The sequence below is a fragment of the Triticum aestivum genome, chromosome 5B, assembly GCF_018294505.1.
Source record: "Triticum aestivum cultivar Chinese Spring chromosome 5B, IWGSC CS RefSeq v2.1, whole genome shotgun sequence".
In the NCBI taxonomy this organism is placed as follows: Eukaryota; Viridiplantae; Streptophyta; class Magnoliopsida; order Poales; family Poaceae; genus Triticum; species Triticum aestivum.
In genome coordinates this window covers 103,548,620-103,620,708 of record NC_057807.1, presented here as the reverse complement: position 1 = coordinate 103,620,708, position 72,089 = coordinate 103,548,620, and the positions used below count along the sequence as shown (strand labels likewise).

At 46.2% G+C, this 72,089-nt stretch overlaps 1 protein-coding gene across 3 annotated transcripts; it reads left to right on the top strand.

Moving 5' to 3' along the window:
* Positions 1-34,460: 34,460 nt before the first annotated feature.
* On the top strand, positions 34,461-39,123 carry LOC123110629 (uncharacterized). Of its 3 annotated transcripts, none has more exons than XM_044531189.1 (11): positions 34,461-34,744; positions 35,735-35,818; positions 36,280-36,595; positions 36,698-36,781; positions 36,870-37,385; positions 37,473-37,602; positions 37,689-37,851; positions 37,942-38,070; positions 38,184-38,378; positions 38,467-38,589; positions 38,674-39,123. In XM_044531189.1, the coding sequence occupies exons 3-11, from the start codon at positions 36,343-36,345 to the stop codon at positions 38,785-38,787; spliced, it is 1,707 nt and encodes a 568-aa protein (XP_044387124.1). In that variant the 5' UTR covers positions 34,461-34,744; positions 35,735-35,818; positions 36,280-36,342; the 3' UTR covers positions 38,788-39,123. The 3 variants fall into 3 exon arrangements, with proteins under 3 accessions (XP_044387124.1, XP_044387125.1, XP_044387126.1); XM_044531190.1 differs by lacking the exon at positions 34,461-34,744 and adding an exon at positions 34,838-35,277; XM_044531191.1 differs by lacking the exons at positions 34,461-34,744; positions 35,735-35,818 and having other exon boundaries at positions 36,417-36,595; positions 36,709-36,781.
* The last annotated feature ends 32,966 nt before the right edge of the window (positions 39,124-72,089 follow it).

The following is a 72,089-nucleotide window of genomic DNA, read 5'->3' as shown; positions in this document are numbered from 1 at the left end:
GAGAGAAGGGACAATGTTACTACCCTTTTTCCACACTTGTGCTTCAAAGTAGCACTATGATCTTCATGATAGAGAGTCTCCTATGTTGTCACTTTCATATACTAGTGGGAATTTTTCATTATAGAACTTGGCTTTGTATATTCCAATGATGGGCTTCCTCAAAATGCCCTAGGTCTTCGTGAGCAAGCAAGTTGGATGCACACCCACTAAGTTTCTTTTGTTGAGCTTTCATACATTAATAGCTCTAGTGCATCCGTTGCATGGCAATCCCTACTCACTCACATTGATATCCATTAATGGGAATCTTCATAGCCCATTGATACACCTAGTTGATGTGAGACTATCTTCTCCCTTTTTGTCTTCTTCACAACCACCATCCTATTCCACATATAGTGCTATATTCATGGCTTGCGTTCATGTATTGCGTGAGAGTTGAAAAAGCTGAAGCGCGTTAAAAAGTATGAACCAATTGCCTGGCTGAAACCGGGGTTGTGCATGATGGGAGTATTTTGTGTGATGAAAATGAAGCATAGCCTAACTATATGATTTTGTAGGGATAAGCTTTCTTTGGCTATGCTATTTTGATAAGACATGATTACTTGTTGGTATGCTTGAAGTATTACTTTTTTTATGTTAATATGAACTTTTATCTTGAATCATTTGGATCTCAACATTCATGCCACAATAAAGAAAATTACATTGAGAAATATGCTAGGTAGCATTCCACATCAAAAATTCGGTTTTTATCATTTACCTACTCAAGGATGAGCACGAATTAAGCTTGTGGATGCTTGATACGTCTCCAACGTATCTACAATTTTTGATTGTTCCATGCTATTATATTACCCATTTTGGATGTTTATGGGCTTTATTATACACTTCTATATTATTTTTGGGACTAACCTATTAACCGGAGGCCCAGCCCAAATTGTTGTTTTCTTGCCTATTTCCGTGTTTCGAAGAAATGGAATATCAAACGGAGTCCAAACGGAATGAAACCTTTGGAAGAGTTATTTTTGGAACGGAAGCAATCCAGGAGACTTGGAGTAGACGTCAGGGAAGCTTCGAGGTGGCCACGAGGGTCCAGGGCGCGCCCTACCCCCCTGGGCATGCCCTCCACCCTCGTGGGCCCCTCGTGGCTCCCCTGACCGACTTCTTTCACCTATATATATCCATATACCCCAAAAACATCCAGGAGCACAATAGATCGGGAGCTCCACTGCCGCAATCCTCTGTAGCCACCAAAAACCTCTTGGGAGCCCGTTCTGGCACCCTGCCGTAGGGGGAATCCATCCCCGGTGGCCATCTTCATTATCCCGGCGCTCTCCATGACGAGGAGGGAGTAGTTCACCCTCGGGGCTGAGGGTATGTACCAGTAGCTATGTGTTTGATCTCTCTCTCTCTCTCTCTCTCTCTCTCTCTCTCGTGTTCTTGATTTGGCACGATCTTGATGTATCGCGAGCTTTGCTATTATAGTTGGATCTTATGATGTTTCTCCCCCTCTACTCTCTTGTAATGGATTGAGTTTTCCCTTTGAAGTTATCTTATCGGATCGAGTCTTTAAGGATTTGAGAACACTTGATGTATGTCTTGCATGTGCTTATCTGTGGTGACAATGGGATATTCACGTGATCTACTTGATGTATGTTTTGGTGATCAACTTGCGGGTTCTGTGACCTTGGGAATCTATGCATACGGTTGGCACACGTTTTCCTCTTGACTCTCCGATAGAAACTTTGGGGCACTCTTTGAAGTTCTTTGTGTTGGTTGAATAGATGAATCTAAGATTGTGTGATGCATATCGCATAATCATACCCACGGATACTTGAGGTGACATTGGAGTATCTAGGTGACATTAGGGTTTTGGTTGATGTGTGTCTTAAGGTGTTATTCTAGTACAAACTCTATGATAGATCGACCGGAAAGAATAACTTCGTGTTATTTTACTACGGACTCTTGAATAGATCGACCAGAAAGGATAACTTTGAGGTGGTTTCATACCCTACAATAATCTCTTCGTTTGTTCTCGGCTGTTAGTGACTTTGGAGTGACTCTTTGTTGCATGTTGAGGGATAAGGAATCGGCCAGGAGTCGGCCTGCCTTGGCCCATGAAGCGCTGCCAAAAAGGGCCGACTGGTCAAGACGGAGGGACAAGGAACATTGTGAATAGACCTGATCTAAGTACCCTGCCCAAGGACACCCTTAGAAGAGGTCACCTTCCAGTCGACCAACGAGGGATTCACTCGACTGACTTGAAGGACTCGACCACGAAGACTCACTCGACTACCAGGAGGTCAAAAGGCACTCTGCACTGCAACGGCCTGTAGTTAAGTAGACTTTATGATAGTTAAGACACTTTATGTGGGACGTTACCAGTAACGCCCCGGACTAAATACACCTTAAACCCTTCATTACGTGGGCTGGCTGGGGTCCTGGTGCACTCTATATAAGCCACCCCCCTCCACAGGCAGAAGGGTTCGGCACCCTGTAACTCATATACATATAATCCACTCGACCGCCTCTGGGCTCCGAGACGTAGGGCTTTTACTTCTTCCGAGAAGGGCCTGAACTCGTACATCCCTTGTGTTTACAACCTCTCCATAGCTAGGACCTTGCCTCTCTATACCTACCCCCCACTCTACTGTCAGACTTAGAACCACGACAGTTGGCACCCACCGTGGGGCAGGTGTTTTTAGCAATTTTGTGGAGAAGTTGCGATTCTTCCGAGTACTTTCATCATGGTGGCTGCTGGAGTTTTGGTCGAGGGTCGAGAGATCCGTCTCGGCGCTCTCACCTTCATCGCCGACGACTCCGCCTGGCTCCAGGAGGCTCCACTCGACGTTGATGCTCTCCCCGTCCGCGGTGCGACGCATTTTCGCGCATGTGTCCGCGGTGTTCTGCTGCGGCAACCGTCGACCCCGTATCGGTCGACATCCCCATCGACCACCCTCCCGGTCTCCCGCCAGCGCAAGCGCTCGGGCCGGTCAAGGATTCAGCGGTGGGTGAGGCACGCGGTGGCTCGCCAGACGGCCACCACCCAAGTTGCGGCAATCGAGCCCGACGAATCTCTCTACGGCCTGTTCGATCTGTGGACTGGCTCCGTAGAGACCGCATCCGAGTGCGATAGCAGTGATCCAGCGGTGGAAATCATGATGGTCGACGGGCCCCGCAGTCCCCCTGGCTTCACCCGTGATGGTGGAGCAGGCGACGGAGGCGACCCCGCACGAGACCACGAAGAGTACCAGCCCGAGCCACTCGACTCTCTGCAAAGAGAAGAACTTCGCCGCAGGAACGTGGATGTCCTGCGTACTCCCATCGTAGGAGAAACCCCCGAGGCTCGCACCTTGGAGGAGGCACGTTTGGCCAATTTGGCCGAACGCACTCGACTGGAGAATCTTCAGCGAGCACTCGACGAGCGCGCGCGGCAACGAGTTCCCGACACCAGTCGACGTCAACTCTTCCCGCCGACTCAGGTATATCGAACCCCAATCCAGAATTTGGCAGCTGCGACCCGTATAGCAGAGTCCATCCAGCCCTCTCAGTCGGAAGTTGGCAGAGGCTTGATGCAGATCAGGGATCTGCTCCGGGCAGCAGGAGATCAGAATTCGGCCGTGTCGCAGTCGCGCAACAGAATTCATAGTCGATCCGTCGCTGCGAATACAGTTCAGTCGGCTCACAGTCCCAGATCGCCTCCGCGGCGTGAAGGGCGCGAGAATCGGCGAGACCAATATGGTGACCGACTCGACCGAGATGATAGGCGTCGAGTGCCCAATTCCCCTCCGAGGGGTGGGTCTTACGCTCCTCGGCAGCAAGATGACAGACGTCAGCTCAGTACGGGGCGAAGAGTTCCAGTCGACCCCAGAGAACCAGGCTTCGACGCGCGATCCATTATCGTGCAAGGTTTGGTCGACCGGAACAAAGCCCATCGAGGCGGACTCGACAGAGATGCGCCCACAAGCAGTCGAGTGCATGTTTCTGGTCCTGAATGTTTCAGCAGAGCTATCAGAGCCGCAGTTATCCCTCCCAATTTCAGGTTGGCAACAGGAGTCAGCAAGTTCACTGGTGAGTCTAAGCCTGAAACTTGGCTTGAGGACTACCGAGTGGCGGTTCAGATTGGTGGTGGGAACGACGAGGTGGCCATGAAGCATTTGCCCCTCATGCTGGAAGGTTCTGCCAGGGCATGGTTGACTCAATTACCTCCTAGCAGCATTTACACTTGGGAAGATCTGTCCCGAGTGTTCATCAGAACGTTTGAAGGAACTTGCAAGCGACCGGCTGGACTGACGGAGTTGCAAGTCTGCGTGCAGAAGACCAATGAGACTCTCAGAGAGTATATTCAGAGATGGATCACTTTGCACCATACTGTGGAGAATGTGTCTGATCATCAGGCAGTCTGCGCCTTTAAAGATGGCGTCAAGAACAGAGAATTGAGTTTGAAGTTTGGTCGAACCGGTGACATGACCTTGAGTCGGATGATGGAGATTGCTACCAAGTACGCCAACGGTGAAGAAGAAGACCGACTCTGAAGCGGCAAGCACAAGCCGAGTCAGTCGGAAAAGGGAAACACCAGTCGGAAACAGAAGCGGAAGGCTGAACCGGCAGCTCCTGGAGAGGCTCTGGCCGTGACTCAGGGAAAGTTTAAAGGGAAACCAAAAGGATCCTGGAACCCTAAGAAGGTAAAGGATAAAGAAGGGAACGACGTGATGGATATGCCGTGTCACATCCACATGAAGAAAGACGAAGAGGGGAATATCATCTACCCGAAGCACACCACTCGCCAATGTCGACTCCTGATCCAGCAGTTTCAGGGAAAACAGTCTAATAACAAGGAGAAGGAGTCGGACAAGGCCGAAGACAGGAAGGACAGTGAGGAAGGATATCCGCATATCAACTCTACTCTGATGATCTTTGCAGATGTGGAGAGCAAGAGTCGATTGAAAGTTATTAACCGTGAGGTGAACATGGTTGCCCCAGCAAAAGCAAATTATCTGAAATGGTCCCAAACACCCATCACCTTCGACCAATCTGATCACCCGACTCATATTGCCACCCCTGGGAGGCAAGCTTTGGTGGTCGATCCAGTTGTTGAAGGCACTCGACTGACGAAAGTGCTTATGGACGGTGGTAGTGGGCTGAATTTGCTGTATGCAGACACACTGAAAGGAATGGGCATTCCGATGTCTCGACTGAGCACCAGTAACATGAGCTTTCATGGAGTTATACCAGGAAAGAAAGCCGAGTCACTCGGCCAAATAGCTCTGGACGTGGTGTTTGGCGATTCGAAACATTTTTGCAAAGAGAAGTTGACGTTCGAGGTCGTGGATTTTCAGAGTGCATATCATGCCATTTTGGGGAGACTAGCTTATGCACGGTTCATGGCTCGACCATGTTACGTGTACCTCAAATTGAAGATGCCCGGCCCCAAAGGAGTGATCACTGTCACCGGTGATCGGAAAAAGGCAGAAGAGTGCTTCCAGAAAGGCTCAAAAATTGCTGATTCCCAGGTGACAGCGGTCGAGTTCGAAGAATACAAGCAAAACGCAGATCCGAGTGACTTGCTGCGATCCAAGAAACCCGCCACAGAGTCTGCATTTCAGTCGTCCGGTGAGACGAAGCCTGTTCACATTCACCCGACCGACCCCGATGCAGCTCCGACCCACATCTCCACAACACTCGACCCGAAATAGGAAGAAGCGCTCATCCAGTTCCTCCGTGAGAACTGGGACATTTTTGCATGGAAGCCCGCTGACATGCCAGGTGTTCCCAGGGGACTGGCTGAGCATCGCCTAAGAGTCAACTCATCTGCAAAACCAGTTAAAGAGCATCTTAGGCGGTCCGCCGTCCAGAAGAGAAAAGCCATTGGTGAGGAAGTGGCTCGACTGTTGGCGGCAGGATTTATCCAAGAGATATACCACTCCGAGTGGCTCGCTAATGTCGTCATGGTTCCTAAGAAAGACAAATCACTCCGAATGTGCATTGATTTCAAGCACATCAACCGAGCCTGCCCGAAAGATCATTTTCCTCTCCCTCGCATAGATCAAATTGTTGACTCGACCGCGGGATGCGAGAGACTGTCTTTTCTAGACGCCTACTCCGGGTACCACCAAATCCGTCTGTACGGACCCGACGAGGTAAAAACAGCTTTCATCACTCCATTCGGGTGCTTCTGCTATATCACCATGCCATTCGGCCTCAATAATGCCGGAGCCACATTTATGCGAATGATTCAGAAGTGTCTACTCACTCAAATCAGTCGGAATGTGGAAGCGTACATGGATGATATCGTCGTCAAGTCACGAAAAGGTTCCGACCTGCTCGCTGACCTCGCTGAAACATTTGCCAACCTCCAAAGGTATGATATCAAGCTCAATCCATCAAAGTGCACATTTGGAGTTCCGGGTGGCAAGTTACTCGGTTTTCTCGTTTCCGAACGAGGAATTGACGCTAATCCAGAGAAGATCGGCACTATTCTCCGAATGAAACGCCCTGTGCGAGTGCACGATGTCCAGAAGCTTACTGGATGCTTGGCCGCATTAAGTTGATTCATCTCATGACTCGGTGAAAAGGCATTGCCTCTTTACCGACTGATGAAGAAGGCAGACAAGTTCGAGTGGACTCCAGAAGCTGATGCAGCGTTTGCCGAGCTAAAAGCTCTGCTCTCCACCCAGCCGGTGCTTGCTGCTCCAATTAGCAAAGAGCCTCTGTTGCTCTATATCGCAGCCACAGGACAAGTCGTCAGTATTGTGCTTACGGTCGAGCGGGAAGAAGAAGGAAAAGCTCTCAAAGTTCAGCGCCCAGTGTATTATTTGTCTGAAGTCTTGACTCCATCCAAGAAGAGATATCCTCATTATCAGAAGCTTGTGTATGGAATATACATGACCACAAAGAAGGTTGCTCATTATTTCTCTGATCACTCCATCACAGTCGTCAGCGACGCTCCACTATCAGAGATTTTGCACAACAGAGATGCAACTGGTCGAGTGGCTAAATGGGCGATTGAACTTCTTCCCCTTGATATCAAGTTTGAGGCAAAGAAAGCCATTAAGTCCCAGGCAATAGCAGATTTCCTCGCCGAGTGGATTGAACAGCAGCAGCCGACTGAAGTTCACTCGGAGCATTGGACCATGTTCTTTGATGGCTCTAAGATGTTGAATGGTTCCGGTGCTGGGGTTGTCCTGGTTTCCCCCAGAGGAGATAAGCTCAGATATGTGCTCCAGATTCACTTTGATTCCTCCAACAATGAGGCAGAATATGAGGCCCTCTTATATGGGTTGCGCATGGCCATTTCACTCGGTGTCCGTCGCCTGATGGTCTATGGCGACTCGGATTTAGTGGTCAACCAAGTGATGAAGGAGTGGGATGTGAGAAGCCCAGCCATGACTGGATACTGCAGTGCAGTGAGGAAGCTGGAAAAGAAGTTCGAGGGGTTGGAGCTCCATCATATACCCCGACTGAAAAATCAAGCAGCTGATGATCTAGCAAAGATAGGTTCCAAGAGAGAAGCCATTCCGAGTGGTGTGTTCTTGGAGCATATACACACTCCGTCAGTCAAAGAAGATCCTTTCACCGAAGAAGCTCCACAGCCCAAGAGTGCCACAGATCCGACTGAGGTTGAAGTCCCAGCAGTAGTCGACTTGGTTATGGAGATCTTGGTGGTCATTCCCGATTGGACAGTTCCATATATCGCATATATCCTGAGAAAAGAGCTCCCGGAGGATGAGGAAGAGGCTCGACAGATCGTCCGTCGATCTAAGGCCTTTACCGTAATCAAAGGACAGTTATACAGAGAAAGCGCGACTGGAGTTGGTCAGAAGTGCATAATGCCAGAAGAAGGTCGAATCATCCTTAATGATATTCACTCGGGGACCTGCGGTCATCATGCGTCCTCTCGGACTATCGTGGCCAAAGCATACCGAGCCGGATTTTACTGGCCAAAGGCGAATGAGATGGCAAAGGAGATAGTAGATAAGTGTGAGGGATGTCAGTTTTACTCGAATATGTCGCACAAACCTGCATCAGCCCTGAAGACCATTCCACTCGTCTGGCCTTTCGCAGTATGGGGGTTGGACATGGTCGGTCCTTTGAGAACAGGGCGAAGTGGCTTCACGCATGTGCTGGTGGCAGTCGACAAGTTCACCAAGTGGATTGAGGCTAAACCAATCAAGAACCTTGACGCTGGTACTGCTGTTAGCTTCATCAGGGAACTAATATTCAGATATGGAGTCCCTCACAGCATCATTACGGATAGTGGGTCGAACTTTGACTCGGAGGAATTCAGAGATTTCTGTAACTCTCAAGGCACACAAGTCGACTACGCTTCAGTCGCCCATCCGCAGTCGAATGGACAACCGGAGCGAGCAAATGGCCTGATTCTCAAGGGATTGAAACCCCGACTGATGCGTGATCTCAAGCATGCAGCTGGAGCTTGGGTCGACGAACTTCCCTCAGTGCTTTGGGGACTGCGGACCACACCTAATCGGTCGACCGGAAGAACTCCATTCTTCTTGGTCTACGGAGCTGAAGCAGTCTTGCCGAGTGATCTTCTCCACAATGCTCCTCGAGTTGAAATCTACAACGAAGCAGAAGCTGAACAAGCGCGGCAGGACGCAGTCGACCTTTTAGAGGAAGAAAGGGAGATGGCTCTGATCCGGTCGACCATCTACCAACAAGATTTGCGTCGTTTCCACGCCAGAAATGTGAGAGGTCGAGCCTTCCAAGAAGGAGATTTAGTTCTCCGAGTGGATCAGAAGAAACAACACAAGCTTGCTCCTTCTTGGGAAGGACCCTTCATCGTCACCAAAGTTCTTCACAACGGGGCGTACCGTCTTTACAACGTCGAGCATAATATCGACGAGCCCCGAGCTTGGAACGCGGAACTACTCCGCCCATTTTACACTTAAGTTTTATCACTCGGATGAGTTGCAATAAAGTACTTCTGTAGTTCATGGACCTCAAAATAATAGTGTCATAGTTCCTCCATAATTTTTGTCACTTTTTATTTTTTCCAATAAAATCCCCCCTCAGTGGGTGACTTAGCCGCGAATCCGTTCCGCCTAAGTTTGTAAAAAATCCTACCGAGTGGTGAGCCAGACTCCCACTCGGAGGCTTAGCTGCGAATCCGTTTCGCCTAAGTTATAAAAAATCCTATCGAGTGGTGAGCCAGACTCCCACTCGGAGGCTTAGCTGCGAATCCGTTTCGCCTAAGTTATCAAAAATCCTACCGAGTGGTAAGCCAGACTTCCACTCGGAGGCTTAGCTGCAGTCCAAGTACTTGCCTAAGTTACCGAAATCCTACCGAGTGAAGAGCAAACCTCTCACTCGGAGGCTTAGCTGCAGTCCAAGTACTCGCCTAAGTTATGAAAATCTTACCGAGTGGTAAGCCAGACTTCCACTCGGAGGCTTAGCTGCAGTCCAAGTACTCGCCTAAGTTATCAAAATCCTATCGAGTGAAGAGCAAACCTCTCACTCGGAGGCTTAGCTGCAGTCCAAGTACTCGCCTAAGTTATGAAAATCTTACCGAGTGGTAAGCCAGACTTCCACTCGGAGGCTTAGCTGCAGTCCAAGTACTCGCCTAAGTTATCAAAATCCCACCGAGTGAAGAGCAAACCTCCCACTCGGAGGCTTAGCTGTGAATCCGTTTCGCCTAAGTTATCAAAAATCCTACCGAGTGGTAAGCCAGACTTCCACTCGGGGGCTTAGCTGCAGTCCAAGTACTCGCCTAAGTTACCGAAATCCTACCGAGTGAAGAGCAAACCTCTCACTCGGAGGCTTAGCTACAGTCCAAGTACTCGCCTAAGTTATGAAAATCTTACCGAGTGGTAAGCCAGACTTCCACTCGGAGGCTTAGCTGCAGTCCAAGTACTCGCCTAAGTTATGAAAATCCTACCGAGTGAAGAGCAAACCTCTCACTCGGGGGCTTAGCTGCAGCCCAGTGCTCGCCTAAGATATAAAATCCTACCGAGTGAAGAGCAAACCTCTCACTCGGGGGCTTAGCTGCAGCCCAGTGCTCGCCTAAGTTATGAAAATCCTACCGAGTGAAGAGCAAACCTCTCACTCGGGGGCTTAGCTGCAGCCCAGTGCTCGCCTAAGTTATGAAAATCCTACCGAGTGAAGAGCAAACCTCTCACTCGGGGGCTTAGCTGCAGCCCAGTGCTCGCCTAAGTTATGAAAATCCTACCGAGTGAAGAGCAAACCTCTCACTCGGGGGCTTAGCTGCAGCCCAATGCTCGCCTAAGTTATGAAAATCCTACCGAGTGAAGAGCAAACCTCTCACTCGGGGGCTTAGCTGCAGCCCAGTGCTCGCCTAAGTTATGAAAATCCTACCGAGTGAAGAGCAAACCTCTCACTCGGGGGCTTAGCTGCAGCCCAGTGCTCGCCTAAGATATAAAAATCCTACCGAGTGAAGAGCAAACCTCTCACTCGGGGGCTTAGCTGCATCCCAGTGCTCGCCTAAGTTATCGAAATCCTACCGAGTGAAGGGCAAACCTCTCACTCGGGGGCTTAGCTGCAGCCCACTGCTCGCCTAAGTTATGAAAATCCTTCCGAGTGATAAGCCAGACTTCCACTCGGAGGCTTAGCTGCAGCCCAGCACTCACCTAAGTGGATTAAGGAATAAGTTGATTGCAGTAAGCGCCCTGCTTTGAACCTGCAAAAGACATTTCGAGCCAAGAGCAATCATATTCAAATGACAAATTCAAGTTCGGATCGATACCTAAAGGAACCGGAAGTGCTCAGGCGCTAAGCCCGTTAAGGTTTATCGGTTACAATTCCACTCGGCATACCGAGGCAAATTTAAAGCGTCGAGCTTAGAAGAAGTTTTTTACCCCTCCTGTGGAGGGCTGGAAGGTGCAACAAACTCATCAAGATCAATCCCATCTGCGATCCGAGTGGCAGCCGCAAGGAAAGTTTCCATAAAGGACCTGAAGTCGTGTTTCTTGGTGTTGGCCACCTGGAGGGCCGCCAGCTTGTCTTCTCGCGCATCTTTGCAGTGAACTCGAGCCAGACACAGAGCAACATCTGCACCGCACCGAGCTGAGGATTTTTTCCACTCCTGCACTCGACCAGGGATCGTGTTCAAGCGAGCCATCAGCGACTCGAGGTCATTCTGAAGAGTCTCCCCGGGCCAGAGCGTCGAGTCGATGCGAGATGTGGCGACCTTCAACCTTGCAAGATAGTCCACGATAGCTGCAACACGGGACTCCAGTCGGAAAACATTCATGGCAGCTTCGTCGTCCATCGGAGAATTGACGGGGTCAAGGTTTGGTTCCAGCCGGCTAGTTTCTTCTTCAAAGTTTTGACAAAATTCTGCAAGGATGATCACCGAGTCAAGGCAATGGTCGAATGGAAAAACCACGGTTGGAAATGATCGCCGAGCATAGAGATTTACCTTCAAGCATAAGAAACAGCTTCTTGGCAAGACCATTCAGGAAGGCCTCCAGATCTTTTTTCTTCCCAAGAGCAGCTTTCAGATTGGCATTTTCTTGCTCAAGCTTGGCGACTGAAGCTAACTTCTCGTCAACAAGCTTGATCTTCTCAGCTAGTTCAAGGTCCTTCTTCCGTTCGGCCTCCCTCACCTTACCTGCAAGTTACAGCAAGATCAGATTTTGAAACAAATAAAGGGAAAAAGCAGTCGTCAAGGTCTCACCAAACATACCTTCGGTCTCCTCCTTTGCCTTAGTCAGATTCTCCTGAACCAGCTTCAAATTCAGCTCGAGCTGAATGTGCTTGTTTTCCAGCTCAGAGTAGCGAGCCACAAGATCACAGGAGTTCTGCGAAGAACCAATCGACTAAAATGTCAAATATAATTCACTTCCGAGTGAAAAAGGAAAAATCACGCGTTTCTAAGACTACAGCCGAATACGAGCATTCGACCGTAGTCTCGGGGACTACACCCAGTGGGTGCACTCAGCGTGCCCCCACTAATCGACCAGTCGAAGACAGAGTCGACCAGTCGACCGGTTTGTGAAACCCAGTCGCCTTAGTCGAATGACGGAGAGACTGAAATTATAAAGCCTAAGGCCGACTGCCAGCAGTCGACCTTAGCCTTGGGGACTACACCCAGTGGGTGCACTCAGCGTGCCCCCACTAATCCTATTTGAAGACAGAGTCGACCAGTCGACCTCAAAAAAAAACACAAGATGTATTCTCTAAGACTGTAACCGACTGCCAGCAGTCGACCACAGTCTCGGGGAATACACCCAGTGGGTGCACTCAGCGTGCCCCACTAACCCTGTTTGCGAAATCCATTCGCCGTAGTCGAATGACGGAGAGACTAAAATTATAAAGCCTAAGGCCGACTGCCAGCAGTCGACCTTAGCCTTGGGGACTACACCCAGCGGGTGCACCCAGCGTGCCCCCGCTAACACGGAGTTTAAATCAACACACCCAGTGGGTGACTACTATAAATTCTGGAAAGAAAAGTTTTTTGATAGCATATCCTAACAGAACAAGTGGTGGTCGACTGACCTGAACATTCCTTTGAAGGGCGGAACTGGCGTCATAAGCTGCCTGGCTCGCATCCCGGATGGTCTTCAACTGCTCCATCATGATCCCTGCCTGGCGTATCGCCTCCTTCGCGGCGCCAGCTTGGTCCTCTGGGACGTGGTGCGTCGTGAAGAGGGAGGGCTGCGGAGCACTCGTCAGCGGATCTGCGAAGGACACAGTGTGTCGAGTGGTGTTCTCCTCCTCCGCGACCAGAGTCTCAGGCACCGTCACATCCTGGGGCACCCTGCTGGCAGACGCTTTCCTTCTCATTCTGTGCTTTAGTGGTTCCTCGTCTTCATCGTCATCAGGGAGAGTGATAACAACATTGGATGGAGCTACAGAAAAGAATCAGAATTAGAGATCATGAGTCAGTCGACTAGAAACGGTGTTAAGAGTATAATACCAGGTTTTGAGGTTGCTGCGTCCTCCATCGCATGGTCGTCAGCCCGGGCTGAGGTCTCAGAAGTAGCAGCACTGCAACTCCAAAGAGTCAGTCGACTAACTCCAGCGCCAACCAGAGATAAAGTTCACACAAAACAAGAAGACGTAAGCAATATGATTACCCTGATATGGTGGGGATGGACACCTTCATCTTCGGCAGGTGCTTGGTCGGCTTCGACGGGGCCGCCCTGGGCTGCTTCGGCGCCTTTTCAGTCGGCGCCGGAGAGGTGGTCCGGGGGCGCTTGGTCGACTGAGTAACAGTCGCGACCCCCTCGCCGCGTTCAGTCGCAGGGTCATGAACAAGTTTCGACCGCCTTTCCGAGCGCGGTGGTGCGACCTCCTCCTCCTCCTCCTCTTCGCCGTCCTCATCGTCATCATCATCATCGTCATCGTCATCATCATCGGCCTCGGCGGCGTCCGAGTCCCACTCCTCCTCCTGACTCTCGCCCCCGCTCGCTTCTCCCTCCTCAGTCGGAGCCTGCGCTCCGTTGGGCATTGAGTACAGTTCAGTGAGGGCCTGATGGACAACAAGACAAAGATCAGTCGACCGATCGACAGAGAAAACAGAAATAAATACGACAAAAATACAATGGGAAGTGGAGCAGACATACCTTGTTTGGGTCACTGTGGCAGTCGAGTGGAGGAATCCTTCTGGCTCCGCGAGGGTTATCCTTGTTCCCAGTAACAGCGGCCATCCACCTTTCCAGAGTGGCATCGTCGACTGTTTCTGGGTTAACCCGAGTCACGTCCTCAGTCCCACAGTACAACCACATGCAGTGGCTCCGGAACTGAAGAGGCTGGATTCGGCGCCTAAGGAAAACTTCCAGGAGATCCATGCCCGTCACTCCCTCCCGAACCAACTGAACTACGCGCTCCATCAACATCTTCACGTCAGCTTTCTCCTCCGGAATCAGCTTCAGGGAGGAGGGCTTGTTCACTCGGTCCATGGTAAATGGAGGGAGCCCACTCGACTGCCCCGGTGTCGACTCGTCCTGGCAGTAGAACCAGGTCGACTGCCAGCCTCTGACTGACTCGGGAAATGTCATAGCTGGGAAGGTGCTCTTGTTTCTCACCTGGATCCCCAGACCTCCACACATTTGGACCACTCGGGTTCTTTCGTCGCCTGGACTCGCCTTCTTCACAGTTTGAGAGCGACATGTGAATATGTGCTTGAACAAGCCCCAGTGCGGTCGACAGCCCAGAAAACTCTCGCACATGGACACAAACGCGGCAAGATAGGCGATAGAATTTGGGGTGAAGTGGTGGAGTTGCGCTCCAAAAAAGTTCAAGAAACCACGGAAGAAAATGCTCGGCGGCAAAGAGAATCCGCGGTCGACATGGGTAGCCAGAAGCACGCACTCACCCTCTTCCGGCTAGGGCTGCCATTCTTTCCCCGGAAGCCTCGCAGCTCCATGGGGGATCAGGCCCTCGTTGGCCATGTCGAGGAGGTCCTTCTCCGTGATGGTCGACTGGATCCAATCTCCCTGGACCCAGCCTTTCGGTAGGCGGGATCTGGACGAAGACCCACCACGGCTGGTGGATCTCCCCTTCGCCTTCTCCGTCGCCGACGCCTTCTTCGCGCGCTCCAGCGCCGCCGTCTTCTCCTTGACCATGGCTTCCGGCGGGGCACATGAGGAGAAGTGGTGCGGGGGCAAGAGCGAGCGCGTTGGGCAGAGACGAAGGAGGCAGAGAGAGAGAATGCTGAAGCACTATTCAAAAAACCCCCGCCGGGCGCATTTATAAGATCCCTTCCGAGTGGATGACAGGTGGACCCGGCAGATCTAATCATATCCTGGAACTGTTACACGGGCGAGATACGTGGCGAAGAAAGCGGCGCGAGAATCGAGGCGTCTATGTCCCGTCCCATCCGAACACCGCAGTCCGCTCCGCTTCGCGCGTTTCCTCAAATTTCGCATCCCGCGGAATCCGCTAACGGCAGATCAGTCTGTCAGGCGAGGTCAAAAGGCACTCTGCACTGCAATGGCCTGTAGTTAAGCAGACTTTATGATAGTTAAGACACTTTATGTGGGACGTTACCAGTAACGCCCCGGACTAAATACACCTTAAACCCTTCATTACGTGGGCTGGCTGGGGTCCTGGCGCACTCTATATAAGCCACCCCCCTCCACAGGCAGAAGGGTTCGGCACCCTGTAACTCATATACATATAATCCACTCGACCGCCTCTGGGCTCCGAGACGTAGGGCTTTTACTTCTTCCGAGAAGGGCCTGAACTCATACATCCCTTGTGTTTACAACCTCTCCATAGCTAGGACCTTGCCTCTCTATACCTACCCCCCACTCTACTGTCAGACTTAGAACCACGACACCCTCCACCCTCGTGGGCCCCTCGTGGCTCCCCTGACCGACTTCTTTCACCTATATATATCCATATACCCCAAAAACATCCAGGAGCACAATAGATCGGGAGCTCCACTGCCGCAATCCTCTGTAGCCACCAAAAACCTCTCGGGAGCCCGTTCTGGCACCCTGCCATAGGGGGAATCCATCACCGGTGGCCATCTTCATTATCCCGGCGCTCTCCATGACGAGGAGGGAGTAGTTCACCCTCGGGGCTGAGGGTATGTACCAGTAGCTATGTGTTTGATCTCTCTCTCTCTCTCTCTCGTGTTCTTGATTTGGCACGATCTTGATGTATCGCGAGCTTTGCTATTATAGTTGGATCTTATGATGTTTCTCCCCCTCTACTCTCTTGTAATGGATTGAGTTTTCCCTTTGAAGTTATCTTATCGGATCGAGTCTTTAAGGATTTGAGAACACTTGATGTATGTCTTGCATGTGCTTATCTGTGGTGACAATGGGATATTCACGCGATCTACTTGATGTATGTTTTGGTGATCAACTTGCGGGTTCTGTGACCTTGGGAATCTATGCATACGGTTGGCACACGTTTTCCTCTTGACTCTCCGATAGAAACTTTGGGGCACTCTTTGAAGTTCTTTGTGTTGGTTGAATAGATGAATCTAAGATTGTGTGATGCATATCGCATAATCATACCCACGGATACTTGAGGTGACATTGGAGTATCTAGGTGACATTAGGGTTTTGGTTGATGTGTGTCTTAAGGTGTTATTCTAGTACGAACTCTATGATAGATTGACCGGAAAGAATAACTTCGTGTTATTTTACTACGGACTCTTGAATAGATCGACCAGAAAGGATAACTTTGAGGTGGTTTCATACCCTACAATAATCTCTTCGTTTGTTCTGTGCTATTAGTGACTTTGGAGTGACTCTTTGTTGCATGTTGAGGGATAAGGAATCGGCCAGGAGTCGGCCTGCCTTGGCCCATGAAGCACTGCCAAAAAGGGCCGACTGGTCAAGACGGAGGGACAAGGAACATTGTAAATAAAGCAGCCGGATCTGGTACTTACCGCTGGAAGGGGGTTGGCCCGACTGTAGGGCTCCTTGCCGATGCACCACTCCGCCTCGTTGAGCTTGTAGTTGGAGATGTCGTTGACATGGCGGGCCACCTCCACCCTCGGCATCTCCTTGGTGGACATCCAACAGGGATCCCGACGGCCGCTCATCTGGCTGATGAGGTGTGGTCGAAGCTGAAGCAGTGACACCCGGCGCATGATGAAGCCGGCTAGCAGGTCGGCCAGCTTGAGACCCTCCCGGCTTGTCATCTCCTTCAGCCAAGAGAGAATGTTGGCGATAGGGCCCGGTAGGGGGCGCTTGGGTGGCTGCTGGTGCCAGTTGTCACGATCGACCCAGCAGGCGGCCCGGACACGTAGGCTGGCAGGTTGATGTAGTCCATGTTCCGGAGATTCCAGACCTAGAAGTATGACTTCTGCCAAAGCTTGACCGACTCGAGCAAACGAATCGACGGGAAGCGCGCGCCACCTCCTGAGTGCCTCACGACAACACATGCCCCGCACGCGGCTGGCTCCTCCTTCGCTGATGTACCAAGCTTGAGGTAGAAGAACCTACCCCAGAGCTCGATAGTCGGCGAGACACCGAGGTACCCCTCGCAGAAGGTGACGAAGGCGGAGAGGCATACCATCGTGTTGGGGGTGAGGTGGTGCGGCTGCAGTCGGTAGAAGTGAAGAAACTCCCAGAAGAAACTGCTGACCGAGAGCGCGAAGCTGCGGAGGAAGTGGGCACGAAAAATTACGTACTCGCCGGGCTCCGACCGCGGCGAGATCTCCAGCCCAGGAGGAAGGCGCACACCCATGTTGTCGGAGTAAGGAGGCCTCCGCGTCGCATGATACATCCATTTTGCATCATGCTTTTATATTGATATTTATTGCATTATGGGCTGTTATTACACATTATGTCACAATACTTATGCCTATTCTCTCTTATTTTACAAGGTTTACATGAAGAGGGACAATGCCGGCAGCTGGCATTCTGGGCTGGGAAAGGAGCAAATATTAGAGACCTATTCTGCACCACTCCAAAAGTCCTGACACTCCACGAAAGTAAATTTTGGAATTAATAAAAAATACTGGGTGAAGAAAGTACTAGAGGGGGCCCACACCCTGTCCACGAGGGTGGGGGGCGTGCTCTACCCCCTAGGCGCGCCCCCTGCCTCGTGGGCCCCCTGTCAGACCTCCGGTGACCATCTTCTGCTATATGAAGTCTTTTACCCTGAAAAAATCATAAGCAAGCTTTCAGGAAGAAAACACTGTCGCCACAAGGCGGCACCTTGGCGGAACCAATCAAGGGCTCTGGCGAAGCTGTTCTGCCGGGGAAACTTCCCTCCGGGAGGGGGAAATCATCACCATTGTCATCACCATCGATCCTCTTAGCAGTAGGGGGTCAGTCTCCATCAACATCTTCACCAGCACCATCTCCTCTCAAACCTTAGTTCATCTCTTGTATCCAATCTTTGTCCCAAAACCTCAGATTGGTACCTGTAGGTCACTAGTAGCGTTGATTACTCCTCGTAGTTGATGCTAGTTGGTTTATTTGGTGGAAGATCATATGTTCAGATCCTATATGCATATTAATACCCCTCTGATTATGAACATGAATATGATTTGTGAGTAGTTACGTTTGTTCTTGAGGACATGGGAGAAGTCTTGCTATAAGTAGTCATGTGAATTTAGTATTCGTTCGATATTTTGATGAGATGTATGTTGTCTCTCCTCTAGTGGTGTTATGTGAACATCGACTACATGACACTTCACCATTATTTGGGCCTAGAGGAAGGCATTTGGAAAGTAATAAGTAGATGATGGGTTGCTATAGTGACAAAAGCTTAAACCCTAGTTTATGCATAGCTTCGTAAGGGGCTGATTTGGATCCATATGTTTCATGCTATGGTTAGGTTTACCTTAATACTTTTTTGTAGTTGTGGATGCTCGCAATAGGGGTTAATCATAAGTGGGATGCTTGTCCAAGAAAGGGCAGTACCCAACCACCGGTCCACCCACATATCAAATTATCAAAGTAACGAACCTGAATCATATGAGCGTGATGAAAACTAGATCGATGATAATTCCCATGTGTACTCGGGAGCGCTTTTCTCCATATAAGAATTTGTCCAGGCTTGTCCTTTGCTACAAAAAGGATTGGGCCACCTTTTTGCACCTTGTTTACTTTTGTTACATGTTACCCGTTACGAATTACCTTATCACAAAACTATCTGTTACCGATAATTTCAGCGCTTACAGAGAATACCTTACTGAAAACTGCTTGTCATTTCCTTCTGCTCCTCGTTGGGTTCGACACTCTTACTTATCGAAAGGACTACGATAGACCCCCTACACTTGTGGGTCATCAAGACTCTTTTCTGGCACCGTTGCCGGGGAGTGAAGCGCCTTTAGTAAGTGGAAAATTTATATAGTGTGCTGAAATTTACTGTCACTTGTTACTATGGAAGATAATCCTTTGAGGGGCTTGTTCGGGGTATCTTCACCCCGAGCAGTAGAGCAAAGAGTTGCTCCTCAACCTTCTAAACCTACTAAAAATGTTTACTTTGAAATTCCTTTGGGTATGATAAAGAAACTGCTAGCTAATCCTTTTACAGGAGATGGAACATTGCATCCCGGTTTGCACCTAATCTATGTGGATAAGTTTGTGGATTATTTAAACTTGCAGGTATGCCCGACAATGTTATCAAGAAGAAGGTCTTCCATTTATCTTTGAAGGGAGAGGCATTGAAATGGTTTAGGCTATGTGATGATGTGGGATCATGGAACTACAACCGATTGAAATTGGAATTTCATCAGAAGTTTTATCCTATGCATCTTGTTCATCGTGGTCGTAATTATATATATAATTTTTGGCCTCGCAAAGGAGAAAGCATCGCTCAAGATTGGGGGATGCTTAAGTCAATGTTGTATTCATGCCCCAATCATGAGCTCTCAAGAGAAATGATTATTCAAAAAATTTATGCTCGGCTTTCTCTCAACAATTGCTCCATGCTCGATACTTCTTGTATTGGATCTTTTATGATGAAGACTATTGAATTCAGATGGGATTTATTGGAAAGAATTAAACGCAACTCTGAAGATTGAGATCTTGACGAAGGTAAGGAGTCAGGTATGACACCTAAGTTTGATTGTGTTAAATCTTTTATGGATACCGATGCTTTCCGTGAATTTGGCACTAAATATGGACTTGACTCTGAGATAGTAGCTTTTTCTGTGAATCATTTGCTACTCATGTTGACCTCCCTAAGGAGAAGTGATTTAAATATAATCCTCCCACTGAAGTAAAAGTAGTTGCACCTATTAAAGTTGAAGAAAATACTATCACTGATAATGATCCTATTGTTCCTACTACCTATATTAAGAAACCACCTTTCCCTGTTAGGATAAAAGATCATGCTAAAGCTTCAACTGTGGTTCGTAAGAGTAATACTAGAACACCTACACCACCTAAGCAAATTAAAGTTGAACCCAGTATTGCTATGGTTAAAGATCTCTTGGCTGATAATATTAATGGGCATGTTATTTACTTCTGTGATGAAGCTGCTAGAATTGCTAGACCAGATACTAAGAATAAACATAGACCTGTTGTAGGATGCCTGTTATTTCTGTTAAAATAGGAGATCATTGTTATCATGGTTTATGTGATATGGGTGCTAGTGCTAGTGCAATACCTCATTCCTTATACAAAGAAATTATGCATGATATTGCACCTGCTGAGATAGAAGAAATAGATGTTACAATTAAGCTTGCCAATGGAGATACTATTTCACCAGTTGGGATTGTTAGAGGTGTTGAAGTCCTGTGTGGGAAAGTTAAATATCCTGCTGATTTTCTTGTTCTTGGTTCCCCACAAGATGACTTTTGTCCCATCATATTTGGTAGACCCTTCTTGGATACTGTTAATGCTAAGATAGATTGCAAAAAGGATGTTGTTACTATTGGTTTGGGGGATATGTCTCATGAGTTTAATTTTGCTAAATTTCGTAGACAACCCCATGATAAAGGATTGCCTAGTAAGGATGAAATTATTGGTCTTGCTTCTATTGCCGTGCCTCCTAATGATTCTTTAGAACGATATTTGCTAGACCATGAAAATGATATGTTTATGAGTGAAAGAAGGGACATAGATGAAGTATTCTATAAACAGGGACCTATTTTGAAACACAACTTGCCTGTTGAAATCCTAGGGGATCCTCCTCCACCCAAGGGTGATCCCGTGTTTGAGCTTAAACCATTACCTGATACTCTTAAATATGCTTATCTTGATGAAAAGAAGATATATCCTGTTATTATTAGTGCTAACCTTTCAGAGCAGGAAGAGGAGAAATTATTGAAAACTCTGATGAAGCATCGAGCTGCTATTGGATATACTCTTGATGATCTTAAGGGCATTAGTCCCACTCATGCCAACACAAGATAAAATTGGAGAAAGACGCCAAACCAGTTGTTGATCACCAACGAAGGTTAAATCCTAAGATGAAAGAAGTGGTAAGAAAAGAAATACTAAAGCTCCTGGAGGCAGGTATAATTTATCCCATTGCTGATAGTTAGTGGGTAAGTCTTGTCCATTGTGTCCCTAAGAAGGGAGGTATTATTGTCGTTCGTAATTATAATGATGAACTGATCCCACAAAGAATTGTTACAGGTTATAGGATGGTAATTTATTTCCGTAAATTAAATAAAGCTACTAAAAAAGATCATTACCCTTTGCCTTTTATTGATCAAATGCTAGAAAGACTATCCAAACATACACATTTTTGCTTTCTAGATGGTTACTCTGGTTTCTCTCAAATACCTGTGTCAAAAGAGGATCAAGAAAAGACCACTTTTACTTGCCCTTTCAGTACTTTTGCTTATAGATGTATGCCATTTGGTTTATGCAATGCACCTGCTATCTTTCAAAGATGCATGATGGCTATATTCTCTGACTTTTGTGAAAAGATTGTTGAGGTTTTCATGGATGATTTCCCTGTTTATGGATCTTCTTTTGATGATTGCTTGAGCAACCTTGATCGAGTTTTGCAGAAATGCGAAGATACTACTCTTGTCTTGAATTGGGAAAAGTGCCACTTTATGGTTAATGAAGGCATTGTCTTGGGGCATAAAATTTCTGAAAGAGGTATTGAAGTTGATAAAGCTAAAGTTGATGCTATTGAAAAGATGCCATGTCCCAAGGACATTAAAGGTATAAGAAGTTTCCTTGGTCATGCCAATTTTTATAGGAGGTTCATTAAGGACTTCTCTAAAATTTCTAGGCCACTGACTAATCTCTTACAAAAAGATATTCCTTTTGTCTTCGATGATGATTGTGTAGAAGCATTTGAAATACTTAAGAAAGCTTTGATTTCTGCATCGATTGTTCAGCTACCTGATTGGAATTTACCCTTTGAAATTATGTGTGATGCTAGTGATTATGTTGTAGGTGTTGTTCTAGGACAAAGAGTTGATAAGAAACTAAATGTTATTCAATATGCTAGTAAAACACTAGACAGTGCCCAGAGAAATTATGCTACTATTGAAAAAGAATTTTTAGCAGTCTTATTTGCTTGTGATAAGTTTAGACCTTATATTGTTGATTCTAAAGTAACTATTCACACTGATCATGCTGCTATTAAATATCTTATGGAAAAGAAAGATGCTAAACCTAGACTCATTAGATGGGTTCTCTTTCTACAAGAATTTGATTTGCATATTATTGATAGAAAGGGAGCTGAGAACCCCGTTGCAGACCACTTGGTCTAGGTTAGTGAATGTTCTTGATGACCCACTACCTATTGATGATAGCTTCCCTGATGAACAATTAGCTGTCAGAAATGCTTCTCGTACTGCTCCATGGTATGCTGATTATGCTAATTATATTGTTGCTAAATTTATACCACCTAGTTTCACATACCAGCAAAAGAAAAAGTTTTTCTATGATTTAAGACATTACTTCTGGGATGACCCATACCTTTATAAAGAAGGAGTAGATGGTGTTATTAGACGTTGTGTACCTGAGCATGAACAGGAACAGTCCTACGCAAGTGTCACTCTAGAGAACACCACGCTGGAGATAGAACTGCACATAAGGTATTGCTATCCGGTTTTTATTGGCCTACTCTCTTCAAAGATGCCCGTAAGTTTGTTTTGTCTTGTGATGAATGTCAAAGAATTGGTAATATTAGTAGACGTCAAGAAATGCCTATGAATTATTCTCTTGGTATTGAACCATTTGATGTTTGGGGCTTTGATTATATGGGACTGTTTCCTTCCTCTAATGGGTATACACATATTTTAGTTGTTGTTGATTACATTATTAAGTGGGTAGAAACTATTCCAACTAGTAGTGCTGATCATAACACCTCTATTAAGATGCTTAAAGAAGTTATTTTTCCGAGGTTTGGAGTCCCTAGATACTTAATGACTCATGGTGGTTCACATTTTATTCATGGTGCTTTTCGTAAAATGCTTGCTAAGTATGATGTTAATCATAGAATTGCATCGCCATATCACCCACAGTCTAGTGGTCAAGTAGAACTTAGCAACAGAGAGCTTAAATTAATTTTGCAAAAGACTGTTAATAGATCTAGAAAGAATTGGTCCAAGAAACTTGATGATACATTATGGGCTTATAGAACTGCATATAAAAATCCTATGGGCATGTCTCCATATAAAATGGTTTATGGAAAAGCATGTCACTTACCTCTCGAACTAGAACATAAGGCATATTGGGCCATTAAAGAGCTCAATTATGATTTCAAACTTGCCGGTGAGAAGAGGTTATTTGACATTAGCTAACTTGATGAATGGAGAACTCAAGCCTATGAGAATGCCAAACTGTTTTAAGAAAAGGTTAAAAGATGGCATGACAAAAGGATACAAAGGCGTGAGTTTAATGTAGGTGATTATGTGTTGCTTTTCAACTCTCGTTTAAGATTTTTTGCAGGAAAACTTCTCTCTAAATGGGAAGGGCCTTACGTTATCGAGGAGGTCTATCATTCTGGTGCCATAAAAATCAACAACTTCAAAGGCACAAACCCGAAGGTGGTGAACGGTCAAAGAATCAAACATTATATCCCACGTAATCCAATAAATGTTGAAACTAATGTTATTGAAGCCGTAACCTCGGAGGAATACATAACGGACACTTTCCAGAATGTTTCAGACTCCGAAAAGGAATAGGTATATGGTACGCTAAGTAAACCGACCCCAAAATAGTTCTAATAGCAATTTTCTCCGTTTTGGAATATTTAAGAAAATAGGAAAATAAGAAGTAGTCCGGGAAGGACACGAGGCATCCACGAGGGTGGAGGGCGCGCCCTAGCCCCTGGGCGCGCCCCCCTGCCTCGTGGGCACCTCGTGTGCTCTCCGGACTCCGTTTTCTTGCACAATACTTCTTTCGGTCAATAAAAATTCATTATATAATCTCTCGAAGGTTTTGATCACCGTACCACGACGAAATCATCTGTTTTTGTTTTGAGCTGTTTCTGCCACAGATTGGAGCAATATGTCGTGCCAAGATTCGGAGGAAGAAAGCTATGTGGCTTATTACCTTGTAGACCCTAAGGTCTACAGGGACTTGGAGAATTATGATTGGACCACTGAGGAAGAGGAAGACTACAAGCCTAAGGGAAAGGAGGAGATGAGATCAGATGAAGATGAAGTCCCATTACCTCAACCTGGGGACATGCATGTGGAGTTTAAAAAGTCCAGCCTCCCTGATAGAGCAAAGGTCTGTATCACAAGTGGCAATATAAAGTGACGTTCTTTTGCATCAAGATTTCATGCATCCAACCATAAAAGCACATGACAACCTCTGCTTCCCTCTGCGAAGGGCCTATCTTCTATCTTTTACATTATGCAAGAGTCATGGTGATCTTCACCTTTCCAAGAGCATGAACTATTATTTTTGACATTACCCTTGAGGTAAAAGGTTGGGAGGCAACACTATAAACCCCTATCTTTCTCTGTGTCCGATTAAAACTCCATACCCATTAGTATTGTGTGAGTGTTAGCAATTGTGAAAGACTAAATGATAGTTGTGTATGTGGACTTGCTGAAAAGCTCTTACATTGACTCTTTCCTATGACTCTTGGAAGGTGAAGATCACCATGACTCTTGCATAATGTAAAAGATAGAAGATAGGTCCTTTGCAGAGGGAAGCAGAGGTTGTCATGTGCTTTTATGGTTGGATGCACGAAATCTTAATGCAAAAGAACGTCACTTTATATTGCCACTTGTGATACAGACCTTTATTATGCAGTCTGTCGCTTTTATTGCTTCCATATCACAAGATCGTATAAAGCTTATTTTCTCCACACTAATAAGTCATACATATTTAGAGAGAAATTTTTATTGCATGCAACATGACAACTTACTTGAAGGATCTTACTCAATCCATAGGTAGATATATTGGACTCTCATGGAAAAACTGGGTTTAAGGATATTTGGAAGCACAAGTAGTATCTCTACTTGGTGCAAGGAATTTTGCTAGCATGAGAGGGAAAGACAAGCTCAACATGTTGGATGATCCATGAAAATATACTTTATTTTGAATATAAGAAAACATAACCCATTACGTTGTCTTCCTTTCCAACATCAACTCTTTAGCATGTCATATTTTAATGAGTGCTCACAGTCATAAAAGATGTCCAAGATAGTATATTTATATGTGAGAACCTCTCTTTCTTTATTACTTCCTATTAATTGCAACGATGACCAAACCTATGTTTTTCAACTCTCGACAACTTTTATTCATCATACTCTTTATGTGTGAAGTCATTACTCTCCATAAGATTAATATGATCTCTTTTATTTTTTATACTTTTATTCCCTCAAGATCATAACAAGATAGCAAAGCCCTTGACTCAACGCTAATCTTTATTATATATAGCTCACGGAATCGATTACATAAAGGGATCATAAAGCAAAACTCAAAACTAAATCATACCAACACTTTATTCTACTAGATCAAGATATTATCAAAAGGATCGAACTAAGTAAAACGGTAAAGATAGGAGTGTGATGGTGATATGATACGGGAGCAACTCCCCCAAGCTTGGCAGTTGCCAAGGGGAGTGCCCATACGTATGTGTTTATGCCTCCTTTGCTGGTGAAGAAGGTGGTGGTGATGATGGATAGTCGCACATCGAGCGTAGGAGCTCTTCCAATTTGCGGATAATGCCCTTGAGTGCGACGATATGATCCTTCAACAAAATATTTTCACGTGTGAGATACTTGTTTTGTATGTGAGCTAACTCAATCATCTTGAAAGCTTCAATCTCAGTTGGGGTAAAGAGGTCAGGAAGAGGTTGGATGTCTTCTTCTTCTGCCACTGGAGCTTGATCCTCCATGACCTTCTTGATCCTATCCTCCTTGTTGATCTCCCCGGGTCCTTCTCTCTTCATCAGCCAAGCATAGTTGCCTTCGTTGTTAGAGGAGGGTGACGACATGATGCCTGGCCTTGGCAAATATGACATAAAACAGCTCGAAACAAAGACAGAGGATATTTGCGTGATACGGTGGTCAAAACCTTCGGAGATTATATAATGAATTTTTACTGACCAAAAGAAGTATCGTGCAAGAAAACAGAGTCCGGAGAGCACACGAGGTGCCCACGAGGCAGGGGGTGCGCCCTCCACCCTCGTGGACACCTCGTGTCCTTCCCGGACTACTTCTTATTTTCCTATTTTCTTAATTATTCCAAAACAGAGAAAAATTGCTATTAGAACTGTTTTGGAGTCGGTTTACTTACCGTACCACATACCTATTCCTTTTCGGAGTCTGAAACATTCTGGAAAGTGTCCCTTATGTATTCCTCTAGGGCTACGGTTTCAATAACATTAGTTTCAACATTTATAGGGTTACCTAAGATATAATGTTTGATTCTTTGACCGTTCCCCACCTTTGGATTTGTGCCCTCGAAGTTGTTGATTTTTATGGCACCGGAGCGATAGACCTCCTCGATAACAAAAGGGCCTTCCCATATAGAGAGATGTTTTCCTGCAAAAAATCTTAAACGAGAGTTGAAAAGCAACACATAATCACCTACATTAAACTCACGCTTTTGTATCCTTTTGTCATGCCATCTTTTAACTTTTTCTTTGAACAGTTTGGCATTCTCATAGGCTCGGGTTGTCCATTCATCAAGTGAGCTAATGTCAAATAACCTCTTCTCACCAACAAGTTTGAAATCATAATTGAGCTCTTTAATGGCCCAATATGCCTTATGTTCTAGTTCGAGAGGTAAGTGACATGCTTTTCCATAAACCATTTTATATGGAGACATGCCCATAGGATTTTTATATGCAGTTCTATAAGCCCATAATGTATCATCAACTTTCTTGGACCAATTCTTTCTAGATCTATTAACAGTCTTTTGCAAAATTAATTTAAGCTCTCTGTTGCTAAGTTCTACTTGACCACTAGACTGTGGGTGATATGGCGATGCAATTCTATGATTAACATCATACTTAGCAAGCATTTTACGGAACGCACCATGAATAAAATGTGAACCACCATGAGTCATTAAGTATCTAGGGACTCCAAACCTCGGAAAAATAACTTCTTTAAGCATCTTAATAGAGGTGTTATGATCAGCAATACTAGTTGGAATAGCTTCTACCCACTTAGTAACGTAATCAACAGCAACTAAAATATGTGTATACCCATTAGAGGAAGGAAATGGTCCCATATAATCAAAGCCCAAAACATCAAATGGTTTTATAACAAGAGAGTAATTCATAGGCATTTCTTAACTTCTACTGATATTACCAATTCTTTGACATTCATCGCAAGACAAGACAAACTTGCAGGCATCCTTGAAGAGAGTAGGTCAACAAAAACCGGATTGCAATACCTTATGTGCAGTTCTATCTCCAGCGTGGTGTCCTCCATATGCCTCGGAGTGACACTTGCGTAGGATCTGTTCCTGTTCATGCTCAGGTACACAACGTCTAATAACACCATCTACTCCTTCTTTATAAAGGTGTGGGTCATTCCAGAAGTAATGTCTTAAATCATAGAAGAATTTTTTCTTTTGCTGGTATGTGAAACTAGGTGGTATAAATTTGGCAACAATGTAATTAGCATAATCAGCATACCATGGAGCAGTACGAGAAGCATTTATTACAACTAATTGTTCATCAGGAAAGCTATCATCAATAGGTAGTGGGTCATCAAGAACATTCTCTAACCTAGACAAGTTGTCTGCAATGGGGTTCTCATGTCCCTTCCTATCAATAATATGCAAATCAAATTCTTGTAGCAAGAGAACCCATCTAATAAGTCTAGGTTTAGCATCTTTCTTTTTCCATAAGATATTTAATAGCAACATGATCAGTGTGAATAGTTATTTTAGAATCAACAATATAAGGTCTGAACTTATCACAAGCAAATACAACTGCTAAGAATTCTTTTTTGGTAGTAGCATAATTTCTCTGGGCACTGTCTAGAGTCTTACTAGCATATAGAATAACATTTAGTTTCTTATCAACTCTTTGTCCTAGAACAGCACCTACAGCATAATCACTAGCATCACACATAATTTCAAAGGGTAAATTCCAATCAGGTGGCCGAACAATAGGTACAGATATTAAAGCTTTCTTAAGTATTTCAAATGCTTCTACACAATCATCATCGAAGACAAAAGGAATATCTTTTTGTAAGAGATTAGTCAGAGGCCTAGAAATTTTAGAGAAGTCCTTAATGAACCTCCTATAAAAACCGGCATGACCAAGGAAACTTCTTATACCTTTAATGTCCTTGGGACATGGCATCTTTTCAATAGCATCAACTTTAGCTTTGTCAACTTCAATACCTCTTTCAGGAATTTTATGCCCCAAGACAATGCCTTCATTAACCATAAAGTGGCACTTTTTCCAATTCAAGACAAGACTAGTATCTTCGCATCTCTACAAAACTCGATCAAGGTTGCTCAAGAAATCATCAAAAGAGGATCCATAAACGGAGAAATCGTCCATGAAAACCTCACAAATCTTTTCAAAAAAGTCAGAGAATATAGCCATCATGCATCTTGGAAAGGTAGCAGGTGCATTACATAAACCAAAAGGCATACGTCTATAAGCAAAAGTACTGAAAGGGCAAGCAAAAGTGGTCTTTTCTTGATCCTGTGCTGACACAGGTATTTGAGAGAAACCAGAGTAACCATCTAGAAAGCAAAAATGTGTATGTTTAGATAATCTTTCTAGCATTTGATCAATAAAAGGTAGAGGGTAATGATCCTTTTTAGTAGCTTTATTTAATTTGCGGAAATCAATTACCATCCTATAACATGTAACAATTCTTTGTGGGATCAATTCATCTTTATCATTAGGAACAACAGTAATACCTCCCTTCTTAGGGACACAATGGACAGGACTTACCCACTGACTATCAGCAATGGGATAAATTATACCTGCCTCAAGGAGCTTTAGTATTTCCTTTCTTACCACTTATGTCATCTTAGGATTTAACCGTCGTTGGTGATCAATAACTGGTTTGGCCTCTTTCTCCAAATTTATTTTGTGTTGGCATAGAGTGTGACTAATGCCCTTAAGATCATCAAGAGTATATCCAATAGCAGCACGGTGCTTCTTCAGAGTTTTCAATAATCTTTCCTCTTCCTACTCCGAAAGGTTAACACTAATAATAACAGGATATATCTTCTTTTCATCAAGGTAAGCATATTTAAAAGTATCAGGTAATGGTTTAAGCTCAAACACGGGATCACCCTTGGGTGGTGGAGGATCCCCTAGGATTTCAACAGGCAAGTTGTGCTTCAAAATAGGTCCCTGTTTAAAGAATGCTTCATCTATCTCCCTTCTTTCATTCATAAACATATCATTTTCATGGTCTAGCAAATATTGTTCTAAAGGATCATTAGGAGGCACGGCAATAGAAGCAAGACCAATAATTTCATCCTTACTAGGCAATTCTTTATCATGGGGTTGTCTACGAAATTTAGCAAAGTTAAACTCATGAGAATCCCCCAAACCAATAGTAATAACATCCTTTTCGCAATCTATCCTAGCATTAACAGTATTCAAGAAGGGTCTACCAAATATAATGGGACAAAAGTCATCTTGTGGGGAACCAAGAACAAGAAAATCAGAAGGATATTTAACTTTCCCACATAAGACTTCAACATCTCTAACAATCCCAATTGGTGAAATAGTATCTCTATTGGCAAGCTTAATTGTAACATCTATTTCTTCTATCTCAGCAGGTGCAATATCATGCATAATTTCTTTGTATAAGGAATGAGGTATTGCACTAGCACTAGCACCCATATCACATAAGCCATGATAACAATGATCTCCTATTTTAACAGAAATAACAGGCATGCCTACAACAGGTCTATGTTTCTTAGCATCAGATCTAGCAATTCTAGCAGCTGCATCACAGAAATAAATAACATGCCCATCAATATTATCAGACAAGAGATCTTTAACCATAGCAATACTAGGTTCAACTTTACTTTGCTCAGGTGGTGTATATGTTTTAGTATTGCTCTTACGAACCACAGTTAAAGCTTTAACATGATCCTTAATCCTAACAGGGAAAGGTAGTTTCTCAATATAGGTAGTAGGAACAATAGGATCATTATAAGTGAAAGTCTTTTCTTCAACTTTAACAGGTGCAACTACTTTTACTTCAGTGGGAGGATTATATTTAAACCATTTCTCCTTAGGGAGGTCAACATGAGTAGCAAATGATTCATAGAAAGAAGTTACTATCTCAGAGTCAAGTGCATATTTAGTGCTAACTCACGGAAGACATCGGTATCCATAAAAGTTTTAACACAATCGATCTTAGGTGTCATACCTGACTCCTTACCTTCGTTGATATCCCAATCTTCAGAGTTGCGTTTAATTCTTTCCAATAAATCCCATATGAATTCAATAGTCTTCATCATAAAAGAACCAGTACAAAAAGTATCGAGCATGGAGCGATTGTTGAGAGAAAGCCGAGCATAATTTTTTTGAATAATCATTTCTCTTGAGAGCTCATGATTGGGGCATGAATATAACATTGACTTAAGCCTCCCCAAGCTTGAGTGATGCTTTCTCCTTCGCGAGGCCAAAAATTATATATATAATTATGATCACGATGAATAAGATGCATAGGATAAAACTTCTGATGAAATTCCAATTTCAATCGGTTGTAGTTCCATGATCCCATATCATCACATAGCCTAAACCATGTCAATGCCTCTCCCTTCAAAGATAAAGGGAAGACCTTCTTCTTGATAACATCATCGGGCATACCTGCAAGCTTAAATAATCCACAAACTTCATCCACATAGATTAGGTGTAAATCGGGATGCAATGTTCCATCTCTTGTAAAGGGATTAGCTAGCAGTTTCTCTACCATACCCGAAGGAATTTCAAAGTAAAATATTTCAGTAGGTTCAGTAGTTTGAGGAGCAACTCTTTGCTCTACTGGTCGGGGTGAAGATACCCCGAACAAGCCCCTCAAAGGATTATGTTCCATAGTAACAAGTGACAGTAAATTTCAGCACACTATATAAGTTTTTCCTTACCAAGTTCCACTTACCAAAGGCGCTTCGCTCCCCGACAATGGCGCCAGAAAAGATTCTTGATGACCCACAAATGTAGGGGATCTATCTAGTCCTTTTGATAAGTAAGAGTGTCGAACCGAACGAGGAGCGGAAGGAAATGACAAGCGGTTTTTAGTAAGGTATCCTCTGCAAGCACTAAAATTATCGGTAACAGGTAGTTTTGTGATAATGTAATTTGTAACGGGTAACAAGCAATGAAACTAAATAAGGTGCAGCAAGGTGGCCCAATCCTTTTTATAGCAAAGGACAAGCCTGGATAAATTCTTATATGGAGGAAAACGCTCCCGAGGACACAAGGGAATTATCGTCAAGCTAGTTTTCATCATGCTCATATGATTCGCGTTTCGTTACTTTGATAATTTGATATGTGGGTGGACCGGTGCTTGGGTACTTCCCTTTCTTGGACAAGCATCCCACTTATGATTAACTCCTATTGCAAGCATCCGCAACTACAAAAGAAGTATCAAGGTAAACCTAACCATAGCATGAAACATATGGATCCAAATCAGCCCCTTACGAAGCAACGCATAAACTAGGGTTTAAGCTTCTATCACTCTAGCAACCCACCGTCTACTTATTACTTCCCAATGCCTTCCTCTAGGCCCAAAAAATGGTGAAGTTTCATGTAGTCGACGTTCACATAACACCCCTAGAGGGGAGACAACATACATCTCATCAAAATATCGAATGAATACCAAATTCACATGACTACTTATAGCAAGACTTCACCCATGTCCTCAGGGACAAACGTAACTACTCACAAAGCATATTCTTGTTCATAATCAGAGGGGTATTAATATGCATTAAGGATCTGAACATATGATCTTCCATCGAATAAACCAACTAGCATCAACTACAAGGAGTAATCAACACTACTAGTAACCCACAGGTACCAATCTGAGGTTTTGAGACAAAGATTGGATACAAGAGATGAACTAGGATTTGAGAGGAGATGGTGCTGGTGAAGATGTTGATGGAGATTGACCCCCTCCCGATGAGAGGATCGATGGTGATGATTTCCCCCTCCCGGAGGGAAGTTTCCCCGGCAGAACAGCTCCGTCGGAGCCCTAGATTGGTTCCGCCTCGTGGCGGCGGAGTTTCGTCCCGAAATCTTGCTTATGATTTTTTTCAGGGTAAAAGACTTCATATAGCAGAAGATGGTCACCGGAAGCCTGCCAGGGGGCCCACAAGGCAGGGGGCGAGCCCAGGGGGTAGGGTGCGCCCCACAACCTCGTGGACGGTGGGTGGCCCCCCTCTGGTATTTCTTCCGCTCAGTATTTTTTATTCATTCCAAAAATGACTTCCGTGATGTTTCAGGACTTTTGGAGCTGTGCAGAATAGGTCTCTAATATTTGCTCCTTTTCCAGCCCAGAATCCCAGCTGCCAGCATTCTCCCTCTTCATGTAAACCTTGTAAAATAAGAGAGAATGGGCATAAGTATTTGTGACATAATGTGTAATAGCAACCCATCATGCAATAAATATCGATATAAAAGCATGATGTAAAATGGAAGTATCAACCCGCACGACGCGACACTGTAGCCATGGCACGCCCGGCACGACCTCCGTCAGCACGGACGGTGCAACAGTGAAGAGCCGTCAATGGGACCCGCATGCGATGAGCCCCACCTGCTGGCCGGTTCCTTGACAGCCGGTCGAATCCCCAGAGGCGAGCCCTAGCAGCCGGCCTAGAATCTGGCCTCCATAGACATTGACGGCCGGGACCTACCACCCGGCCAGATTACCTTTGTACCCCTGGGGGTAGGCCTATATAAACCCCCCAGGCTCACCCAATGCAAAGGGTTCACATCTTAGTTCCCTCCACACCACAGCTAGGGGAGAAGAGAGCTAGCCTTGCCCTTCTTCCTCCTCTAGCCGAACAACTCAAGGAGCACTCTTGTAGCCACTCTATTGACGATAGTCATCATGCGGAGACCCCGCAGAGCAGGACTAAGGGTGTTATCTCCACGGAGAGCCCCGAACCTGGGTAAGACTCGTAGGCATTCGAGGTCTCGCCCACTCCCGCTTCTAGAGTCCGGCAACGTACTTCTGTCCCCATCCACGATAAGCCACCCCTTGGCATATGTCGCGAGAATACCACGACAGGGTCCCACTTGTAAATGCAGGTCGTGACAAAGAAAACCGGAGACATCATCTGACCAAACCAAAAATATCTCTAAAACCCTATTGAGTACGATTTCATGTTTTTTTTTTCGTATTATCAAAAAATGTTGATTTTATGAACAATAAATTGAACGAGCTACCTAAAATTACCAATATATTCTAAATGTATAGTCCAAAATAAGTTGAGGATTCCTAGATCAGTGTTGGATACATTTATGGTCTTAATATAGATTTTCCACATTTTTTGAAAATATTGAATTTAAATTTAACCAAAATTTGAATGACATGCTAAACTTCCATTATCTACAAAACCATTGGTACAAATGAGCCGCGATTCGTGAATTTTGAGTCAAATTTTGAATAGGCCAATTAAATTTGCAACCGAAAGTTCTCGATTTGACCTGCTGACTGATATGGCCGGTTTCTTTTGCCATATGTACACTAACAAACAGGACCCACCTATCAGAAATCACATCAACGTACCTAAATGCTAGATTAGACCTAGCTGTAACAGATTACAACAATGGGTGTGGCTAGGTCTCAGTTGACTAAGATTTAATTAAGTCCCAGTCAAGTGACATAGTATATAAGAAGAAAAAGAAAAAGATTTTTTTGCACGGATCTCCACACAAGATCAAACAAATATAGCATCGGCTAAGACATAACCAAGACTCAAACAACCGAGACTAAGCAAAACTATACCTCCATAGTTGATGTTCTACGTAACAACCCCGTAGAGTAGATGTTCTTACGAAATCAGGGGAAAATATCAGGTGCTACGGGAGCACCTAAGTTTAGGTGCTCCAAGGGCTTCTCGGCCATTGGATCTGAAATCCAACGGTCATCTACATATGCACCGAATCCGATTTGCAATACCAAATTTCTGGGGTGTTCTTTGACTAAAAGCATGAGCTCTCTCCTCAGCCTTCGGATCTTAGATCTAACGGTTGAAAAGCTCCTGGAGCACCTAATCTTAGGTGCACCCGTAGCACCAGATATCCTCATCAGAGTGGGTGGCTTGTGCAGTTTCCTATCTAACAGAGTTAATGGTGGTGTTATTCCGTCGGAGACTAACTTAATTTCCGGCGTCCCCGAAAAAGCAGTAGCGACGGTGACCAAAGTCGGGCCGTGCACACTGCATGCATCTGACAGAGGGTTCGAGCATGAGCAGCACTGGCACCTGATGATCCCATATCTTTGATTCATTCAATTCGTCTACAGTGTCGTGTAACAGCATGCACTGTTGCTGACCCGCGAGCAGCAGTAAATCCTCAACCGCCCCCCACACCCAACCATGAGCTAATCAATTTCCGCCCGATATACGAGCCCACTAGCGTAGAGCGTGCGTACTCTACTCCGAAAGCAAATTTCGTGCGGAAACAACGGAAGATCGGTCGATGCGCCGAGCCAAACTTGATATTTTGCTTTCCGGATTCCGAACCGATCGTTCGTGCGCGGCGCAGCGCAGGAGGAGAAAGGCTGTGCTGCACTGTAGCCTCCAATCTTTCCTTTTCTTGCCCCCACCACCCACCTGCCTTTGAAGTCGAGCCCTTCTCCGATCCACACGTGGGGGTATATACTGGTACGTGTATATACGATACCACCACCACCACCTCGGCGACTTCGCTCCTGCCGGCCCGGCCATCTCGGCATCTCCATCCGCCGTCTGCCCCGCTCCGCTCCGGCCGGCCACCTCGCCGCCGCCGCCGCCCGTCCCCTCCTTGTGATGCTTCGGTACCCGTCCCTCTCTCAGTCTCTCTCCCCGTCTCGCCATGCTTGCTCTTCTCGCGAGGATTTTTTGTTTTGTTTCTGTTTCCGGGAGCTCGGAGGGGATCCTTGGTGTTCTTGGCGGGGGAGGAGGCGGCCTTGCTTGTTTTGGATCGACTGCGAAATCTTCTGCTTATTTGGTGTTTCTTTTGCCGGCGGGATTGGTTTGTCGGTAGAGCACACACAACTACGAGCGCTTCTTCTGCTTATCCACCAATGCCGGAGCTGTGTTGTCGATTTCTGCTTGGATTCTGCCTGGGTTACTTTCACGCAAACCATCTCTGGTTTCCCTCTGCTGCTCATAAATAGGAGCACGCCACTCCCTTTTGATCGAGCTGCTGCCTGGCCCTGCCTTCAGAAAAAAAAGAAAAGAAAAAGAAATGCCCCTGCATTTGACCAATTTGTCCGCTCTCTATCTCCGATTCATCCGGGCTTTTTCCTCGGTGCTGTCATCTGATTTGCCGGATTAGTCTGCGCAGACGTGAATCCAACTCCTTCAGGTTCTTGCTGGCGACTACTATTTGGTTTCCTCTCCTTTCATTTCCTTTCGGAAAGAAGAAAACAAGTTCTTGGCCAAGTAGCAAGATCCAGCTCCGTTGCTAGTTTCAATCCGACTATTTTAATCCCCACTCCACTCTGGGTTTCTGTGTTCGTCGCCGATTTAAAAAGCTTTAAAAAAATCCTTCGTTGGTGGCCGTGGAGTCAACTTGTCGAGCTGAGAAGTTCAACCAGCAATAAAGCTCGGCAGAATCTTCAGACTTGTTTATTGCTTTACCAGGAGCGCTCCTAGTTGTTTCCAGTACAACCATCTTCTTATTTAGTATAGCATTTTCCTTGATTCAAATCAATTCTATAGCTGTGAGTGATGGTGCGCCGACAACCTGTTGATTTGCGGTTTTATTATGAGCATACATGTCTTTCCACTTTTGAATGGTCAATAAATGGATTTGTGCGCAGGCTGTCGCAAGGAGGCGGAGTGCCGCGCTGGTGATTACTAGTAGGCATCACATCTCCGGCCTCATTTGCCCTGTTCATCACCAGGTATTTCCAGTTCCATCCATGTAGCCGTTCAAGAAATTTTGCTAGTGTTATGTTGATTGATCTCTCTGCCTTCTATTGTCACGGTAAGAACATTCATGGTTTCGTTGTCTGCTTTTGTTCTTGCATCTTGTTCTAAGATCAATGCATGCCCCCTCATTGCAAGTCCCTATGTAGTATATTAAGTTCTAAATTAAGCACCCTCAAGATCTTCAGTAGGAGGGGGGACCTGTTTTTTTTATCCGTTTATTTTATCATCAAAGATTTGAAGAAGCACAAAATGGATGTATTTTGGCATCTTCTTTATTTTTATCAAATTTGTACTTTAGTTGTTTTTCATACAGCTGCATAAATTAGGCGACCAAATTTCAGATGTACTACAAGCAATCTAGGATAGGCACACAAGTAATCTCCAAACTGAAGAACAAGTTAGCTGATCTCTGTTGAGCCTTTTTCTTCTGCAGCTTCTTGGAAGTCTACATTTTGGTCAGACCCTGTGAAGAAAAAATCCTCTCACAACTACTACCATGGGTGCCTGCGTGTCTTCAAGCAGAAGGCGGAGACCGCAGAGATTGCGCTGCACATATCGCCGCGGAAAGGTTTTGAGAAACACGCCTACCATACGTGCCAGTGATGTGGGGACCTGTGCTGCTTCTGGAGAAGTTGTCCATGTAGAGACTTCCGCGGCCACTCGCAGGAAATCTGATGGCTCGAACGTAACATTCCACCTCACACAGCTGCAGTGGCATCATAGCGAGCTAGACTCGGAAAACGGAAGTGGTAATCGGAATTTTCATGTTACTTTCATACATTTTAGGATCCAAAGTCTTTACATTTCACATTTAGGATCAAGAGTCCTTATATTTTGCCCTATTGGTGCAGTTGTATGTCAGGAAGAAGCATGGTTCGATTCTGTCAGTATTTTGGGGTCTGATTCCGATGAGGACTTCAGCAGTGTCAACGGAGGTATTGCATTTTCTCTAGACAGATTTCATTTGCACTAGGCAAATGCATTGGTCCTATATATTTATTTATGCACAATCTCTTCTTGCAGACTTTCCTGCCATGTCAAGTGCAGGAAGGACACACTTGGTGCAGTGCGAAGATGCTTCATGTATTGCTGATTGCATCCAGAAGTTCGAGAAGTTTTTCGACGGTTCATGTGTTGCTCAAGCTGTTGGACAGTACCTAACAAGAGATGCAAACTGTATGGATAGATCAAGCCAATCTGGTGTCCAGGAAGGAGAGGCGCTTAAAATCGCAAGCTCGGAAATATCCGATGTCTCTGGTGCTAAGGTGGAGGAAGCAAAGACAAAAACTGAGGGCGTAAAAATGCTGACAAAACTTCGACGAGGCGACGAGGCATGCAATAACTTGAAGTCTTTCAAAGATGGAGAAAAACCTCATGAAAGTATCTTCAAAAGTTTGACACCAGTGTGCACGCCTCGTCATGCTAATAAGGTTCAGCCTTTGGGAGTAGCGAGCCCACGGGGCCAAAAGAAGAAGTCGGGAGTTGTCAGGCTCTCTTTCACAAGGACATCTTTTGATGGGGAGCAAACTACTGAAATATGTGAGTTTTCCTCTGATGTGTCCTACCGTATTTTGTCTACATTAGTAATCTTTAGAAATATGGTTGATGTTGAATCTCTATCCGCAGGCTCTAGGAGGTACTTGATTCGTCCAAGAGCCGGGCTATTGATTCCTCAAGCGAGCGAGAAAATATCAGAAGGTTGTTGGTCCATTCTTGAGCCTTCGACCTTCAAGCTACGCGGAGAAAGCTTTTTCAGGTAAGAGTTGGTGGACCCTTTGCTTGTCTTGTTTTGTAATTTTCTAGTACATGAACTTGGTTTAAATTTGTATAACTTTTATGTAGAGACAAAAAGAAGTCAGCTGCCCCAGGAAGTTCTCCATATACTCCAATCGGTGTGGACATGTTCATGTCACCAAGGAAAATACATCACATTGCCCAGCATATTGAGCTACCATCTATAAGGCCAAGTGAGAAAGTTCCTTCGGTACTTATCGTAAATATTCAGGTATGATCGTCAGAACTCGCTGGTTTCTCCTAAACTTTGAGGATGCTAGTTGTTGCAATGATTACTAATGCGTATGTATTTTGCACCCAGATACCTACATATCCGACTGCTATCTTCCTTGGTGACAGCGACGGGGAAGGGATTAACCTGGTGCTGTATTTCAAACTGAACGAAAACTTTGAGAAAGATATTTCTCCTCACTTCTATGAGAGTATCAAGGTAAAATTTCTCTCTTGTCAGGCGCCGTCTTTGTTCGCAGACAACTGATGCATGATAATCCTGATGACCTGGACTGATATGCCCTTAATCTCTGTTTTCTGTCTTATTTACAGAGACTTGTGAGCGATGAGATAGAAAAGGTCAAAGGGTTTCCATTAGACTCAACTGTTCCTTACAGGGAAAGATTGAAAATATTGACTGGGTTGGTTAACCCAGATGATATGAATCTGAGTTCTGCGGAGAGGAAACTTGTGCAGGCTTATAATGAGAAGCCAGTTCTGTCACGGCCTCAACACAACTTCTATGTGGTGCGTGACATTTTCTTGATGCATGCCATCTTTTTAGTTTTTTCTAGCATCTCCACTCCTATATAACATATGGGTTTGATACATACAGGGACCAAATTACTTGGAGATAGACCTAGATGTGCACCGGTTTAGCTTCATATCGAGGAAAGGGCTCGAAGCTTTCCGAGAACGGCTGAAGCATGGTGTAATCGATCTGGGTCTATCCATACAGGTAGCATGATGACCCATTTTTCTTGATAAGTTGCTAGGAGGGATAACTTGTCGATGAACTGAACATGTTGAGCGTGTCATGCAGGCCCAGAAGCAGGAAGAACTCCCTGAGAATGTCCTGTGCAGTGTAAGGCTAAACCGGCTTGATTTCGTCGATCATGGACAAATACCAACACTCCTTCCTTGCGACGACGACTGACACGTGACCTGGGTGTGCTAAGTTAAACCTGAAGTTTCAGTCAGGACCTCAAAACCATTTCCAGGTGCTCACAAGTTCTGACCCTTGAGGATTGACGACCTTCCCTTTGCTATGTGTGCTTGGAGGGGTTGCGTTGCTCTGCAAGATGAACGGTCCTGCCGCAACCCGCAATGTTGTTATGTAAAAACATGCGTATATAGTCATGTTTATTAACAATCTGGATATGTGGGTCAACTTCGAATCTGTGAACCCCGCGAATCAGGAGTTGACGATGCTATCTGGACCGCCTTATTGGTTTATTTATTCAATTTATCTCTTGTCTATCTTCTAATATCATATTGTATGTACATTATTTGTTATGAGGCTATGCCAACCTCCATCCAATTAAACATCTCATTCTGAAACTTGTTCTGGACGTAGCTATCATCAGTATATATATCTGAGTTTTTGTAATCCAAATCTTGAAGAAGAAAAATATTAGATTTGATGCTAAAATGCTAGTATAACTGACACCAGTTATCTCAAACTAGAATCCAACGGGAGTTGTTTTGAGGGAAAAAAATAGTGTAGCTATCTTTCCACCAAAACTGACGATGCCATGAATCCGGGGTATCCAGGGCACCAGAATATGCCCCACAAGACCTAGTAAAGCCCTCCCCTCCCCCAACCCCAAGGCCCATGATAGCCCATGCCTTCTACCCAGCCCAAGGCCTCCACCAAAGGAAGAATTCGGCTTGCCGCCCAAGACACGCCGAACCAGAGATCTAGGAGGACTCTTCAACCGCCTTACCGGACTAGGAAACTTGTAACCCTAGGTCTCGTTGTAACCCTAGGTCTCGTCCTCCTTTATAAGGCGAGGTTGGGCTAGTCGTTAGGTATCTTACATCTCATAGTTTCACTCCCTCGATACACATAGACATCTTTGTACATTATGCTTGTGCACCCTATGAACAAATCAGAAAGAAGGGTTTTACCTTCACCATGAGGGCATAAACCTGGGTAAACTTTGCCTCTGGGTTCCCCAACTCGATCATCCGAATGCTGCGGTACCCTATCGAGGGATCTGTCAGATTCCAATCTGACAATGGCACTCCATCCACCACGCATGGGGTGCAATTGTTGGAAACAAGATACATATGGGGTCTAGCATCATTCGTGGCGTCTATGCTCAGGGCCTATCTTTGTATTTAGGCGCCGTGAACTTCGTCGCCGACTCGACGGGGTGAGTCGGCCTTGTCCCTCCCCTTGTTGAAGGCCATGTTCTCATCTTTGGGAATTTGGAGTTCGTCACCGGCCAGCACGATGAGACCTGTGTACACAATCCGGCACCTCCCACTTTGTCGAAGGCCTAGGAGCCGATGAAAATCTTCAACTTCCTACCCACCTCTCTCTTTGTCTAAACGGTGGAGTCGCTTCACCAGATCTTTGATGAGGAAGAGTCTGACGAGGACAGAGACTTGAGCAACTGCCCAGAGGCAATCCTAACAGCCGGCTTGGCAGCGGTCCCGACCGTGGTCTACATGGTGGACACCAACAACACCGTTGCACGGAACACCGACGACATAGAGGAGGACAACGACTTCAACATCACCACAACGACGACCAACTTGGACGTCTTGTGCACACCAGTGACAGGCACAAAGATGAAATTGATAGTTTTTCGAGTTTTAAAACATTTTTGAATCTTGGGAACATTTTTAAAAAATATGAACACTTTTTTAAAATTTGGAGCATTTTTGAAATCTGAGAACTTTTTTAAAAAGAACAGTTTGAAATTTGAAACATTTTTCAATTGCATTAACATTTATGAAATTCGAAATCTTTGTAAAATGCGTGAATATTTTCTGAAATTCAGACAAATGAAATTATGGTTTTTTAAATCCTGAACATTTTAAAAAATTGAACATTTTTTGGAGTTTCAAAAAGGAAAAGGAAAAGAAAAAGAAAAAGATAAAAAACAATAAAGAAAAACAAACATATGGGGTGCTCCGGCCCGCACATGGGCCAGCCCAAATTGCGCGCGGGGTGCGCTTTTGTAGATGTCGCATAGTGGCCCATCTCATCTATAGCGTCGAAGGAGCTGGCAGGCCAAAATCTCCCAGGTCAAAGCCCACCATTGAAGAATATAAAGGGCCAGGGACTTGTCCCTTCGAAACGCACGCAGGCAGTCAGCACTCAGATCGCCCCTGTTTCTTTGTTCTTTTTTTTCTCGAATATGCACGACTATGCATATCATATATTAAAGAAGAAGGGCCAAAGAAAAGCCTCCACCATTAGGTACATGAATTACAAATAATTCACTCCTCACGCCTAGCCCACCTCGCTAACCTACGAAGGAAGGGTGTAACATCCCCTTTTAGTAGGCCAGCCGACATCCACACTCGACCCTCTAGTCTAATTCTATCCAGAAGCACCTCACAAGACGGCCTCGCACCGTCAAAGACAATTGCATTCCTATGCTTCCAAAGCTCCCACAGTGTCCGCCCAAGAATGGTTCGCAAATCCTTGGTATCGGCTTTGTTGGCCCCAGATTTGTGACATAACCATGACGTAAGGGAGTCGTGCTCTGAAGGCACCCACTCCGGCTTTCCCAAGGCCTGACAAATCTCCGCCCATACCACCCTGGCAAAAACACAAGTAAGCAAGATGTGTTGATCGACTCCTCCTCCTGGTCACAAAAGGGGCAAACATCCTGGTGCGGTAGCCCACGCCTTGCCAGGCGATCCGATGTCCAACACCTGTTTCTCAGGGCCAGCCAGACGAAGAACTTGCATTGTGAGGGCGCTCTCGATTTCCAAATGAGATCCGCCGCTGGTGCCACTTCCCTTGCCCAAAATTTCGCCGCATAGGCCGACCGAACCGAAAACTTCCCAGAGTCCTCCCAAGACCAGGAGAATTCATCTTGCACTCCTGCCGTAGGCTCCCAAGTGACCACTTCATTCCAAAGCGAGAGGAACTCCTGCAAAGCCTCCAAAGCTATGTTCGGACCCACATCTTGGGCCCAAGCACCATCCGCCATGGCCTCACCAACCGTCCGCATGGAGCGAACCCTCACCGGGATCATGCTATATATCAAAGGAGCGATGTCCTGGGCCCTTCGGCCATTCAACTAGCGATCTTCCCAGAACAATGCTAACTGGCCATCCCCTGCGGTACATCGCGTAGCAACTTTGAAGAGAAGCATGGATTCTTTGGGGACCTTGATGGTAAACTCCTTCCAGGGCCTGGAATTGTCCGTCCGCTTAAGCCATGGCCACCGTGATTGCATTGCTACATTTAGCCAGCGCAGATTGGGTAGGCCAAGACCACCGGCCCACTTTGGGGTGCACACTGACTCCCACGCAATCGCGCAGTTTCCACCATTCGCCTCCATCCTTTTGCACCACAAAAAGCCCCTACAGATTTTGTTCATAGCTGTGATTGTCTTCATGGGGAGATCCAAGGCCATCATCGCATGCAGAGGCATGGCGCAGAGCACTGATTGCACCAGGGTCAGTCTCCCACTCTTCGGCATCAAGCTCGCTTTCCACTTGAGCAGCTTGTTGGCCATCTGGTCCACGAGGTATTGCAGTTGGGCCGGGGTTTGCTTCCGAAGTGACAAGGGTAGCCCAAGGTATTTGATAGGAAACGATCCCAAAGGGCATCCTAGCATCATGCATACCATATTCATTTCCTCCTCAGTGCATCTAATCGGCAGAGCAGCAGATTTGAGCATGTTTATCCGTAATCCTGACGCTTCCCCAAAGACTTCAAAGATGCACTTGCAAACGGCGAGATCCAACGGCAAGGGCTTCACGAAAAGTGCCACATCGTCTGCAAAGATGGACAGTCTCTTCGTCATACCCGTCTGCGCTAGAGGCGCAAGAATTCGCCTGTCCACGGCAAGCTCAACCAGACGCTGCAGGGGCTCCATCATTAGAATGAATAACATGGGCGAGATGGGATCGCCTTGCCGCAAACCCTTGCAGTTGAAAATTGTATCGCCGGGTTCCCCATTGACCATGATCTTGGTAGAAGATGTAGCAAGGATGCCACAGATCCATGATCGCCACCGCGGCCCGAAGCCCAAGTGTTGCATGATCTCAAGAAGGAAAGACCAGCTCACCGAATCAAAGGCCTTAGAAATATCAAGTTTCAGCAGGACCGAAGGGCTTCTTAGCGCATTGAGACGCCGCGCCGTGCACTGCACTAACATAAAGTTGTCGTGCAAGGATCTTCCTTTCACAAAAGCACTTTGATGGTTGCCAACCAGTCTTGGTAGATCCACCACAAGCCTACATGCCAGAACTTTCTCAAAGATTTTTATGGCCCCATGCACTAGGCTGATAGGTCTAAAGTCACTAACATCTAATGCTCCTTCCTTCTTCGGTAGCAATGTGACAAGAATATTGTTGATAGCCGACATGCCCCTTACATCTCCGTTGTAGAAGCAACACAAGGCTGCCATGAAGTCAGCCTTAATGATGCTCCAACAAGTAGCATAAAATCTGCCTGTGAATCCATCCGGCCCCGGGGCTTTGTCCGGAGGCATAGCCTTGATTACTCCTTCCACTTCTTCCAAGGTGAACGGCTGTTCTAGGTGCGATAGGTCAAGCGTTGGCAGGTTTAGGGCAGCCAAATTGATGGTGTGTTCCCTCGGAGTCAACGAACCGAAAGCCGCATCGTAATAAGCATCCACTGCCGAAGCCACCTCCTCCTGCCCTGTGTAGATTTGGCCATTATACCGAACGGACCTAATGAAGTTCTTACGCTGCCTGTGGCTAGCTTGCTGGTGGAAAAGCCTTGTATTACCATCCCCTTCTCGGAGCTGCAGGAGCCGAGACCTCTGCCTAGCAATAGTTCTCTCAAGAGAACATAAACCTAGCAGCTTCTTCTTCAAACAGCCCCTCAACTTTATTTCACCCTCCGATAGGGTTCTCGAATCCATAGCAATATCTAGTCGCTTGATCACCTCCATAGCAATGGCTATTTGAAGCTTAACATTACCTATCCACCGATCACTCCACCTTTGTAAGCTCACGGCCGTCGCTCTGAGCTTGTTTTGCAGCGTTAGATATGCATTGGATGCAGCCGGGGTAGAAGCCCACGCCATATTGACCACCTCCATAAAGCCCTCAGCCTTGCACCAGAAGGCCTCGAAGCGAAATCTCTTTCTCGTAGTGATGTCCACATTTAGGTCAAGCATCAACGGACAGTGGTCAGAGACCGCTGTACCAAGCGCCGAGAGAAAACAAGTGGGGTACACCTCATCCCATTCATTGGACACAAAAATATGATCAATCTTCTCCAAGGTTGCATTCCTCCTTTCGTTAGACCACGTGTATCGTCTACCATTAAGGTAGAGCTCCTTAAGCTCGAGCCTGTTGAGTCGAGAGCGGAACCTCGCAAGCATCCGCCGATTAACTAGGGCGTTGCTCTTGTCTTCCTGCTTCGCAATGAGGTTGAAATCCCCCGCGATGAGACAGGGTACAGCGTGCAGGTCGTGGATGTCCACCAAGTCCTGTAAGAATTCCACTTTGTCACACTCCTCCTGCGGCCCGTAGACACAAGTGAGCCACCACGGATGTTCATCCTCCGGGCATTTTACGAGAGCCGTAGCCGTATGGTTAGTGAAGTGGGGGTTTGATAGTTGGGTGACCGAAGCATCCCAAGCTATTAGGATACCCCCACGCGTTCCAAGAGCCGGCAAGTAAAAGAACTTATCAAATTTATTTCCGAGGCACTGCCGTACAAAGATGTCCGAGACATGTTGCAATTTAGTTTCTTGAAGGCACACAATGGCCGGGCCAGCTGCGTTCACCACCTGAAGGACCGCGTTACGCCTAGCAGGTGCGTTGAGGCCCCTAACATTCCACACTATCACCTTGAGGGGATTGGTATTCATCGTCATAGACAAAGCCTACCATAGCCACCCAACCAACTCCTAGACATGGAGCGGCTCTACCGGTGCCTCCCAACCAAAGAGAGCCAGCACCGCCGCGATATGAGCGTCAGAGAGAGGCCGTGAGAACAGATCAACGTACATCCGGAGGGCCTCGTCCGAAATAACCTCTCCCTCATGCGCAAGGCATAACTTGCGGATCAGAACTTGCTGTGGTTTTGAGGCTCCGTTCTTAGAAATTCTTGCACTCCTTCTTGGGGTAGCATCAAGCATCCTCTTCTTCCTCGGGTTCTGCGCCTTTGCCGCTCCAACGCGCTCCGCTGGCAGCGGGAGCACCGGTGCAATGGACAGGCACATCTGCTCCCTGAGCTCATTCACACAGACGCGCAGGGCATCCCCTACCACAGGCGCTGGCGTACACGGCTCCGCACTCGGCTGCGCAGCAGCATCTACGTCGTCAGAATCTACATGCATGGCCCCATCATCACCAACAACCTGAATGGCATCCCCGCCAACCGAAAGCGCCTCCATATCCTGCGCGCCATTGGCATCTCCCGATCCCGGGTCCACCACCTCCTTCAGACCAGTCACAAGGTGCATGTCCGACCCCATGCCTGGAACGGCCTCATCACGTGGCATGCATGATGCATGGGTGCAACTCGCCTCTGATAGGCTAACCCGAAAAGTATCCCATGCCTCCACCAATTCGAACCCCATCCTGTCACTCAGGGACAGCTGGCAGACGGAGGTGTCCAGAGAATCATCCAACTCCTATTCCACCGAAAGCGACTGGGCCTGCTGCAGGATTACCCGAAATGTCCCAACTTGGACTGCCGCGCCCGGGGGCAGCGGATCCGAAGCGCACACTCCCTCGGGCCTCCCGTTTTGTCGCCATCGCGCCAGCTGCACCGAGGGTGGGGAGCCAATGGGCGTAGCGCTCACTGCCTGCCCCCCTGGGCCCAAGGCCCCATCAACCACACCCTGCGCAGCCACGACATCCGGGCCCACAGGTGAATCATTTGCCGGTCTTGCGATTGGCCGTCCTGCCAAGGGAGACAAGCCCGGGCCCCCAGCAGTATCCGAAAGGGTGCCAGTGACGGTAGCCACGCGGGTACCACTGTCCTCCTCCACGACCGGGGTCATAGCAGTTTGAATCCGCCTGCATCTTCCTGCTGGCGGCGCCGCCTGCACCGCCGTGGACGAGCCCACCGAACCCGGCGAGTCATCACCGTTTCCATCAGAGCCCGAGCCCGAAGCACCGCGCCCACCATTGCCCTGGGGCCCCCCACACGACTGCTTGCGCAAGGGATCATCATCGCCGGACGGCGGCGAAGGCGGCGGCGGTGGCGGTGGTTGCCGCCCACCAGAATCACCATCTTCCAGAGGATCTCCCAAGACGGAAATCTCAATGGGATACCAGAGAGCGCTCGATCTTCCACCCATTGGCGTACCTCGACCAGCCTCCTCCGACCAGAGAGTGCGCCTCGGCTCGTCAATAAATAGGAGGCGGCGGCGTGGGATTAGCCACGGCCTGTCCGTGCGCAGCCAGACGCGAAAGTCCGCCATGTCCAGCCGGCGAGCCGTACTGTCATCCACTCCAACGACGTAACCAAGCCCACGCAGAATCACACTCGCCGTGTGCTGACACCAGGCATGAGCCGGCACACCCCGCAGCGAGACCGGAACAAGGTAGGGTAGAGGGGCCGCTGTGGCTTGCGCCTGCCTGATCCATGGCCGGAGCGAGAGTTCAAACCAAGGGGAGAGAGCACGGCCTTCCCGCACCATCCGGTCCCGGACCGCACCCTCACGGCAGAGCACGAGAAAGTCCTCGGGGAAGAAGGCCCGAATGGACATGTCTTCAGGGCCGATGCCGAACGTCTCATGCAGCGCCACAGCAGCCGAAGCTAAGTCCACCTGCGGCCTTGTGCCGGTGACCGTGACCAGGACGGCCCTGGCAAGCTCCGCCTCCATCTGGCGAGTATCTTCGCCCGCTTCCAGGAAGCAAGCATCTACCATGTCGACACATCCAAGCACGGCCGCGATGGCCCGGCATCCACCACGCCAAACGGCACCAAGAACTCCGGTCCCGACGCAAGATCCCCGGGTGGCAGCCGTGACGCGGACGGCGCGCGCGGCGCGCGCACAATGTCACTCCACAGCCTGACAGCCCCAGAAGGCGGCGGACCGGGCGGTGGCGGCGGCAGAGGAGGGGGGGGGGAAAGCGAGCATCTTTGGGGCTCGGTGTTGGACGGTGACTGCAGCCGCAGCGCAGGCGGGGGGCGCGGCGGCTGCTCCACCGGAGAAGGGCTGCGAGGACGAGTGCACCCACGCGAGATGTGCCCCCGCCCACGGCAGCGCACGCAGAAGGGCGGATTGCTGCAGTCCGCCGAGATATGCCCATCACTGCCGCAATTGTAGCAGCAGCCGTACAACTCCGGCGGCAACCTGGAGGACGGCGGCGGCCGGGAAGCAGGGAGAACACGAGCCCTCCCAGAGCGGCGACGCCAGCGCAGGGGAGGGGGCCGGTCCTCCGCGGCTCTAGGGCGACGACGCACCTTAGTCAGCCAGCCCCCGCAAGCCAGGGGAGCAGGAGCAGGAGTGGCGGCGGCGCGCGACGGCCCAGCCCCGCCTCCCTGGACGAGCGGGCCAAAGGCCGTGCCCAGGACCTGCAGCACGACAATGGTGGACCGGAGAAGCGGCCGCGGGGCAGGAGCCGGCGGGGGAGGCGGCAGATCTGGGCGCGACGGGGACTGAGGCGCGGAGTCGGACTCCGAGGAGAGGGAGCCGGAGAGGGAGACCCTCGAGGCCATGGCGCAGCGGAGAGGTGGGCGCCGAATTTGGGGTGGAGAGCGGCGAGGCTGGTGGCCGCCGGCGCCGGAGTGGCGGCCGGCGCAAGGAGAGGGAGAGCGCTAGGGGAGAGCGCTAGGGGAGAGCGCGTCCGGTCCGCCTCCCTGTTTCTTCGTTCTGCCACCGCCCGCCGCCCGCCGCCGACGGAAATTTTGATCAGGCATGCCCATGCTCGATCTGGCTACTTGCTGCTGTAGTATTGATTCCAGTTGATCCAAGAATCGAGGAAGAAGGCGGTGGCGATCCAGAGACAACAGCTGCACAGGCGCGTGGCCGGCCGCACGGTTAGGATGAGCGGTGAAGAGGCAAGGGAGAAAGGTTAGTTTATTCCAAAGTCCAGTCATGTAGATTAAATCTGTGACTTCTAATTATGGATGTAGAATGTTAGAAAATACAAACAACCAAAACTAATTAGGAAATTTCAGTTTGTTCACATGCATGTGGTTGTGTGTATAGACAGGACCGGAGAGAGCCAGATAAGTTCATAATTTTTTCCAAGCCAATCGATTCAAGGTATCAGCCTTGCGAACATGATGCTAATACAAATATATAAACGATGTCGCAAGCTGGCAAAGACGATAACCTTAATCCTACTAAAGCTAATGCCCAAGTTGATCATGATGTTCCTATGCCAGAAGTTACAGAAAAAAATTACAATTATAATCATAGAGTGTGATCGAGACTCTATTAGACGTATTCAAATTTGGCAACACCCTTCTGGAAAGCAAGATGGTGTAGGTGTCTATATATTCGAAGGCCCCTATCAACTAATCTTGGAAGAGTATGAATTTACTAGAACATGTGCTGACTGTCATCAATTAAAATGAGGAACCAACGCAACACCACAAATCCCTTTTTTTTACGAGAAAACTTTTAATCTATTTATTTTGAATCATGGCAATACAATGAACACCGGAAATAATAAAAATTACATCCAGATCGGTAGACCACCTAGCGACGGCTACAAGCACTGAAGCGAGCCGAAGGCGTGCCGCCGTCATCGCCCCTTCCTTGCTGGAGCCGGGCAAAACTTGTTGTGGTAGACAGCCGGGAAGTCGTCGCGCTAAGGTCCCATAGGACCAGCGCAACAGAACAGTAACTGCCGCCGATGAAGAGTAGCGTAGATCAGAAGGATCCAACCTGAAGAAACACAAACGTATACGAACTACGACCAGATCGAGCAAATCCACCAAGGATAGATCCGTCGGAGACACACGCCCACCGATGATGCTAGACACACCACCGGAACGGGGACTAGGCGGGGAGAACCTTATTTCATCTTCAGAAAGCCGCCGCCGTCTCGTCTGAGCAGAACACAAACCCTAACAAAAGTTGAAGAAACATCTAAAAACGAAGCCCTCCTGCTGGCAAGGGTCAAGATCCACCGCGCCGCCATGGCCCTAAGGCCACCGGAGACGAGGCGGACCGGCGGCGGCGCCGGCGGGAGGCAAAGGAATCCGAAGCTTTTCTTGGGGAGGAGGTGTTGCTAACATAAGGCATTGTTTCTTCAACTATGCAACACCATAAATCCAATTGGAAATGTAGTCAGGAATGGAGCCAAAACTTTGGAGGCGGGGGGGGGGGGGGGGGGGGGGGGGAGGGGTTGAACTAGGAGCATTACGACTACAAAGATCAAAAGTCTCAGATATTTTTTCAGAACTGAACTTCTGCTAGTACATTTACTAGGATGTAATGGCGAAGAAAAGTGTCCCCTATTTTAGTTTGAAGACGTGTCTTGACAAGTTTCATAGTAGAAATGGCTTGCTCTTTTGTTGAGTTGACACCGAAAAGTTATCACTAACCTTAATGTAACATCCCAAAAATTGCATTTTGGTATGTTATGATATAGCTATGCATACTTAAATGTCATCTTGCGTTTGAGTGCCATTTGAATTTGGATTCCCATTTGAAGTTTTCTTTTGAATCCCTTTTCTTCAGTGAGTTAAGAGTTTTCCATGTTTTCTGATAATTACAAAATACATGAGTGAAAGAACACGACCCTTCAAAACTAGAGACAAATTTGGAAAAATATTTGAAAAAAATAGAAACAGAAAAATATTTGGAGACGATTTGAAAATCAAATTCCTATTTTTCTGAATTTTCAAAGAAAATATATTTAAAAAGTATTCAATTTTGCTATGAAAAATAGTTCATATTTTCTATGTTCTATTTCAAGATTTTTGATATAAATTTTGTATCCTACAAAGTTCATTTTCTTCTTCTTTCTTTCCATCGCTGTTTAAAACAACGCAAATAGCCCACGGGAGGCCCAGCCTCCCTCACGAGGTCGTCCTCAACCTCACGACTGGGCGTTCTAGATTGCCACCACACGCCATGGCTGCATTATCCCCGCGCCCCGGGGCCCCCTTTCCTTCCTACCCTCGCCGCACGTAGCTTCCTCCACGCCCCGCACCTTCTTTCCCCGCCTCCCTGCACCTTTATGGCCATCAAGGCCAAGATCTTCGCCCGCCGTAAATCCGATAATGGCCGGATTTTTCTCGCCTTGCCGCCGTGCCCTCGGCCCTTCCCGCCCCTATATAAAGCCCCCCAAGGTCCCTCTCATTCCCCTCAACGGATTTCCCCCTCGGGAGCCCCCTTTCCCCCACCCCACAGTCTGCAAGAACTCGCCGGAGTTCGCAATCTCTGGCGGCTTCTCCACTGCCGCCCGAGGCGGTGGATTGTTGTTGTTGTTGGCTTCGTTCTGGATCAACATCTGCATCAGTGCATTCTACTGCTGAATCAGCTGAGTGAGCTCCGGCGGGAAGCTGAATCCGGGGTCATGTTTCGGAGGCATCTGATGTTTTAGAGTGGTTGGAAAATAACACTAACCATGTGCATGCAACAATCATTAACACACCAGACATTCATTCATTCAACTCATCAAGGTTCAAACTCGGGATACAAGTCTTACGACAAATCGAAAACATCGTCCTAATCGATCAGCGAGAAAAATAAAGATAACATGGTGGTCATGACTAAGTGTCCATCCTCAGAACTCCATGTTGGCGCCTCCTCCATTGGTGCTCCCCTCGTAGTCCTCATTGTTTCTCATGAAGGGGCCATTGTCGCCATTTGGATAAAGGTCTTCTCCCATGTCCATCTTGTCTTCCATCGTGGTAATATAAGACTTCAAGTTCTTGATCCTCTCCAGAAGGTCCTTGACTTCCTCTTCTTGCTCATCATGGTCACATGCGCTTTATCCTCCAATTCCAGTTCATGGAACATCAACTTCCTGATCATCTTCATGCTTTTGCGCATCTGAACCTCCAAAGTCCTGATGTGAGCCTCCAAGTCTTGGACAAATGAGATGATGGAGTCGGCATTCCTGGTGCGCACTATCTCTCCATCTGCAATCCGGCGAGAGATCATGGTGAGGTCTGGTCCGAGGAGCTCAGCCTTGTACTCCTCTCGATGCGTCCAAGGGCACAGTGAACGGCCATGTTTCTCCCGAGGATCCAAGTGGGAGAGGTGATAGTAAGTCAATGGGCGCCGAGAAGCTTTCGAAGGTCCTCCCTGGTATGTGCACCTCAGTCCTATAACGAGGGTCCATCAGAAGTACCATGATAGGGGTCCCGGTGATAGAAGGCAGAGAAATCTTCAACTCCCTGATGATCTGAACCAGCTGCTTGCCGAAGGGCATCGTCTCGTCAGGCTGGCAAAACTCCGGTAGCAGGACTGGGGTGAACTCAGCGGCCATCTAAAAGGTTGAAATTGGAGAGAAGTCCGAAATGAATAGGGGAGAAAAACAGAAAAATAAAAACATAACAATAAAGTAATTTATTCATATAGCTTTCCGATCCTAGGGGTTACATTCTACGGTCAGCGTGTGCTCTGAATACCTTCTTTGTAGCGTCCCGACCCGAAAACGGTCAAGTCTATGTGTATGTACCATCCCAATATCATGCTGGCACACACAGTACATCAATGTATATATCAAAGTTCAGTCACACCCGCTTTATTACATCGAATCTTATAGTCTTTATTACAATGGAATAAATTCGGCCGAAGGCCAACTCATGAGATAAACTACTGCAGAAGACGTAGAAGATAGCGAGTCCATCCAACTCCAAGGGCATATCACCGAGCGTAGACCGTAGCCTCACTCCTGGTCAGAATAAACCTCTGCAGCCATGTAGGTCAGCATTTTGAATATGTCGGCAAGTCACAAAGAGGAAACCAAGAATAAAATGCTATCACTACATGCAATTTTGGTTGTGGGGCTCTAAGTTTAAGTTTTTTGCGAAAAGCAATTTTTTCCCTACAACAAAAGGACTTGATTGTAATTACTACAAAGTTATTGTTGTTAATGAGATGGTTCCGCCAACCAATGTCTCATACCCAAATCATTATTAACCCAACAATTAATTAATTATTTTGGTGTTGAGAGTTCTAGATAAATCCAATTCCAGAGGCTCATATGTCCGTAACCGGGGACACTGCTAATCGATTAGATTTCACTCTGCAGAGTCTTGTGCACTTTACCCACAGGAATCGTTCCCTCCTTTTATGTCCTCACACTGCCTGATGTTTAAGAACGGGACAAACGAAACATGGTCTTCCGTAGAGTTCCTCTGGGCCACTGCCGGTGCCCATCCATTTCCTACCATTCTTCTACATCTGCTGGCACCGTCCGTCCAGAGTCACAAGCCGACCAAGCCAGAGCCCATAGTGACTTGTGGCTGCACGAGTAAGCTTCCGGTCAAGGTATATCCATACGTCTCTTCGCGCCTGGGTGAAGCTTTCCGCAAGCTGTCATGGCGCTTCTCCATGCATCCCTGGGTCAACCACTGGGTGCTCCAGGGTGCCCTTCCATCCGTCCTCCACCCAGTAGTGAATTGAAGTCTGTTTTGAGATCTTGAAGTCTTGGGGCTGTAGCATCAACTTAACTCTCACAACTCCCATGTAATTCACTCAACCAACCCCGACTACTAAGCATAGCAAAATAACTACAACATTCCCGGGCATTGGTAACAAGGGGATTTGGGTTCAACCTATCACATGATACTACTCAAGGATAGAAATCAAAGTCATCTACTTGCATGCATGGTGGGGAGGATAACAACTAATGCAATAGAAATCATAGGTAATAAAATACGTGATCAAATGACCTGCCTTGGTGATGATCTTGAAACTCTAAAGACTCATAAAAACAAGCCTCGCACTCTGGGTAATCTATCAAAACAAACAAGACATACATAAGCATGCCATCATACAAAAATATAACAATATAACAGCAAGTAAAACTAATAATAAAACAATCAATGGAACACACGAAGAAAACCAAAAACAAAACCAAAGAAAAACACTAAAACTCAATGCAAAGTCTTACTACAAGTAAAACAAGCTACAAATAAATTTTCTGCCACTAATAACTTTTTAACAGAAACAAAATATTTTTTTACTAAATAACAGGAAAAATCAACAAAGAAATTCTATGCAAAAAGAATCATATTAAAATCATTTGTGAAACTCCTATAATGCTCGAAACTAGTTTTCAAGTAAGATAAAAGAAACAAAATACAAAAAATATTTTTTACTAAAAATAAAATACCTACTGATAACTTAACATAAACTAAACAGAAAATGTCAAAATTTCAAAAGAGACAAAAGAAAACAATTTAAAGCAACTAAAACTAAAAGAAATAGCACAAATCCTATAAAACACTAAAACAATATTTGTTTGCTAGAAAATGAATTTTAAAATAAAATAATAATAATTATAGAAGTGCTATTGGATGCACAACTAAATGCGTGTCCATTTGCAAAAAGAATCAAAGTAAAAGCTAAATTAAAACAGAAGATATTGCAAATCTAGTGTCTGAATGAATTTCATGCAAATTCAAATTTAGAAGTCTTCAAACATGTCAAACTTTGCATCTACAGAAACTTCATAAAATTCTAAGTCCAATGCAAAAGCAATCAAATTAAAATACTAACAATCCTAATTGATATGAATTTTCTGAAACAGAAACTAATTTTGTTTAAAAACAGAAACTAGAAGAAAACTAAGCCGTCGGACAGTGGGCTACGCGCCGCATTCTGACAGGCTAAAAGGGGGTGTACGACAACAGCTAACGGGCGGCCGGCCGAAGCCTAACAAAGCAATTGCACGCGGTTTAAATAAAAGAAAACCGGTCTACCGGTTCGATCTAAGCCGCAACTTAAACCGGTTCACTAAAATAACACCTAACCGTTAGATTAGATCTAATCCTACGTGTTTGTTCACGATCAGACGTCGGAGGGAGTTCCTGGGGCTCACAGTGGGGCGGTGATGCAGTTCGGTGATGTCAACGACAGCGGTGGCTTCGGGTCGACGAGGGAGGCGTCTCCGGTGGGTCCTAGCGATAGCGGCAAGCTCCAAACGAAGTAGCGGATGACAGCAGGGCTAATAGCGGTGACGGCGAGGGCTCGGGTGGCTAGGGCGTCGGCGACGAGCTAGCGCGTGGTAGCGGCAGAGCGTAGCGATTGCGGCGGCGGTGGTTCATTTGAGGAGGGAAAACAAGGGGGGGTCGAGTGCGGAGGGGGTGCCCTTTGTAGGGGTGCACTCGGACAAACTCGGGAGGCAGGGGATCCGCGGCGGGATCCGGACCGGAGAAGCTCCGGCGGGCGGGAAGGAAAGCGAGCATGAGTGAGCGGGATCGGCAGTGGGTCCTGCTGGTCAGCAAGAGTGAAGAGGGAGATAGGGGATCGGTGACCGATCCGGATCGGATCGGGTGCGGGGCTGTGGGCATGCGGAGGAGCTGGGCTGGCTGGAGCTGTGGGTCGCGCTGGTTCTTTCCTTTTTATAGAATTTTCCTATTTTGAATTTCTGATAGAAAGGAAAAAAGGAAATAGAGCAAAATAAAAATATTTTATATAGACAATACATATATCAAAATGATCAGAAAAATAAATCCTAAAACATACGCTATTTTTCAGAGGCAAAACAAGAACTTTATAAAAAAATCATTTTTTTTGAAAATTCCAGATGAACTCAAATTTGACTTTAATTTCTTTTGGCATTATTTTCTTCTGACTTTTGGGGTGTCATGTTACCTCCTCTCATACTTTTTGATCAAACTATTTTATCAGGGATTTGTGAAATAAAATTCAAATGCCATTTTGAATTGAAGTCAAAATTCAAATGGAAATCCAATTGCCTCTGAAATTTCAAATGCCACCACATTTCAATCAAAATGCAATAGATGCTTAGCTATAATTGTAAAACATTCCAAATTAAAAATTTGGGATGTGACATGCTCGCAAGTCGAATTTGTTCACCACCCTGGAGCAGAAGAGAATCAAGTATGTATCCAGACACACACACAAGGAAGACACATGTGAATTTCCTTACGGGGGTTGTTCAAGACGAAGTGCGAGTAGTACAAGATTTTCCCGATGTATTCCCGGAGGAATTGTCGGGCATGCCGCTAGACGAGAGATTGATTTTTTAGTTGAGTTATTACCACACACAAATACACAGAGACTTGACCTTTTTCGGCCGGGTCGCTACAGATATTTAAACTATTTTTTGACCAAGAAAAATAGTTATATCTGTAGCGACCTGACCTGAAAAGCTCAAGTCTCTATGTATCTGTGCTATCCCTGGATCGTCCTAGCACACACATTACATCAATGTATATATCAAAGTTCAATCACATGCTTTATTACATCGAAAATCTCATATCGAGTATTTATTACAATAATAATAAATTGGCTAAAGGCCAACTCATGAGATAAAACTACTGCAGAAAGGACGAAGGTCCATCTGACTCCAAGGGCAATACCGAGCATAGAACGTAGACCTTATTCCTCGTCAGAAAATACCTCTGCAACATGATGAGTTGCAGCCGTGTAGGTCAGCATTTTGAATATGACGGCAAAGTCAGAGAGAAAATAGATAAAAAATACTATCACTATGTGCAATGTGGCTGTGGTGGCTCTAAGTTTAAGTTTTCGCAGAAAAGCTATTTTTTCCTTACTCAAGAGGAATCAAATTAATTTCTATAAATTAATGTCATTAATGAGATGGTTCTGCCAACCAATTCTCATAACCCAAAGTTACAATTAAATCCAATTCTTTTATAGTAGCTGTGTCGAGAGTTCTCGGTAGTTCCAATTCTAGAGGCTCAAGTTATCCGTAACCGGGCACACGACTAATCGATTAGTTTAATACTCTGTAGAGTTTTGCGCACATTGCCCACAAGATTCGATCCCTCATTTTACCTCCTCGCACTTCCTGCTGTTTGAGAACAGGATGACTGAAACATGGTCTTTCAGAGAGTTTCCCCGAGCCACTGACATCTGCGTATCTTAATTTTTATGTTGGAGTGTGACACACAAGAAATTCGTGATATTTATAAATTTTTCAGTAAGGTGTAGAATGAAGAAAAAAAATCTAATGTGATTAAGATCTAATTAAGCGCTTCTCCAACATCTCCTTTTGACTTCCTTGTGATTGAACGATCGTTTGCTACACTTCTTAGCACGAAAACAATTGCAGCAAACAGAAGTCTTTTATTGACTTGTAGTAGTAACTCCATCTTGTGTCTTCGGCCCTTTGTAATATCCTAATTGATTCGCCCCTCTTCTCCTTTTGAATTCCTTGTGTTTGAACGATCATTTGCTACACTTCTTAGCACGAAAACAACTGCAGCAAACAGAAGTCTTTTATTGACTTGTAGTAGTAACTCCATCTTGTGTCGTCGAACCTTTGTAAATATCCTAATTGATTTACCCCTCTTCTCATGACAACCTCTACCAGTTAAATCTCTCTTGCATTTTTAATGGCTTTATATTCTAGTAGCTCATCATTGCATTTGGGAGATGCACTAACATTATTTATAATAAAATTTGCATGTTGGAAAAAATTGTGCACTTCATGTAGACTATTTGCAGTAACAACAAAAGCTTTTTGCAATTGATGAGTTAGACAATGAGCATAATATGCATAAGGGAACTTTTGGAGATTTAGAGCCTTTAGCCCATTCCACTCGCCTCTCATGTTGCTTGCTCCATCATAGCCTTGCCCTCTGATATCTCTCACATTCAACCCATTATTGACTAGGACACCAATGGGTTAAATGTGCAAGATATCCGAGGGCAAGTGTAAGGGCATATTTATCCCTAAGGTATTTTGGTGATTGATGACAATGCTTTTGCCGACTAATCGTGTGCCTTGAGTTTCTCATACGCTTCATCACTAGGCACAAGAAGGTTCGGTGCCCCTCAAAGACTATTGAAGACGACGTTTTTCTACGTTTCTTTTTGGTCGATTTGAGTCGTAGGAGAGCCATTCTACTAAGAGGGGGTCCGCGTCGGAAAGGTTCGGGTGGAATCATCACGTACACATTCCCTTCCTTGTCTCCACCTTTCCCTTGCACTTTGGAGCATCCTCCATTTATCCTCTATGCGATTGTCATGGCTGATGTTGCTGAGCTTGCGGTAGTACTGCTCCCTGGAGTGGTAGTACCGCAGGCACCTGCGGTAGTACCGTGCCACTACGCGGTAGTACCGCGGGAGCCCACGGTAGTACCGCTCCTCTGGAGTCGTAGTACCGTGGCTCCTAGGCCAAGTGCCGCTGCTTCACGGTAGTAGGGACGGATGTAATTTTTTACATCCGCGCCTCCACGGTAGTACCGCACGTCGTGCGCGGTAGTACTGCGGGAGCCCACGGTAGTACCACTCCTCTGGAGTCGTAGTACTGTGGCTCCCAGGCCAAGTGTCGCTGCCTCGCGGTAGTAGGGCCGGATGTAATTTTTTACATCCGCGCCTCCGCGGTAGTACCACACTACGTGCGCGGTAGTACCACGCGCGGCCTGTTTCAGCTGCCATGCGGTAGTACCGCTCCCCATCGGTAGTACCATGACGGATTGTTGCATCGTTTGTTTTCCAGCGAAAGTAGGCACATATGTATTTTTATTCATCCGCGTCCTTCCCAGGCTAGGACTTTCCTGCCTTGCGGTAGTACCGCAAGGGGGAGCGGTAGTACCGCGCTCGCGGAAGTACTGCTCTCAGTCAGGCATGTTAGTCTCTGCAGCTGCCGCGGTAGTACCGTGGTCCCTCACGGTAGTACCGCGTGGCCTTGCGGTAGTACCGCGTTTCTGGAGCGGTAGTACCACATGTCGCGGGCTGGATAAGTGGATAACGGTTGGATTTTATCCATAGCTATAAAAGGGGTGTCTCCTACCTCTAGTTGACCACCTCTTCCATCCCTAAGCTCCATTGTTGCTCCAAGCTCCATTTTCGCCCGATCTCTCTCCCTAGCCAATCAAACTTGTTGATTTGCTCAGGATTGGTTGATAAGGCCCCGATCTACACTTCCACCAAGAGAAATTTGATTTCCCCCACTAATCCCTAGCGGATCTTGTTACTCTTGGGTGTTTGAGCACCCTAGACGGTTGAGGTCACCTCGGAGCCATAGTCCATTGTGGTGAAGCTTCATGGTGTCGTTGGGAGCCTCCAATTAAGTTGTGGAGATTGCCCCAACCTTGTTTGTAAAGGTTCGGTCGCCCCCTTCAAGGGCACCAATAGTGGAATCATGGCATCTCGCATTGTGTGAGGGTGTGAGGAGAATACGGTGGCCCTAGTGGCTTCTTGGGGAGCATTATGCCTCCACACCGCTCTAACGGAGACGTACTTCCCCTCAAAAGGAAGGAACTTCGGTAACACATCCTCGTCTCCACCGACTCCACTCTTGGTTATCTCGCGCCTTTACTTTTGCAAGCATTACTTGTGTTACATCCCTTGCTTGCTTGTGCGCTTGTTGTTGTTGCATCATATAGGTGGTTCACCTAGTTGCATATCTAGACAACCTACTTTGATGCAAAGTTTAAGTTGGTAAAGAAAAGCTAAAAATTGTTAGTTGCCTATTCACCCCCCCTCTAGTCAACTATATTGATCCTTTCAATTGGTATCAGAGCCTCGTCTCTTTGTTAAGGACTTTGCCGTCCGAAGAGTATGGTTGACACCATAGACCATGGGGAGGAGGAGCACTCCGGTGTGAATCCGATCTCGTCTACGGGTGATGGGGAAACCACGGTGTCCCGTGAGGAATTCAATGTGGCCTTGGACACATTGAAAACCTCCATGACAACCACGGTTGAAAGCATGTTTAATAAATTCATAGAAGAACTTAAATTACCTACCTCGCCGTTGAAAGTGGGTGATCCCACTAACAAGGTGACAGATGCTAACTCTGACAAGGGGGAGCTAATAGTGAGAAGGGTCCTTCTACTAGTGGTAGAAATGGCACCGGCATCTTTGCCCATGTGGAACCTCCAACTTATGGAGGACCGATTCCCTCTACTCATTTAAATCATGCTGGTCCTCCTCCTAAGATTGTGAAAAATGAGGATTTTGATTCTTGGGTGTATCGCTTCAAGCGTCATTTAAATCATGTGAATACTAATCTTTGGAGAATCATTGAAGAAGGTTTCTATCCACATGACCGAAGCAACTTCGCCCTGAGAGAAGCAGTGGATAATCAATTCAATGAGAATGCTCTCTTCATCATCCAAGATGCAATCCTTCCAGAAGATCTCCCTCATCTTCGACCCCATGCCATGGCCAAAGACGCATGGCAATGCGTTGTGTCTCTCTATCGGGGAAGTGCTAGCATTCAACGCTCCAACTATGAAGTGGTGCAAGATGAAGCCGATGAGTTTGCAATGAAAGAAGATGAAGAACCTCGTGAGCTCTTTCGAAGAGTGGCCAAACTTGCGGTCTCACTCCGAGATCATGGGAGCAAGGACACAGATGACAATTGGATCAAGCACAAGTTCCTCAAGGCCATGATGCCTTACAACAAGGCCATGTCCTCCATCATTCGTCAAAGACCGGACTTCCACTCCATGACCTCAACTGAAGTGTTGGATGAGTTCGTTGCAATGAGCATCTTGGACAAGACCGCCGACAATGCGGTGCTCCTCTCTCAAAGGGCAAAGAAGCCCAACCTTGCCTTGAAGGCCAAGGTTATTGTGGAAGAAGAGGAAGAAGAGGAGGATGAGGAGAGCAACCCCGAAGATATGAAATATGATTATCATGAGCACATAGCTCTTGCTTCAAGACAATTTTGGAGCAAGAAGAATTGAAGGCCCAATTTCAACAAGACCAACTCAAGTGGCTTCAAGGGCAAGCAACGAGTAAGAACTTGTTACTACTGTGGCAATGTGAGCCATTTCATTGCGGACTGTCCGTACGAGAAGCGGGAAGACAATGGTGGCAAGCTCATCCGAAAAGACAAAGCCAAGTCCTTCCCCAACAAGAACAACTTCACCAAAAAGACTCCTACTCGAGGGTTGGTGGTTCAAGAAGAATACCGTGAGGATGACGATGATGATGAAGATAGTGAAGCGGTGGCCATGGCATCCGTTGCCATTGCCACAACTCCCCGGATGTCTCTCTTCGATTCACCCAACGAGAACATCACCGCCAAGTGCCTCATGGCCAAAGCCTCTAACAAGGTAACCCCCAACATCAAAACCACCATCATTACTAATCCCTCTTTGGCGGGTTGCATTGATGAACATGAGGGGTCTAATGAGGATGTGAATGAATTTGAGTCCTTTATGAGTAAGCTCAAGGGCAAATCAAAGAAGCATTTTGTTGCTCTCTTGAAACAACTTGGTGAAGCCAATGACATGATCGAGGCTCACAAAGAAACCATCTCTAAGATGGAAGGTCATAGTCGTGACTATGCCGATGAGATATCGGATCTCTCTAATGCTCTTGAGGAAGAGCGTGGGCATCGTTTGGCTCTTGAGGAGTCACACAACAATGAACATGCTAAGTTAAAGAAAGATCTTGATCATGCTCTTGTGGTGTCTCGGGTGCTAACTTCCGAGAAGGCTAAACTTGGGATTGATCATGCTAGACTCAAGGAGGAGTTTGACGTACTTGACAAGGCCCACAAGGTCTTGAAGGGTACTCATGCTAACCTCAAGGAGTCTCATGCTCAACTCCAAGTTAAGCTAACCAAGGAAAAGGCCACCTTTCCTCATATGGTATTAATTGATAATGCATATGCTACTAACCCGTGTTGTGAGCATGTGCATCTTGTGGAGGAGAATGCCAAGTTGAAGGATCAACTTGAGAAAGGCCTTGTGACATGCATTCAAGGTGAGAAGAACCTCAACGACCTTTTGAGCAATTAAAAGGAAGTTGTGGCCAAGAAGGGAATTGGGTTCGCACCCAAGTCCAAGAACAAGAAGAAGAATGACAAGACCAAACGACCTCCTCCTCTCAAGCAAACTTTTGTGAAAGAGGGAGAGGGTGCTCCTAAGGAGAAGAAGGAAAATGTGAAGGGTGTTGATGTCAAAAAGGGCAAAACCATCTCCTCCAACAAAGCCGACGACTTTAACCCTTCCTATGTGTTGTGCCGTGCTAGTGATGGGCATGTTTATGCTAAATTTGTTGGTTCTTCTTATGAGTACATTGAATGGTCTATTTGGATTCCTAAGACCCTTGTTGTTGGGTTTCGTAGTAATTTCAAAAAATTTCCTACGCACACGCAAGATCATGTGATGCATAGCAACGAGGGGGAAAGTATTGTCTACGTACCCAACGCAGACCGACTGCGGAAGCGATGACACGACGTAGAGGAAGTAGTCGTACGTCTTCACGATCCAACCGATCAAGCACCGAAACTACGGCACCTCCGAGTTCGAGCACACGTTCAGCTCGATGACGATCCCCGGACTCCGATCTAGCAAAGTGTCGGGGAAGAGTTCCGTCAGCACGACAGCGTGGTGACGATCTTGATGAACTACAGCAGCAGGGCTTCGCCTAAACTCCGCTACAGTATTATCGAGGAATATGGTGGCAGGGGGCACCGCACACGGCTAAGGAACAGATCACGTGGATCAACTTGTGTCAACTTGTGTGTTTAGAGGTGCCCCTGCCTCCGTATATAAAGGAGGAGAGGAGGGGAGGCTGGCCGGCCAAGGGGGGAGGCGCAGGAGAGTCCTACTCCCTCTGGGAGTAGGATTCCCCCTCCAATCCTAGTCCAACTAGGATTCCTCGGAGGGGAAAAGAGGAGGAGGGGGCCGGCCACCTCTCCTAGTCCTAATAGGACTAGGGGAAGGGGGGGGCGCAGCCCATCTAGGGCAGCCCCTTCTCTTTTCCACTAAGGCCCACTATGGCCCAAATAGCTCCCGGGGGTTCCGGTAACCCTCCCGGTATTCCGGTAAAATCCCGATTTCACCCGGAACACTTCCGATATCCAAATATAGGCTTCCAATATATCAATCTTTACGTCTCGACCATTTCGAGACTCCTCGTCATGTCCGTGATCACATCCGGGACTCCGAACAACCTTCGGTACATCAAAATGCATAAACTCATAATATAACTGTCATCGTAACCTTAAGCGTGCGGACCCTACGGGTTCGAGAACAATGTAGACATGACCGAGACACGTCTCTGGTCAATAACCAATAGCGGGACCTGGATGCCCATATTGGCTCCTACATATTCTACGAAGATCTTTATCGGTCAGACCGCATAACAACATACGTTGTTCCCTTTGTCATCGGTATGTTACTTGCCCGAGATTCGATCGTCGGTATCCAATACCTAGTTCAATCTCGTTACCGGCAAGTCTCTTTACTCGTTCCGTAATACATCATCTCACAACTAACATATTAGTTGTAATGCTTGCAAGGCTTATGTGATGTGTATTACCGAGAGGGCCCAGAGATACCTCTCCGACAATCGGAGTGACAAATCCTAATCTCGAAATACGCCAACCCAACATCGACCATTGGAGACACCTGTAGTACTCCTTTATAATCACCCAGTTACGTTGTGACGTTTGGTAGTACCCAAAGTGTTCCTCCGGTAAACGGGAGTTGCATAATCTCATAGTCATAGGAACATGTATAAGTCATGAAGAAAGCAATAGCAACATACTAAACGATCGGGTGCTAAGCTAATGGAATGGGTCATGTCAATCAGATCATTCTACTAATGATGTGACCTCGTTAATCAAATAACAACTCATTGTTCATGGTTAGGAAACATAACCATCTTTGATTAACGAGCTAGTCAAGTAGAGGCATACTAGTGACACTATGTTTGTCTATGTATTCACACATGTATTATGTTTCCGGTAAATACAATTCTAGCATGAATAATAAACATTTATCATGATTATAAGGAAATAAATAATAACTTTATTATTGCCTCTAGGGCATATTTCCTTCAGTCTCCCACTTGCACTAGAGTCAATAATCTAGATTACACTGTAATGATTCTAACACCCATGGAGCCTTGGTGCTGATCATGTTTTGCTCGTGGAAGAGGCTTAGTCAACGGGTCTGCAACATTCAGATCCGTATGTATCTTGCAAATCTCTATGTCTCCCACCTGGACTAGATCCCGGATGGAGTTGAAGCGTCTCTTGATGTGTTTGGTCCTTTTGTGAAATCTGGATTCCTTTGCCAAGGCAATTGCACCAGTATTGTCACAAAAGATTTTCATTGGACCCGATGCACTAGGTATGACACCTAGATCGGATATGAACTCCTTCATCCAGACTCCTTCGTTTGCTGCTTCCGAAGCAGCTATGTATTCCGCTTCACATGTAGATCCCGCTACGACGCTTTGTTTAGAACTGCACCAACTGACAGCTCCACCGTTTAATGTAAACACGTATCCGGTTTGCGATTTAGAATCGTCCGGATCAGTGTCAAAGCTTGCATCAACGTAACCTTTTACGATGAGCTCTTTGTCACCTCCATATACGAGAAACATATCCTTAGTCCTTTTCAGGTATTTCAGGATGTTCTTGACCGCTGTCCAGTGATCCACTCCTGGATTACTTTGGTACCTCCCTGCTAAACTTATAGCAAGGCATACATCAGGTCTGGTACACAGCATTGCATACATGATAGATCCTATGGCTGATGCATAGGGAACATCTTTCATATTCTCTCTATCTTCTGCAGTGGTCGGGCATTGAGTCTTACTCAATTTCACACCTTGTAACACAGGCAAGAACCCTTTCTTTGCTTGATCCATTTTGAACTTCTTCAAAATTTTGTCAAGGTATGTGCTTTGTGAAAGTCCAATTAAGCGTTTTGATCTATCTCTATAGATCTTAATGCCTAATATGTAAGCAGCTTCACCGAGGTCTTTCATTGAAAAACTTTTATTCAAGTATCCCTTTATGCTATCCAGAAATTCTATATCATTTCCAATCAGTAATATGTCATCCACATATAATATCAGAAATGCTACAGAGCTCCCACTCACTTTCTTGTAAATACAGGCTTCTCCGAAAGTCTGTATAAAACCAAATGCTTTGATCACACTATCAAAACGTTTATTCCAACTCCGAGAGGCTTGCACCAGTCCATAAATGGATCGCTGGAGCTTGCACACTTTGTTAGTTCCCTTTGGATCGACAAAACCTTCCGGTTGCATCATATACAACTCTTCTTCCAGAAATCCATTCAGGAATGCAGTTTTGACATCCATCTGCCAAATTTCATAATCATAAAATGCGGCAATTGCTAACATGATTCGGACGGACTTAAGCATCGCTACGGGTGAGAAGGTCTCATCGTAGTCAATCCCTTGAACTTGCCGAAAACCTTTTGCGACAAGTCGAGCTTTGTAGACAGTAACATTACCATCAGCGTCAGTCTTCTTCTTAAAGATCCATTTATTCTCAATTGCTTGCCGATCATCGGGCAAGTCAACCAAAGTCCATACTTTGTTCTCATACATGGATCCCATCTCAGATTTCATGGCTTCAAGCCACTTTGCGGAATCTGGGCTCACCATCGCTTCTTCATAGTTCGTAGGTTCATCATGATCTAGTAGCATGACTTCCAGAACAGGATTTCCGTACCACTCTGGCGCGGATCTTACTCTGGTTGATCTACGTGGTTCAGTAGTATCTTGATCTGAAGTTTCATGATCATTATCATTGGCTTCCTCACTAACCGGTGTAGGTGTCACTGAAACAGTTTTCTGTGATGAACTACTCTCCAGTAAGGGAGCAGGTACAGTTACCTCGTCAAGTTCCACTTTCCTCCCACTCACTTCTTTCGAGAGAAACTCCTTCTCTAGAAATGATCCATTCTTAGCAACGAATGTTTTGCCTTCGGATCTGTGATAGAAGGTGTACCCAACAGTTTCCTTTGGGTATCCTATGAAGACACATTTCTCCGATTTGGGTTCGAGCTTATCAGGTTGAAGCTTTTTCACATAAGCATCGCAGCCCCAAACTTTAAGAAACGACAACTTTGGTTTCTTGCCAAACCATAGTTCATAAGGCGTCGTCTCAACGGATTTTGATGGTGCCCTATTTAACGTGAATGCGGCCGTCTCTAAAGCATAACCCCAAAATGATAGCGGTAAATCTGTAAGAGACATCATAGATCGCACCATATCTAGTAAAGTACGATTACGACGTTCGGACACACCATTGCGCTGTGGTGTTCCGGGTGGCGTGAGTTGTGAAACTATTCCACAGTTTTTCAAATGTACACCAAACTCGTAACTCAAATATTCTCCTCCACGATCAGATCGTAGAAACTTTATTTTCTTGTTACGATGATTTTCAACTTCACTCTGAAATTCTTTGAACTTTTCAAATGTTTCAGACTTATGCTTCATTAAGTAGATATATCCATATCTGCTCAAATCATCTGTGAAGGTGAGAAAATAACGATATCCGCCACGAGCCTCAATATTCATCGGACCACATACATCGGTATGTATGATTTCCAACAAATCTGTTGCTCTCTCCATAGTACCGGAGAACGGTGTTTTAGTCATCTTGCCCATGAGGCACGGTTCGCAAGTACCAAGTGATTCATAATCAAGTGGTTCCAAAAGTCCATTAGTATGGAGTTTCTTCATGCGTTTTACACCGATATGACCTAAACGACAGTGCCACAAATAAGTTGCACTTTCATTATCAACTCTGCATCTTTTGGTTTCAACATTATGAATATGTGTATTACTACTATCGAGATTCAATAAGAATAGACCACTCTTCAAGGGTGCATGACCATAAAAGATATTACTCATATAAATAGAACAACCATTATTCTCTGATTTAAATGAATAACCGTCTCGCATTAAACAAGATCCAGATATAATGTTCATGCTCAACGCTGGCACCAAATAACAATTATTTAGGTCTAATATTAATCCCGAAGGTAGATGTAGAGGTAGCGTGCCGACCGCGATCACATCGACTTTGGAACCGTTTCCCACGCGCATCGTCACCTCGTCCTTTGCCAGTGCCCGCTTATTCTGTAGTCCCTGTTTCGAGTTGCAAATATTAGCAACAGAACCAGTATCAAATACCCAGGTGCTACTGCGAGCTCTAGTAAGGTACACATCAATAACATGTATATCATATATACCTTTGTTCACCTTGCCATCCTTCTTATCCGCCAAATACTTGGGGCAGTTCCGCTTCCAGTGACCAGTCTGCTTGCAGTAGAAGCACTCAGTTTCAGGCTTAGGTCCAGACTTGGGTTTCTTCTCTTGAGCAGCAACTGGCTTGCTGTTCTTCTTGAAGTTCCCTTTCTTCTTTCCTTTGCCCTTTTTCTTGAAACTAGTGGTTTTGTTAACCATCAACACTTGATGCTCCTTTTTGATTTCTACCTCCGCAGCTTTCAGCATTGCGAAGAGCTCGGGAATAGTCTTGTTCATCCCTTGCATATTATAGTTCATCACGAAGCTCTTGTAGCTTGGTGGCAGTGATTGGAGAATTCTGTCAATGACGCAATCATCCGGAAGATTAACTCCCAATTGAATCAAGTGATTATTGTACCCAGACATTTTGAGTATATGCTCACTGACAGAACTGTTCTCCTCCATCTTGCAGCTATAGAACTTATTGGAGACTTCATATCTCTCAATTCGGGCATTTGCTTGAAATATTAATTTCAACTCCTGGAACATCTCATATGCTCCATGACGTTCAAAACATCGTTGAAGTCCCGATTCTAAGCCGTAAAGCATGGCACACTGAACTATCGAGTAGTCATCAGCTTTGCTCTGCCAAACGTTCACAACATCTGGTGTTGCTCCAGCAGCAGGCCTGGCACCCAGCGGTGCTTCCAGGACGTAATTCTTCTGTGCAGCAATGAGGATAATCCTCAAGTTACGGACCCAGTCCGTGTAATTGCTACCATCATCTTTCAACTTTGCTTTCTCAAGGAACGCATTAAAATTTAACGGAACAACAGCACGAGCCATCTATCTACAATCAATATAAACAAGCAAGATACTATCAGGGACTAAGTTCATGATAAATTTTAAGTTCAATTAATCATATTACTAAAGAACTCCCACTTAGATAGACATCCCTCTAATCCTCTAAGTGATCACGTGATCCAAATCAACTAAACCATGACCGATCATCACGTGAGATGGAGTAGTTTTCAATGGTGAACATCGTTATGTTGATCATATCTACTATATGATTCACGCTCGACCTTTCGGTCTCCGTGTTCCGAGGCCATATCTGCATATGCTAGGCTCGTCAAGTTTAACCTGAGTATTCTGCGTGTGCAAAACTGGCTTGCACCCGTTGTAGATGGACGTAGAGCTTATCACACCCGATCATCACGTGGTGTCTGGGCACGACGAACTTTGGCAACGGTGCATACTCAGGGAGAACACTTCTTGATAATTTAGTGAGAGATCATCTTATAATGCTACCGTCAATCAAAGCAAGATAAGATGCATAAAAAGATAAACATCACATGCAATCAATATAAGTGATATGATATGGCCATCATCATCTTGTGCTTGTGATCTCCATCTCCGAAGCACCGTCATGATCACCATCGTCACCGGCGCGACACCTTGATCTCCATCGTAGCATCGTTGTCGTCTCGCCAATCTTTATGCTTCCACGACTATCACTACCGTTTAGTAATAAAGTAAAGCATTACATCGCGATTGCATTGCATACAATAAAGCGACAACCATATGGCTCCTGCCAGTTGCCGATAACTCGGTTACAAAACATGATCATCTCATACAATAAAATTCAGCATCATGCCTTGACCATATCACATCACAACATGCCCTGCAAAAACAAGTTAGACGTCCTCTACTTTGTTGTTGCATGTTTTACGTGGCTGCTACGGGCTTAAGTAAGAACCAATCTCACCTACGCATCAAAACCACAATGATAGTTTGTCAAATAGACTCCGTTTTAACCTTCGCAAGGACCGGGCGTAGCCATACTTGGTTCAACTAAAGTTGGAGAGGCAGTCGCCCGCAAGCCATCTCTGTGCAAAGCACGTCGAGGGAACCGGTCTCGCGTAAGCGTACGCGTAAGGTTGGTCCGGGTCGTCTCGTCCAACAATACCGCCGAACCAAAGTATGACATGCTGGTAGGCAGTATGACTTGTATCGTCCACAACTCACTTGTGTTCTACTCGTGCATATAACATCAACATAAATAACCTAGGCTCGGATGCCACTGTTGGGTTTCGTAGTAATTTCAAAAAATTTCCTACGCACACGCAAGATCATGTGATGCATAGCAACGAGGGGGAGAGTATTGTCTACGTACCCAACGCAGACCGACTGCGGAAGCGATGACACGACGTAGAGGAAGTAGTCGTACGTCTTCACGATCCAACCGATCAAGCACCGAAACTACGGCACCTCCGAGTTCGAGCACACGTTCAGCTCGATGACGATCCCCGGACTCCGATCCAGCAAAGTGTCGGGGAAGAGTTCCGTCAGCACGACGGCGTGGTGACGATCTTGATGAACTACAGCAGCAGGGCTTCGCCTAAACTCCGCTACAGTATTATCGAGGAATATGGTGGCAGGGGGCACCGCACACGGCTAAGGAACAGATCACGTGGATCAACTTGTGTCAACTTGTGTGTTTAGAGGTGCCCCTGCCTCCGTATATAAAGGAGGAGAGGAGGGGAGGCTGGCCGGCCAAGGGGGGAGGCGCAGGAGAGTCCTACTCCCTCTGGGAGTAGGATTCCCCCTCCAATCCTAGTCCAACTAGGATTCCTCGGAGGGGAAAAGAGGAGGAGGGGGCCGGCCACCTCTCCTAGTCCTAATAGGACTAGGGGAAGGGGGGGGGGGCGCAGCCCATCTAGGGCAGCCCCTTCTCTTTTCCACTAAGGCCCACTATGGCCCAAATAGCTCCCGGGGGGTTCCGGTAACCCTCCCGGTATTCCGGTAAAATCCCGATTTCACCCGGAACACTTCCGATATCCAAATATAGGCTTCCAATATATCAATCTTTACGTCTCGACCATTTCGAGACTCCTCGTCATGTCCGTGATCACATCCGGGACTCCGAACAACCTTCGGTACATCAAAATGCATAAACTCATAATATAACTGTCATCGTAACCTTAAGCGTGCGGACCCTACGGGTTCGAGAACAATGTAGACATGACCGAGACACGTCTCTGGTCAATAACCAATAGCGGGACCTGGATGCCCATATTGGCTCCTACATATTCTACGAAGATCTTTATCGGTCAGACCGCATAACAACATACGTTGTTCCCTTTGTCATCGGTATGTTACTTGCCCGAGATTCGATCGTCGGTATCCAATACCTAGTTCAATCTCGTTACCGGCAAGTCTCTTTACTCGTTCCGTAATACATCATCTCACAACTAACATATTAGTTGTAATGCTTGCAAGGCTTATGTGATGTGTATTACCGAGAGGGCCCAGAGATACCTCTCCGACAATCGGAGTGACAAATCCTAATCTCGAAATACGCCAACCCAACATCGACCATTGGAGACACCTGTAGTACTCCTTTATAATCACCCAGTTACGTTGTGACGTTTGGTAGTACCCAAAGTGTTCCTCCGGTAAACGGGAGTTGCATAATCTCATAGTCATAGGAACATGTATAAGTCATGAAGAAAGCAATAGCAACATACTAAACGATCGGGTGCTAAGCTAATGGAATGGGTCATGTCAATCAGATCATTCTACTAATGATGTGACCTCGTTAATCAAATAACAACTCATTGTTCATGGTTAGGAAACATAACCATCTTTGATTAACGAGCTAGTCAAGTAGAGGCATACTAGTGACACTATGTTTTGTCTATGTATTCACACATGTATTATGTTTCCGGTAAATACAATTCTAGCATGAATAATAAACATTTATCATGATTATAAGGAAATAAATAATAACTTTATTATTGCCTCTAGGGCATATTTCCTTCACTTGTTACTAACATCAAAGGACCCATTACAAAATGGGTACCTAAAACCAAGCATTGATCTCATGTAGGTGTTTGCTTCCGGTGGGGGATCATGGTTGCTCGATAGTGGAGCAACAAATCATATGACCGGAAGCAAGGACTTGGTGGTGGACGTGCACAAGATTCCTTCTATGCCCACCAATGTCGAGTGGGGTGATGCCTTGTCTTCTAAGGTATTGGGTCTTGGCAAGGTTGTCATTTCTCATGATCTTACGATCGAGAAAGTCATGCTTGTTGAGTCCCTTGCATTCAATCTTCTCTCTGTTCGTCAACTTGCACTCATGGGTTTTGCCACTTTCTTTGATATTGATACCGTGGCCCTCTTGTGGAGCAAGACTCTTAAAGTAGCCTTTGTTGGGCATGACGAGAACGGTCTTTATGTGATTAACTTTTCAGAGCAACCCACTAAGACCGCGACATGCCTAATGGCTAAAGTTGATGTGGGATGGCTTTGGCATCGCTGTTTAGCCCACGTCAATATGAGATCTTTGGAAAGTCTCCTTAAGGGGGACCATGTCCGTGGACTAACAAATGTTAGTTTTGCCAAAGATCGTGCTTGTAGTGCTTGTATCAAAGGGAAGCTTCATGAAAAGGCTCACCCCCCCCCCCACGACTATCATCTACTCGAAAAGACCCTTGGAGCTCCTTCACATGGATCTTTTTGGGCCTCCATCCTTTGATAGTCTTGGGGGTAGAAAGTATTGCTTGGTGATTGTGGATGATTAATGAAGGTACACTTGGGTATTCTTCTTCAAGAGGAAGAGTGAGACTCAACAAACCGTCATCGACTTTGCAAATGAAGCTCAACGTCAACATGATGCAAAGATCTTGACAATAAGAAGTGACAACGGCACCGAGTTCAAGAACTACACCTTGGATGAGTTTCTTAGTGATGAGGGGATCAAGCATCAATATGCTGCACCATATACCCCTCAACAAAATGGTGTCGCGGAGAGGAAGAACCGGACGTTGATGGATGCGGCAAGGACCATGATGGCGGAGTTCAAGTCTCCATACAACTTTTGTGCTGAAGCCATCAACACAACATGTCATGCATCCAATCGGCTCTATCTCCGCAAAGGCTTGAACAAGAATCCTTATGAAATACTCACCGGTAACAAGCCCAATCTCAAGTACTTCCGGGTGTTCGGGTGTAAGTGTTTCATTCTCAAGAAAGGTGTTCGTTTGTCTAAATTTAAGGCTAGAGCTTATGAGGGCATATTTGTTGGTTATGCTACAAACTCTCATGCGTACCATGTCCTCAACAAGTCCACTGGACTCATTAAGGAGACGTGTAACGTGGAGTTTGACAAAAATAACGGCTCGCAAGTGGAGCAAAGTGGTACTTATGATGTAGGTGATGAAATTCCTCCCCAAGCCATAAGAAGAATGGGTATTGGTCATATTCTACCCATTGGGGAACCCCTTGTGGCCGAAGGAGAAGGACAATGCTCCACTCAAGTGGAGCCATCACCTCCCCAAGACCCACACGCTTCCGAAGAACAAAGTGAAGGCCCTCAACCTCGTGAACAAGACCAAGGGCAAGATCAACCTCAAGATGGTGGTGAACCACCAAACGATGCCCAAGGTCAAGTTCTTCCCCTCGATCAAGTTCAAGATCATGAGCAAGCTCAAGATCAAGAACAAGCTCAAAACGGCGCTCAAGATAATCAAGTTAACCCTCCTCCTTCCACATCCGAGGAGGAATTAGAGCGTCGTGCCGCGAAGATTGCTTCCAAGCTCACCACCAAAGGTCATCTCATGGAGAATGTGGTTGGAAGCCTAAGAAAGGGGGTAAGCACTTGTAGACAATTAGCAAACTATTGTGAACATCACGCGTTTGTCTCTTGTGTTGAACCCCAAAAGGTCTATGAGGTGCTCGAAGATCCGGATTGGCTCAATGCCATGCATGAAGAACTCAACAACTTAGAGTACAACAAGGTGTGGAGATTAGTGACAAGGCCGTCGGGGAACCACAACGTCATTGGAACCAAGTGGATTTTCAAGAACAAGCAAGATGCTCATGGGAACATCATTCGCAACAAGGCAAGATTGGTAGCACAAGGCTACTCCCAAGTCGAGGGTATCGACTACGGTGAAACCTTTGCTCCCATTGCTCGCCTTGAATCCATTCATTTGTTGATTGCTTATGCTTCCCATCACAACTTTAAGTTACAACAAATGGATGTGAAAAGTGCTTTTCTTAATGGTCCTATTAATGAGTTGGTTTATGTCAAGCAACCCCCCGGGTTCGAGGATCCCTACTTCCCGGATCATGCCAACTATATGTTGGTGATATTATCTTTGGTTCCCCTAACAAAGCTTTCAATGAGGAATTTGTCGCTCTCATGACC

Bases quoted from the DNA above. Each gene is read 5' to 3' on its own strand.
- LOC123110629 (XM_044531189.1), top strand. From the start codon at position 36,343: ATGGGTGCCTGCGTGTCTTCAAGCAGAAGGCGGAGACCGCAGAGATTG. The intron at 37,386-37,472 runs GTGAGTTTTCCT...CTCTATCCGCAG, and splicing joins GGAGCAAACTACTGAAATAT to GCTCTAGGAGGTACTTGATT. The intron at 38,071-38,183 runs GTAAAATTTCTC...TCTTATTTACAG, and splicing joins ACTTCTATGAGAGTATCAAG to AGACTTGTGAGCGATGAGAT.